Source organism: Musa acuminata, chromosome BXJ1-1 (genome assembly GCF_036884655.1).
Source record: "Musa acuminata AAA Group cultivar baxijiao chromosome BXJ1-1, Cavendish_Baxijiao_AAA, whole genome shotgun sequence".
Lineage (NCBI taxonomy): Eukaryota > Viridiplantae > Streptophyta > Magnoliopsida > Zingiberales > Musaceae > Musa > Musa acuminata.
The window spans coordinates 4772662-4841584 of NC_088327.1; the positions used below are offsets into that span (position 1 = coordinate 4772662).

General features: G+C 37.9%; 10 protein-coding genes, 1 long non-coding RNA gene and 2 other non-coding genes across 21 annotated transcripts in view; 8 read left to right on the forward strand and 5 right to left on the reverse strand.

Annotated features, from left to right (window-relative positions):
• Positions 1-6667: 6667 nt before the first annotated feature.
• Positions 6668-11184, forward strand: LOC135618644 (elongation factor 1-delta 1-like). Of its 2 annotated transcripts, none has more exons than XM_065119806.1 (8): positions 6668-6820; positions 7299-7413; positions 7499-7615; positions 7692-7770; positions 7960-8080; positions 8277-8390; positions 8506-8667; positions 10963-11184. In XM_065119806.1, coding segments are annotated over exons 2-8 (681 nt in total). In that variant the 5' UTR covers positions 6668-6820; positions 7299-7327; the 3' UTR covers positions 10965-11184. The 2 variants fall into 2 exon arrangements, with proteins under 2 accessions (XP_064975878.1, XP_064975801.1); XM_065119729.1 differs by having other exon boundaries at positions 6668-6816.
• LOC135618591 (galactomannan galactosyltransferase 1-like) lies at positions 10965-13278 on the forward strand. Its single transcript, XM_065119637.1, has 2 exons — positions 10965-11020; positions 11513-13278. Exon 2 carries the CDS (start codon positions 11643-11645, stop codon positions 13101-13103), a length of 1461 nt encoding a protein of 486 aa, XP_064975709.1. The 5' UTR covers positions 10965-11020; positions 11513-11642; the 3' UTR covers positions 13104-13278.
• Positions 13279-15328: 2050 nt separating this feature from the next.
• On the reverse strand, positions 15329-20058 carry LOC103987533 (uncharacterized). Its single transcript, XM_009405865.3, has 6 exons — positions 19660-20058; positions 18005-18131; positions 16297-16436; positions 15996-16058; positions 15784-15852; positions 15329-15670 (listed from the first exon to the last, which is right to left on the reverse strand). The coding sequence occupies exons 1-6, from the start codon at positions 19837-19839 to the stop codon at positions 15599-15601; spliced, it is 651 nt and encodes a 216-aa protein (XP_009404140.2). The 5' UTR covers positions 19840-20058; the 3' UTR covers positions 15329-15598.
• A 4834-nt stretch (positions 20059-24892) lies between these two features.
• On the forward strand, positions 24893-27911 carry LOC135618758 (uncharacterized). The gene is made up of 2 exons (XR_010489145.1): positions 24893-26657; positions 27647-27911. It is a non-coding gene; the product is annotated as an uncharacterized LOC135618758 (long non-coding RNA).
• LOC135592680 (small nucleolar RNA R16) lies at positions 25773-25859 on the forward strand. The gene has a single exon (XR_010479188.1). It is a non-coding gene; the product is annotated as a small nucleolar RNA R16 (small nucleolar RNA).
• LOC135592683 (small nucleolar RNA R16) lies at positions 26203-26289 on the forward strand. Its single transcript, XR_010479189.1, has one exon. It is a non-coding gene; the product is annotated as a small nucleolar RNA R16 (small nucleolar RNA).
• A 792-nt stretch (positions 27912-28703) lies between the features above and the next one.
• Positions 28704-33636, forward strand: LOC135586196 (pentatricopeptide repeat-containing protein At4g26680, mitochondrial-like). 3 transcript variants are annotated; one of them, XM_065120104.1, is made up of 4 exons: positions 28704-30938; positions 31504-31637; positions 31713-31794; positions 33075-33636. In XM_065120104.1, exon 1 carries the CDS (start codon positions 28786-28788, stop codon positions 30355-30357), a length of 1572 nt encoding a protein of 523 aa, XP_064976176.1. In that variant the 5' UTR covers positions 28704-28785; the 3' UTR covers positions 30358-30938; positions 31504-31637; positions 31713-31794; positions 33075-33636. The 3 variants fall into 3 exon arrangements, with proteins under 3 accessions (XP_064976176.1, XP_064976103.1, XP_064976238.1); XM_065120031.1 differs by having other exon boundaries at positions 31726-31794; XM_065120166.1 differs by lacking the exon at positions 31713-31794.
• Positions 33637-35010: 1374 nt separating this feature from the next.
• LOC135618865 (OBERON-like protein) lies at positions 35011-39150 on the reverse strand. Its single transcript, XM_065120271.1, has 3 exons — positions 38955-39150; positions 37126-38306; positions 35011-35798 (listed from the first exon to the last, which is right to left on the reverse strand). Exons 2-3 carry the CDS (start codon positions 38276-38278, stop codon positions 35197-35199), a joined length of 1755 nt encoding a protein of 584 aa, XP_064976343.1. The 5' UTR covers positions 38279-38306; positions 38955-39150; the 3' UTR covers positions 35011-35196.
• A 1266-nt stretch (positions 39151-40416) lies between these two features.
• Positions 40417-41925, reverse strand: LOC103987503 (uncharacterized). The gene has a single exon (XM_065181501.1). It carries the CDS (start codon positions 41923-41925, stop codon positions 40417-40419), a length of 1509 nt encoding a protein of 502 aa, XP_065037573.1.
• A 1781-nt stretch (positions 41926-43706) lies between these two features.
• On the reverse strand, positions 43707-49001 carry LOC135618912 (uncharacterized). 2 transcript variants are annotated; one of them, XM_065120379.1, is made up of 4 exons: positions 48912-49001; positions 48750-48816; positions 47164-47356; positions 43707-44137 (listed from the first exon to the last, which is right to left on the reverse strand). In XM_065120379.1, the coding sequence occupies exons 2-4, from the start codon at positions 48801-48803 to the stop codon at positions 44007-44009; spliced, it is 378 nt and encodes a 125-aa protein (XP_064976451.1). In that variant the 5' UTR covers positions 48804-48816; positions 48912-49001; the 3' UTR covers positions 43707-44006. The 2 variants fall into 2 exon arrangements, with proteins under 2 accessions (XP_064976451.1, XP_064976520.1); XM_065120448.1 differs by having other exon boundaries at positions 48909-48982.
• A 1325-nt stretch (positions 49002-50326) lies between these two features.
• LOC135618976 (zinc finger CCCH domain-containing protein 54-like) lies at positions 50327-58794 on the reverse strand. Of its 4 annotated transcripts, none has more exons than XR_010489287.1 (9): positions 58540-58794; positions 55369-56212; positions 55117-55281; positions 54850-55029; positions 52721-52791; positions 51940-52104; positions 51737-51839; positions 50729-50873; positions 50327-50593 (listed from the first exon to the last, which is right to left on the reverse strand). XR_010489287.1 is itself a non-coding variant. In XM_065120527.1 (8 exons), exons 1-8 carry the CDS (start codon positions 58613-58615, stop codon positions 50780-50782), a joined length of 1698 nt encoding a protein of 565 aa, XP_064976599.1. In that variant the 5' UTR covers positions 58616-58794; the 3' UTR covers positions 50327-50779. The 4 variants fall into 4 exon arrangements, 1 of the variants encoding a protein (XP_064976599.1); XR_010489273.1 differs by having other exon boundaries at positions 50327-50631; XM_065120527.1 differs by having other exon boundaries at positions 50327-50873.
• A 4330-nt stretch (positions 58795-63124) lies between these two features.
• On the forward strand, positions 63125-64885 carry LOC103987485 (probable serine/threonine-protein kinase WNK11). 2 transcript variants are annotated; one of them, XM_018826439.2, is made up of 3 exons: positions 63125-63204; positions 63392-64120; positions 64221-64885. In XM_018826439.2, the coding sequence occupies exons 2-3, from the start codon at positions 63608-63610 to the stop codon at positions 64650-64652; spliced, it is 945 nt and encodes a 314-aa protein (XP_018681984.2). In that variant the 5' UTR covers positions 63125-63204; positions 63392-63607; the 3' UTR covers positions 64653-64885. The 2 variants fall into 2 exon arrangements, with proteins under 2 accessions (XP_018681984.2, XP_018681990.2); XM_018826445.2 differs by having other exon boundaries at positions 63140-63204; positions 63325-64120.
• Positions 64886-68799: 3914 nt separating this feature from the next.
• Positions 68800-68923, forward strand: part of LOC135619074 (phosphoethanolamine N-methyltransferase-like) — a 6320-nt gene continuing 6196 nt past the window's right edge. Inside the window, exon 1 of the mRNA XM_065120728.1 lies at positions 68800-68923. This exon is cut by the window's right edge and continues 87 nt beyond it. The gene's annotated coding sequence lies outside the window, so the exon portion shown is untranslated.

Genomic DNA, 68923 nt, shown 5'->3' on the forward strand with positions numbered 1-68923 from the left:
GTGTTTATTTTGAGTTTAAGTACACACTCAGTTAAATAGTTTGGGCTTACAGTTTGAGTTTTTCTTGTTCAGTATATTTTTGGGTGTTTTATGGCCTAGGAATATCTTCCTAAGGTATTTGTAATTGTCCCTTTTTATAGTAGTGATTTGCTCCTCCTTCGTCCGTGGATGTAAGTCAATTGATCGAACCACGTAAATTTCTTGGAGCCAGCTCTAAACTGGTATTAGAGCTTGGTTTTAGGATCTTTTGGCAATGATGACAATAACAAAGATCGTTGTCGAAAAATTCGATAGAAATGTCAACTTCGGCATTTGGCAGCTCAAGATGAAGGTCAGGGAGCCGAGAACATTCCAGATGGTACGACAAAGGAAGATATTGCGGGTATGGATAAGAAAGCTCGATCAAGCATCATTCTAAATCTCTCTGACGAGGTTTTACGGGAGGTAGCTACGGAGACTACGGCTAAGAGCATGTGGGACAAGCTTAAAGCCTTGTATATGAAGAGGACAGTGGAGAATCGTCTCTACTTGAAGCAGAGTTTGTATATGCTTCGGATGACTTAAGATACATCTATACTCTTCCCCAATCTCTATCCTTGGTTATGGATTTGAAGAATATAGATGCAAAGATTGATGATGAGGATAAGGCCTTGTTACTTTTGTTTTCTCTTCCCCAATCTTTTAAGCATTTCCGTGATACTATGATTTATGAAAAAGAAACAACTTCGTATCAGGAAATTAAATCTGCATTAAAATCTAAGGAGCAAATAGATATGGATATCATTGGGGAAAGTAGAGGGAATCAAGTTAAGGGTCTCGTTGTCAGGGGTAGAACAAATAAAAGAGAATTTGACAGTAGTAGATCTAAATCTAGATCTAAATCCAGACATAGAAATTTGGAATGCAGATATTATCATAAAATGGGGTACATTAAGACTGATTGCTTTAAATTGAAAAATAAATTAAAGCAAAAGGGAAAAATTATTGAGAAAACTACTGAGTCCGCTGAAGCTAGTATAGCAACTGATGAGAATGTTGGAAATATTTTCTTTGCTACTGATGACAAGACAAAGTCTAAAAATGAATGGATTTTAGATTCGGATTGTTCTTATCACATGTGTCCCAATAAAGATTTGTTTTCCACATATGAATCTTGTAATTGTGGAATTATTTTGATGGGCAATAATGCTGCGTGTGATATTGTTTGTAGAGGCATAATCCAAATTAAAATGCATGATGGTATTGTGAGGACGCTCACTAATGTTAGACATATTCCTGATTTAAAAAAAGAATCTCATCTCTTTAGGCACCCTAGAGGCTCTTGAGTGTAAATACACAACTGAATGTAGAGTTATGAAAGTTTCTAGAAGTGCCCTTGTTGTTATGAAAGCTTGTAGGTTTGGTAGCTTATATATTTTGCATGGAACTACTATCACGGGCTCGGTTGCAGTCTCATCATCATCATTGTCCGATTCTAACATCACTAAATTATGGCATATGCGTTTGGGTCATATGAGCGAAAAAGATTTGAGCATATTAAGCAAAATGGGTCTACTTTGCGGATAGAGTATTGGGCCACTGGATCTCTACGAACACTACATTTTTGGAAAGCAGAAAAGAGTCAGCTTCAATTCTCCGGTAGTTCACAAAACAAAAGGTACTCTTAACTATATTCATTCAGACATTTGGGGTCCAGCTCGTGTTCAGTCTAAGAGTGGTGCCAGGTATATGTTGACTTTCATTGACGATTATTCAAGGAAAGTTTGGGTTTATTTTTTGAAGCATAAAAATAATGTTTTTCTAACATTTAAACAATGGAAGGCTTTGATTGAGAAGCAAACAGGTAAACAGATTAAGCGACTTCGTACAGATAATGACATGGAATTTTGTGAAGGTGACTTTGATGAATTCTGTAAAAATAAAGGAATTGTTCGGCATCACATTGTTAGGATGACGCCTCAACAAAATGGTGTGGCCGAACGTATGAACAGAACACTCTTGGAGAGAACAAGGTGTATGATATCAAATGTAGGATTGACAAAGGACTTTTGGGCAGAGGCGATTAATATGGTCTATTACGTTGTCAACCGCGCTCCTTCTACAGCACTTAATTTTAAAACTCCGGAGGAAGTTTGGTCAAGTACTCCTGCTTATTACTCTGATTTTAAAATTTTTGGGTGTCCAGCATACATGTATGTAAATGAAGAAAAATTAGAGCATCGAGCTAAAAAGTGTATTTTCCTTGGGTATGCTTCTGGGTATCCCAAATCCCCAAAATTTGTAATCAGTAGAGATGTTACTTTTGATGAATTATCTATATTATCTTCCAAAGAGGAATCTATAAGTTGTACAAATGATAGTGCGCAAAAGCAGGTGGAGCTTGAGATTGGTTGTTCTGATTCTTTTTAGTCTAACTCTTCTACTCAAAGAATGCCAGTAGATGGTCCCGAGTCTACTGATGAAGATGATCTAGAGGAAGAAGAATATTCCATAGCCAAGCATAGACCACGGAGAGATATTCGACCACCACAAAGATATGCAAATTTGGTTGCATATGCTTTGTCTGCTGTAGAAGAAACAAGTGAAGTTGGTGAGCCTACTTCCTATTCAGATGCAGTTTCTTGTGATAATTCCGTTAAGTGGTTGATTGCGATGAATGAAGAAATTGAGTCTCTCCATCATAATAGAACTTGGGATCTTGTGAGGCCACCTTCGGGTAAGAAAATTGTTGGATGCAAATGGGTCTTCAAAAGGAAGGAAGGTATTCCAAGGGTTGAAGATGCAAGGTACAAAGCACGATTGGTTGCAAAATGCTATAGTCAGGTACATGGTGTTGATTTTAATGATGTATTTTCACCTGTTGTTAAACATAGCTCTATTCGTGTTTTGCTTACTTTAGTTGTCATGTATGATTTGGAATTAGAGCAACTTGATGTCAAGACAGCTTTCTTACATGGTGAACTTGAAGAACAAATTTACATGGAACAACCTCATGGATTTGAAGTTGACGGTAAGGAAGACCATGTTTGCTTATTAAAGAAATCCTTGTACGGATTGAAGCAGTCTCCAAGACAGTGGTATAAGAGGTTGATTCTTTTATGTTGAGTCAAGGTTACACGAGGAGCATGTATGATAGTTGTGTCTACTTTCGGAAGTTAAATGATGGCTCTTTTGTGTATTTGTTGCTTTATGTCGATGATATACTTATTGCAGCTAAGAATTTGTTAGAAATTCACACTTCAAAAATGTAGCTGAGTAGTGAATTAGAAATGAAAGATTTAGGAGCAGCTAAGAAAATTCTTAGCATGGAGATCAAAAGAGAATGAGAAGTTGGAAAATTATTTCTGACCCAGAAAAATTATCTCAAGAAAGTATTGGAGAGGTTTGGTATAAAAAATGCTAAGCCAGTAAGTACTCCTCTTGCTAGCCATTTTCGGCTATATGTTGCTCAGGCACCACAATCAGTTGAAGAGGAAGAATATATGATACAAGTTTCATATTCCACAACCATCGGTAGTATTATGTATGCAATGGTTTGTACTCGTCCAGATATTTCACAAGCAGTTAGTGTGGTTAGTAGATATATGTCTCGCCCGGGTAAAACACATTGGCAGGCTGTGAAGTAGATTCTCAGATACTTGCAAGGGACTTCAGATGCTTGTTTAGAGTTTGGAGAAAATCGTGACACTTTGGTTGGTTTCGTCGACTCTGATTATGCTGCAGATCTTAATAAATGAAGATCTTTGACAGGCTATATTTTTTGCATTGGCGGTTGTGTAGTTAGTTGGAAAGCTTCCTTACAACCTGTCATGGCTTTATCTACTACAGAGGTAGAATATATGACAGTGACAGAGGCGATCAAAGAAGTTTTATGGTTAAAAGGTTTGTTCAACAAATTATGTCAGCATCAAGGTGTTACTACAATTTACTGTGATAGTCAAAGTGTTATTCATTTGACTAAAGATCAGATGTATCATGAGAGGACGAAACACATCGATGTGAAGTTTCATTTTATTCGGGATATCATTGCCGAGGGAAAGGTCCTTGTTCAGAAAATTCATACGAAGGACAATTTAGCTGATATGCTTACGAAACCTCTTTCGGTTTATAAGTTCAAGCAGTGCTTAGACTTGGTTGGTGTTCATTGTTGGTGATTGCCCGTTAGGGCTTTTGTGAAGAAGGTGGAGCAAGTATTGTTGGGACATGCCAAGGTGAAGATTTATTAGTTTGGCAAGTCCCATATAGTCCCACGTTAGGAAAATCAAGTTTGATATCTCCTATTTAAACTATAAATAAGGGCCTAGGCTTTAAAGTCAGATGTACCACAAGAAAAACCTAAGTGTTTGCTTTGGGTTTAAGTCCACACTCAGTTAAATAGTTTGGGCTTATAGTTTGAGTTTTTTTTTTCAGTATATTTTCGGGTGTTTTATGACCTAGGAATATCTTTCTAAGACATTTGTAGTTGTCTCTTTTTATAGTAGTGATTTGCTCCTCCTTCATCCATGGATGTAGGTCAATTGATCGAACCACGTAAATTTGGTGTTCTTGTTTCTTTTATTTTCATTCTGGTTTATTATCTTTATTAGGTTGTCAAATTACCCTTTGCTAATTTGTTGGGCCAGCTCTAACATATTATGTGATGAAATGAAGTAATATTATATATATATATATAAATATATAATGCTTAGAAAGATGCTTAGAAAAACTTACGAGACAAACATTGTAGAGTGCAAAGAGCAACAAAGAATCGGTAAACATTTAAAAGAATATAGAATGGAGACAAACGATAAGGATATTCTTATTCAAGTCTAGATTTGGAAACTCATCACCATTTCTCACAACAGCTCAAGAACAACTAATTGATTGGTTGTGACTTGGTCGTCGTTGTTTAATTGCCAGCCCTTGCTCTTCTACCAAAGATAAGTCGGAGATGTTAATGCTCGACTCCCACCGATTCAAAGTCAAGCCTCACCCTTGATTTTGATGTAAGTGAATTTTCCGAAGAAAGTTCCACATACGAGACTGCTCTTTCCAAAACCAAGCACCTTCTTCCCATCTTCTTGTGTCAATTCCGAGCTCATAAAGTTGGTGTCAAATGTGATGCCCTCTACCAAAGAAAAGTCGGAGACGTTAATGCCCAACTCCCACCGATTCAAAGTCGAGCCTCACCCTTGATTTTGATGTATGTGAATTTTCCGAAGAAAGTTCCGAATACGAGACTGCTCTTTCTAAACCCAAGCACCTTCTTCCCATCTTCTTGTGTCAATTCCGAGTTCATCAAGCTGGTGTCAAATGTGATGCCCTCTACCAAAGAAAAGTCGGAGATGTTAATGCCCGACTCCCACCGATTAAAAGTCAAGTCTCCCTTGATTTTGATGTATGTGAATTTTCCGAAGAAAGTTCCAAATACGAGATTGCTCTTTCCAAAACCAAGCACCTTCTTCTCATCTTCTTGTGTCAATTCCGAGCTCATCAAGCTGGTGTCAAATGTGATGCCCTCTAACTTGGGTGTTGGAGGGGGGGGGGGGGTTTCGGTGGACTCTCGGCACCCTTCTTTGTTTATTTTGCTGGCAAGTCTTTGCTTGTTGGATTCGTTTACAGTTACATGTAAGTTCTTTGTGCAAAACTAGCATTAGCCTCTATGGAATATCAAATAAATATACTATAATAAAAAAATTAGCAATCACGTATGAGTTTTACTTTTGATTGTTCATTCAAGGTTTATCTTTTGCATATGTCATAGTTTAATCTTGATTGACACCACACTCATTCGACTCTAGAGAAATTAAATCTTATATGATTGCATTAGAACAGTTTCGTTCCAATGTTTAAATTAATTTTAGGTTCAGACGATTCAATGAATGTTTCAAATAATATTGAAAAAAATATTCAGAAGCATACTTAAGAGAGCCCTTTTATAATGGGCTCTCATAACCATTATTCCTGTGATTGACACCAATTACAAAGAATGATTGTTCGTTTATCTTGTGCTTAATCGCGATTGTGTTGCATTCATATTTAGGTGACAAATTATAATTGTATTGCATTCATGTTGAGGTGACAACCACACGACACTATGGTATTGATTAATATGACATGAGGTGTTAGTCACGTAGTATTAATATGTCGATCATATGGTGTTGTAGTATTGTTGATATGTTTCTAAAATATATTTAACATGATTAATGATGACTCAAAATAAGTTCTAATCTCATCTTGAAAAAAAAACCTTAATAAGGAGGAGAAATAAGAATTTATTCAAAAACTACCCATCTCGTTATTATTATTCATCATCTCAAACTCTAGCAGCTTGAAAGTCCATTTTATATATTATACAAGAACAAATAAATAAATAAGAAATAGGTAAATAAATAGATGTATATACACATATTCAATATCATGAGATTATGGATGTAACAAATGAAAGTAATGATTAATCTAATTGTTTTACACTTATTTATAATAATCCCATTTTAAGTCTTATCAACCCCTCCACCTCTCTCTCTCTCTCTCTCTCTCTCTCCAGCTTATGAGTTGGCACGGTCGGTGGTGGCTTATAGGCTGGGCCCATCCTGAGGTAGCCCACATCATGTGAGCCGGACCGGTTGGGAGTCGTAAATAGAAAGCGCTCGAATGCAGCCGGCTCGTATGATGAGCCAGACCGGTTGTGGCTCGATTCGGTGATAATTAGGGTTCGCCCTCTTTTAAGTAGAAGACGCTGGATCGCTTCCCCTCCGCGTCCCATTGCCCTCTCCCTCGCTCGCTCACTTCTTTCAAGCCCTAAAGCTCATCTCCGATTCGCGTCACCTGTTTCTTGTAGGTTGTTCAATTGCATGATGATTCTCCTGCCAGGATTAGATCTGTAGTTTTGTTCCCTTTTGTTATGGATGGATCTCATTGGGTTTTGCTGCCTATCTCTGGGCGTCGACTATGCTATTGCCGATGAGGACCTTTTTTTTTACTGCAATATTGTGTTATCCATTCCATTTGTGTTTGTGGTCGACTGTTGATTCGATAGAACAAACCCCCATCTTTTCCGTAGTGGTTTACTTGTGCGAAGATGTATTTGGTTTTAATTGGATCATTCTTTTAGCAAAGTTGGTAGTTTTTTTCTTTAAAACACTTAAATGTCTCTGTTTTTTCTCCACTTAAAAGTGGGCTAACAATTGACTATAGTGACATCTTGTTCTATCTCATATTGTGATTGTTTTATTGAAATTTTAGCACTGTGGTTGTGAAACTGATGATGTTATACGTTGGAATACCCAAACTTATATCTTTCCATCTTGTACCTGCAGGAGGCGGGATATTTATTTATTTGAAAGCAATGGCTGTTGTTTTCCACAATCTCAATGGTGCGTCTGGCCTCCAGAAACTCAATGACTATCTTCTTACCCGCAGTTATATTACTGGGTAGGTGTTTGGATGCTTTGGTTCCTGCTGATAAATATCTGCTGCTTCGATCATGGTATCTCATATTCGCTTGGGTTTGTTTCAGTTACCAAGCTTCAAATGATGATATTGCTGTGTATGGTGCACTTAATGCAGCTCTGTCTTCGGACTATATCAATGTAGCTAGGTGGTATAACCACATTGATGCTCTTCTCAAGTTGTGGTATGTGCTTGTCTTGGTTTTGTTCAATCTGAATGTATTGATCATCGCCTGTTGTTGACCTATGTGATGTGATCAGTGGTATCTCTGAGGAAGGCAATGGTGTGAAGATTGAATCATTTGAGGAGGCCCCATGCTCCCGTGTTGCTGGTGGCAAGGTGACATTTGAATTTTAAATAGCTTGTAGTGCATAGTATTTTACTGGTTTCGTTACATTGCTTTAGCATATTTTTCTATGAATGCAAATTGCACGACACTATTCAAAATTGTCGTACGTCCAATGTACTATATATAATATGATAAGTTACTTGATGAGTTAATTTTCTAATTGTGATCTGAAAATTCAGGCCTCAGCAGCGGAGGATGATGACGATGACATGGATTTGTTTGGTGAAGAGACTGAAGAGGAAAAGAAGGCAGCTGAAGAGCGTGCAGCAGCTGTCAAAGCATCTGGAAAGAAGAAAGAATGTAAGTTGGATACATTTTCAAGTGTGCATTTTTATAGTTATGTTTGGCTTCTGTTTCATGGCATGCATGCATTTTGGCTGTCAAACATGCTTGTTGTGTTTTTTCCTTGAATTTTGTGAGCATGAACATATACATTTTGGTTGTTATATTCTCATCATAAACATTGTCTGAGCTGAGGATCTTTTCCTATGTGCAGCTGGAAAGTCTTCAGTACTTCTTGATGTAAAACCATGGGATGATGAAACAGATATGCAAAAGCTTGAAGAAGCTGTAAGGAGTGTCAAGATGGAGGGTTTGCTTTGGGGAGCCTGTATGTAGCCCGTTTCTCTCGAACAGCAATGAGCTGAATTTGTCATTTCACTTTAATTCAGAATTTAGGAAGCACACTTCTGTCTTAATCTGATCATATCTTGTTGAACATGCAGCAAAACTTGCCCCGGTCGGGTATGGTATCAAAAAATTGCAGATCATGTTGACCATTGTGGATGACTTGGTCTCTGTTGACAACCTTATTGAGGACTTTCTCTTGGTTGAACCAGCAAATGAGTACATCCAGAGCTGTGATATTGTGGCATTCAACAAAATATGTAAGTGCTTAATTTGTAATTGTGCTCTGTGCATCCATCTCTTGTTTCCACTTTCGAAATATGATTAAATTATCCTTTATAGGCGAAAAGGTTTATTTGTCCCAGTAAAATTTCTTCGTAGGGGAATTTTTATGTTATGTTAATGTGTCAATGTTGTCCAACCAAAATATCTGCCTACAGTCTTTTTTTCAGTTGCAATAATTGAGTTGTTATTTAACTGCTTTGAATACCTTTAGTTCTACTCATCTAAATTCAAATTTTTTGCCTTGAAAGTCAAATATCTTGAACCGATAACTTCTGTTAGTATCAAGTCTATTTAACCTGGTGGGCATTATTTTTACCATGGCCTTTCACCTCACATTTTGTCACTACCTGTTATGGACCATCCTGCAAGATTTTTTGAGCCAACGTGTGAATGAAAAATGTTGTCCAATCCATGAAAAATTACATGGTTGGTTTTTAGTTATTAGGGGCATTGTGGAATCAGCTAATACATCCATTCCTATAGCATTTCAAGGAATTTATGTTGATGCATACATCTTTACTCTTGTCGTATACATCCTCTGCTACCAGTCACTCCCGATCTCGTTGTTCCATTTTCCTATGTTGATGTATGCATCTTTACTCGTCATATACATCCTTTGTTACCAGTCACTAGCGATCTCATTGTTCACTTTTTCTTGAAAGAAGTTTCTGTCACTTGGCACATTATTGTTTATATTCCTGTCAAGGGAAGGAGCTATATGTTTTGTTCATACAATTTATTTAAAATCCATGTCAACTTCTTTTTTGCATGACTTTTTGTATTAAAAAAAAATTCATACTCTTAAAACTGGAATTTTTTACCTCTTTTATTTATAAAATGTACCAAAGATAATGATCATTCTATCGAGAAAAATCTTTTTTCTGGTACTGTTTAGTTCATTTTTAAGACTTTTTTGTACCTTTTTCCAGTATCATTATAGTGTTATATCCTTCTGTTAGCATGCCACTTCTCACCTTTAACCTTTGCCCTGATTTTTTAATAGGCGATGAATTGTTTGTTAATCATTTTATTCTTGATATATATATAAGGAGTGCTTTTGAAACTACTGCAAGATCTTGATGGTATTCAACTTTGGCACATGTCCTTTATCTTTCTGAATACTTAGGAACAGAGTTATGATTTTTATTTCTTAAATAAGATCAAGGTCTTCTAAGTTGATATTTCATCAGTTGATGTCGAAATGATTTTATGCTAAATTCTCAAGCTTTTGGACTATATTTTTATTTAGTAAGCTGTAAAATGCAATTATCAGGCTATACTCTTCTGAATATACCATTTCTTAGATGGGAGTGTGTTATAAGTTGTGGTATTATCCAAAAATGACATTGAGATTATCAACCATTTTATAATTAGTTGTAAAAAGCATAGCTGAAAGTTGTGCTTTTATTATTATTTCTTTCATAAATGGCATCAGCTATGGTATTTTTCTTCTGCCAGGCAGTTAGGTTTATGTTTTGCACAAGCCTAAAAATTCTTACCTAGCGTAGGTTTTGTTCCAAGCTGTGAATCACAGATACAGATATGGGATGCATGATTTTGATGCTTCAACTTTTCAAATTTTGAATGATAGTATGGCAAAGATACAACAATAGAAAATTTTTCAAAGCTAATTACATTCATTGTATATGAACTTTTAACAAAGTGTATAATTAACTTATTATTGAGAAGCTATTTTTTAATGACGTAATTATGCAGTGATGTATGGAAGGTAAAAGAAAAGTTTATGAGAGAGTCAACTAAATTATGCAATCATAATCTGATTCTCCATACAAGCATCAATTTTATTTTATTTTTCAAAAATCATATATCCATCCTGTTCATCATCAAATATGGTCGGACACCAAAAATAAGAAAAAAGGTCCTCAGAAGAGGTCATAACCTCCCAAATATCCCAAAATGATATTTTGAAGTAACAAAGTGCTTGACAGTTCTAAAGTATCAAACCTGTATCCAAAAAGTACCCAAGCGCCATGCTGTGCATATGATTGGTATGTTCAAGTATTTTCGTCTCATAGTTTCCATGGACTGTTGTACTTCTGTGGCTTATGTAGTTGGTTGATCTGGTTATTTCTGTGTAGTTGGTTGCACTACTGTTGCATTATATTGTATCTATCATCTTAGTAGGTTGCCATATCTTTTTTCAGAGATGCATGCCAGTTTCTGTTTCTTGTATGCTTGTCTTTCGTTTATTATTTGTACTTTGTTCTGTATTGTGCCATGAAATTAACTTAAAGATATATTTGTCACAGAGGATTGTTGTAATCTTGGCTGGTGATCCTGTAGCTGAGCTCCAATTCTTTTTCCTAGGTAAAAAATTAAGCTATTATTTTTCTAGAACATGCTCTGATAGACATTTATGAAACACTGCTGTTATCATATCTGGTCCTATGAGTTTATCAAACCCACTCTTTATTATACTTTGTTGTTACTCCCATTATTTTTATAATGGTTTTATTATATATTTGGATCGACAGGTTAAGATGCTTAGCTCTGTCATGCTTGTTTCAAGAATTTGATGTAGTTTACATTGGAGCAACTCATGAAAGTCGCATGCTATGATATCTGAATTATTCTTTTTAACTTTACATAAAAATTTAAATATATAATTTTTTTTGTTAGATTGATCTATTGAGCCAATCCCAAATAATTAGGGAGGGATTTATGGGTTTTATTGTTACTGTTGAACCAATCATCTTCTTTGTTGATGAATCTTGTGATGATATATACTATTTTGTGAATGCATTTATTGTACCAATTATTTGTTTTAATTTAAATATTTATTATTTTTAATTGAGAAAGGCTCATTCATGCGCGTACGAACGCGTACTCACCCGTTTCCCGAAGCACACGTGCCACGCACGTACTTGAAGTGTCTCTTTCTTCTCCTCATCCTCCATGGATTGCATGCCTCTCTCTCGTAGAAGACAACATGCAAACAGAGGACGAGACTCCCCCTCGAAAGAAGTCCTTCCTACGTTCATCCGTCACCTTGCTCGTCGCTGAGCGCCTTCTCTTATTCTTCTTCGGCGCCGGCGTCGCCCTCCTCTTCTCCGTCCCCGCCCTCTCCTCCTCCCTCTGCACCGTCCTGCCGAACCCCATCCCCACCCCCCTCCCTACCATCATCCATCATCGGCCTCCTCTCGCGCCTAGTATCCCTCGTCGGCCTCTTCCTGTGGCCACCACCGCTCCGAGGCCTCCTCTCTCCACCGTCAGCCACCGCCGCGACTCCCGGAAGGACCCCGATCGGCGGCGTTCCACACGCGCCACCTTCTATGACGACCCCTCCCTGTCCTACACCATCGACCGCCCCATCACCAACTGGGACTCCAAGCGCCGCGAATGGCTCCGCCTCAACCCGTCGCTGGCCACCCCGGACCGGGTCGTCATGGTGACCGGATCGCCGCCGGGGCGGTGCCCCAACCCGGGAGGTGACCACCTGCTCCTCCGTTTCTATAAGAACAAGGCCGACTACTGCCGCCTCCACGGCTACGATCTGTTCTACAACACCGCCCTCCTCCACCCAGAGATGCCCGGGTGCTGGGCCAAGATCCCGTTGGTTCGCGCCGCCATGGTGGCTCACCCGGAGTCGGAATGGGTGTGGTGGGTGGACCAGGACGCGGCCTTCACCGACATGGAGTTCCGTCCCCCGCTCCACCGCTACCGGGCGCACCACTTCGTGGTTCCCGGTTGGCCGTACATGGTGTACACCGCCCGCGACTGGGTGGGCCTCAACGCCGGTGTCTTCCTCCTCCGAAACTCCCAGTGGGGCCTCGACTTTCTCGACGCCTGGGCCAGCATGGGTCCCCAGACCCCACACCATGGCAAGTGGGGCCGGATCCTCGACGCGGAGATCCGCGGCAAGCTCACATCCTTCGCCGACGACCAGTCCGCTCTCGTCCACCTCCTGGCCAAGGAGCAGCGCCGCTGGCGCGATAAGGTGCACCTGGAGAGCGCGTACGACCTGCACGGGTACTGGGAGCCCATCGTGGGGCGCCTGGAGGACGTAGCGGCGGCGTACGCCGAGATGGAGCGGCGGGACGCCGTGCTCCGGCGGAGGCACGCCGAGAAGGAGGCCGGGAGCTACGGGGAGACGAGGAGCCGTTACCTCGACGCGGCCGCCGGCGGCGGGGGGGAGAAGGGGAGTGGCAAGCGGTGGCCGAGGAAGCGGCGGTCCTTCGTGACGCACTTCACGGGTTGCCAGCCCTGCGGCGGCGACCACAACCCGGCGTACACGTGGCAGGGGTGCGTGGACGGCATGGCGCGCGCGCTCAACTTCGCCGACGACCAGGTCCTGCGGGCGTACGGCTTCGGCCACACGAATCTCAACGACTCGGCGTCCATCCGTCCGCTGCCGTTCGGTTACCCAGCCTCCTCGCGCGGTGGCCGGTGATGGCGCGCGGTTCGCCAAGAGACTCCGCGTGGTACGGCCGTCACGTGATTTGTACGTCTGAGGCCTTCCGTGGTAGTCGCCCAAATGTGATTGTATTGTACAAAAAAAAGAAGATTTCATGTCACTTGATAGCAACTATTTTTTTCTTAATGATGTAATCACAACACCTCAATAGATCCAATTATAATTGTAAGCCAAGGATGTATATATAATGAACCATTATTGCAATGGAATTTGTAATGAGATTAAAGAAAAAACAAGTAATTCCATAGGTTAAATCCTCCTTTTGTTTGAATGATTGTACACCTTTCATTTTCTATCCAAAACATTCATAACCATGCTCTCCCCTTCCTCCACCATCTCCTTTTCTTTTCGACTCTTCTTCCTCTCTTCCTTCACCATTCTCTTCATGGACTGGCACCAATAATTAAAATCAGATTACGAATAGTTCGCTACATCCTGCCTTCATGGACTGCATCCAATTTCTATCGTGAAGGTTAAATCATAGTTTAATTGCTCAAGATCAAATTGTGATGATTGTATTAAGGATTGCAAGTTCTGAGAAGCACTGTGTAATAAACAAAAAGGAAACATGACAATGATCATCCACCACCTATCACCATTAGCAGCAAACACCAGTGTCCTACCATATCTTTCTGAAGAGACATGTCATTTTTTTATACAACCACATGCTTGACATAAGTGGTTGTTAGAATTTTCATATGGGTAATTACAACCTTATAGTTAGTTATAAAAAATTACATTCACACCCTTATAATTATAAAAGTAAAATATCTAGGTCTATCTATACTAACATTATCAATTTTATCGATAAAAATATAAAAATAAAAATATAAAAAAAATAATTTAATATTTGATGACAGATAATGGTATCGTTGGCATTGACGTCGACGTAGTTGCTTAACCGTCTCCAACGACGATAAGGTCCTCTCTCACCATGATGCACTCACCTGCATGAGGAGTGCGTCGTCGACCTCATCGCCACTCACCCTATGCCGACCTCTCATCGCTCGCCCCGCACCGTTCTGCATTTACATCGATGCTGACACAATTACTGAGCGACAACTACGTTGGTGTTAATGCAAATGATGGTGGCCACCACAACATTTTCGACGACGTCGATAGTCGTCTCATTGCTAACCCATTTGGTGGATCCTAGCTTCAACTGAAGCTAAGGTCGATGCAACTTCTATCACTCCCCCTGCTATCACCCGCCTCGAGTCGTTGCTTAGCAATCACATCAACAACAATGCAAATGGTGGTGGTCGCTGTGATGTCTACAATGAAGATAGTGGTCACCTCATCGCTAACTCATTGGATGGATCCCAACCTCGACCAAAGTTAGGGTTATCGAAGCTCCTGCCGCTCCCCTCACTATTGCCCACCCCATGTCGCTCTGCATATGTATCAACATTGATGGTGGTGGCAATTGCGACATCTACAACAAAGATGATGGCCATGTCACTACTAACTTGTTGAGCAAATCCCAACCTCGACCCGAAGCTAAAATCCACCCAATGGGTTAGCAACGAGGTAGCACCATCTTTACCATAGACATTGTAATGACCACCACCATATAAATTAACACCAACACAATTATTAAGCCGATACAATTGTCGCTCGACAATTACATCAATGTCGATATAAATGTAGAACGACACAAGATAAGCAATAATAAGGTCGACAACACATTCCTCATGAAAGCAAGTGACATCGTAATGAGAACGAACCTTATTATTATCGAAAACAACCAAACAAATGTATCAACGTTTGTTTTTATATTTGCCACCACCAACTAAACATTCAAATTACTTTTTTATCATTTATTTTTATATTTTCATAGATAAAACTAACATCGTTATGATAAATATTCACTTTCGTAACTATAAAAATATTAATATAATTTTTAAAAATATAATAATCAAAATACTAAAAATAACTAATAATAAAGAATAAACTATAATTAACACTATATTTGATAAATAGATAAATTGACTAAAAACCTCAACAATAAAACATAGGAAAAGCTCAAGTAAGACGAATATGTTTTGTTACAAAGTAGAAGTTCAAATCCTAGCTGGAAGTGGAAGACAAGGTCCCCCAAATAGGAGGGATGCAGAAATCACATTGTCTCAGCTACGATCAGGTGATGACCCACAGCATAATTCCTTCGAAAGCTACATCACTCGTGCATTAACTTCAACTTCTGCTAATAGTTATAAGATTTATCACCTAAAAGGAAAACATGCATTCCTTCCTCATAGTCAGCAGTGCATCATTGGTAATGTTCAGAACCATGATGGCTGCATGATGCTTACCAGAAAACATATCTACATTATAGGGATGACACAAATTTCTAGCTACCCAAACTAACATCCAAGTTTGTTGCAACATCCACGCTCTAACATACATATGTTACATAATGTGGCTGCAAACAGCAAAAGTTAGCATGAATGTAGAAAACCCTTGCAAGTTCAAGTGCAGACAGTCTTCAGTCTCTTTGCAGCCTGCACAAATCCTACAATAACCTGCAACTCATCCAATTGCTTCAGGATAAACAACAAGCAATTGGGTTCACAGAATCCATTGTCAACTTTTTTGGTTTTTTGATAAAATTTATTATTACAAATGCACAAACACACGAAAATACTAGACTTGCCTGTGACATAAAATGCCTCTGGACTACATCAATTAGTTGCTCCTTAGAAGGGTTAGGACTGGCATCCACCTGATGCAGACCGAAAGCACGTGAGTTAGATAAAACAAAGAAAATGATATGCTGGGAGAAAAAATCATCATATCGGCGCCAACAAGAGAAATCTGATACATATAAAAGTTAACCACGAAAAGATTGCGTAAAGATTAACTTACAAGATTAAAATGACGCCAATATCTCCATAATGCTCTTGTTTCTAGCTTGCTCAGGTCAACTTTCTGCACCAACCACAGAGAGCATCTCTTCATTAGTAACACCAAGGTACATTTTAAGTGATCCTGACATTAAGTTTGCACACCAAAGCAACCCAAAGGATAACAATCAACAATGGCACAACCCAGAAACACTTGTAAGGCATTCTATAACATGTCAGGTACCAAGACCCAAATGCTGAATCATGTCTAATAGAGCCAGCCCATAACACTGTTCACACTGCAGTTGTTCATATAAACTTACAGTTATACTCCTGGAAGATGTAACAGATCCCTTAGAATGTGAATCACAAGACAGAGACCGGCTCAAGGATTTGTTAGACGATCCCTTGTGATGCCTAACCCTTGACTTGTGTGGCTTTTGCAATTGCATATCATCAGACACTGCAAGAAGTGATTGCGAAAAAAAAATAAATATGATGAAACCATGCCAGAAGCCCTGATCAAAGTAGTAATAGGTGCCTTTATACAAGCATATCCCATCTCAGCAACAATGATACTTTATTATAAAAGAAACTTCCTATATATCAGGATGTACTAACAAAACATGGATTTTTCACAGCCTGAATCATAAGTGCATTCCTATTTTCAAAGAAAAAAAACTATAAAAAAGTGCTGAAATGCAAAATTGAATTTTTTTACTAATTGAAACTCGACCTTGGCTATATTTAGCTAATGAAAGAGTATTTTAACACATATATGGAAAGTAGGTTGTGTAAGTTATGTACATCAGTAACATGAAGCCTCATAATAGAACCTACTAGCAAATCGAGTCAGGGAATATCCTTCAAAGTTACCTAAAGACCACATGGTCATCTTAAAATAAAACCGCAGCATAATACTTAGTGTATTATCATGTTCCTGAAGAACATGGATATATACTATCAACCTCAAAAACAGTTTCTACATAATCATGCTCTAGTGTACTACAACAACACTTACTCTATTACAATGAGGAAAAAAGAGACTCAGATTCAATAATGAAGTTGCACTTCTATAGAAAGTCCAAAAGAAAATGACAAAATTATATGTATATCATTCCAAAATTAGTATCTTTGGTATTTGCCCATCTAAATTTAAGTTTATCATATGTCCTAACAAAACTCAAAAACATGCAGATATATCATTATGGTTGATCTCCATTAGTCAGACCGTTTTCATAATAATGTTAAAACTCCAATCAACATTGCTACCTCTAAAAAAAAAAATTATATACCTCTAAATTAGTAGTTTTTGTATATATTCATTAAATTTAAGTTTAGGAATTGAGGAGGTGAAAATGTAATGGGCATTTTAGTTATTAAAAAATTTTAATACTTTTTTTGAACTCATCGGTAACCCTGGTCAACAACGGCTAACCTGAGTTTATTAGAGGAATGCTAACAGGGGTAGCACATTTCGAAGAATTAAATTTGAAGAATATATGGAATAACTAAATATTTGAAGGGATATATATGCCACCTTAAAATTTGGAGCTAATATGCTATATAGGAACTCCTAAAGGATAGATATGAAGAAACCCAAAATTATCAAAATTTGTAAATACAATTTAGTCTTTGACCAGTCAGTCAGCAACATACAACATTTGTTGGAAAGACGAATCTTTTCCTACTCGCTGCAATATATAACAGTTATTTGGAAGCCATATCCTGTGACACAGTTACAAATTCTCTCTTATACAAAGCACAGAAGGCCAAAGAATGGGGAAAAGGAAGACCAGGGCAAAACTGAACAAACAAACAACTTAGCTACTTAATGCAAGAAGATGTAGTTAATACATGATCTTGTGGAGAAATTGAAACCATCAGCTTGTTCGACCTAAAAGATAATACAGATCACTGTATCTCCTCAATTGGTCCTACATAATCAATGGTTGGTAAATGGTACATTTTTAATTGAAGAAAGGAAATAAAAAATATAATTGATACATACTTGGCCAATAGTAAGCTTACCCATATCTGAACCATTCCATTGCATGTTGTCACATTCAGTCTCATCATCGTCCTCATGGCCAGTAGGGGCTTCAATCACACTGAGAGCATTTCTTTGCAGTTTCACTTCAATACCATTAGTAAGAACCTGAAATTTCATGGGAAATAATTAGAATTATATTACTTCATACTAAAACACAGAATGTGATATCTATCACGTGATTTCATCTAAGCTGACCACAATTAGGAAGAAAAGAATAGATACATAAACAATTAGCAAATGATCAAACTTAGAGTAAAAGCTTTAAGCTAAACTGAACAGTAGTTCAGTCTGCAATCCTGAAAGATAGGGAGTAGGCCTTCATGTCCTGCTGAGCATCAGAACTACTAATAAACAATAATGTTTTCTCCATAAAACATCATACATGTTCAGTCAAGTAATTAATCCAGTTCATTTTCCATTTTGACAACTATGCCAGCAAAAGTAGATTCATCCTAAGAGAACAAATATGCATAAGAACAGGATCATGCAAACAAAGCAGCAGAAAAATCAGATTACAATGATCAGATAATTTTCAGAAATTGCTACCTGAGTTCATTCAGATTTGGTGTATAATGTACTCAGATGGATGATATCAGTAGCAATTAAAACTTGCAAATTTGGGCACATAAAATCCAAAGTAATGCAGGAAAAAAACATTAATTTAGGGTCCATATAAGGAATACTGATGAAAAGTTAGCAAGTAGCATATATTATATATAATGTAAGGGACCAAAAAAGAAAGTTCAGATCAAAGAATATTTATATCAAATGAATATTGATTTAATAAATTTAATTAAAAAAATACAATTCCTATGAAATAAGAAACTAATTTCTATATAAAAAAGTCAAACTCTTTTTCGTTTCCTTTTCTTTCTCTGCCCAACCACAAGAACTGACTTATCATTACACTAAACCTCAGATCTACCAAAAACAGAAAAAATGTCGTTATAGCATTTGACAAACCAATCGTGATTAACCAATTACACCTTTCAAAGTTCCATATCTACTAACACAAACCACTAATCTGCTGAGAATGTAATGAAAAAAAAAAAAAGCGGAAGAAAATTCACCATAAGTGCCGTCCACATTTAAAGCCAACAGAGCATTTTTCTATTATAATTACTAAGATCGAAGAAAATTAACAACATCTTAGATAAAATAGAAATGTTAAAGAGACGAAGCAGTACAATTTTATTAGAGAACTCTCGCATGCAGAAACCGAAAGATTGCAAAAATGATACAAACAAATTTAGGTTATATAAGAACCCTAATCTTTCGATCAAACTTCACCTTAAATCACTAAATCTGTAATTGCCTACACAAATGCAGCTTTAATTACAAGAAAAGAAGAGGCAAACAGAAACGATCATTTTCATTATCCGAATCCACACGGTCAAACTGTCCTTTTCTTACTACAAGAAAACAAGAAAAAGACCGATCAATTCGAACTCTAGATACATTAAATTGGACCACATTGCACAATTAAAACGCAAAAAAAGGAAACCCCAATGTTGTAGGGAATGAAACCCTAGAAAATTCAGCACCAACACCACTGAAAATCTCCGAAAAGAACAATCTTTCCTTGCAGAGAAGCCCAGAATCCAACCGGGAACGACCAAATAAGGCAATTTACCAGCCAATGCCATCCGCCGAGACCGACGGCCTTCTTGACGACCCCCTGGAGACCGACGAGAACCGATTTGGTGCGGTTGTTGCCGGTCACGACCACCTTAGTGTGCCGCGGAAGCACCGATAGCTCCTCCTCGCTGCTCTCCCCGCAGCCCTGTTGGCATCCGCCGCTCATCGCCAGCATTAATTACCCCTCCCGCTCCCCCCGCTCCCCTCCACCTCAACTTTCACCAGAAAGTGTCGGAAAAATCCAAGGAATCAGATCCAGGCGCCAAATTGGATGCGGCGATCGAGCATTGCGATAAAAGGTTGGAATTTTGGAAGCAATTAGAGAGAATTTGGTGGGAATTATTTGAAAGAGATTGACGGTGTCGGAGTGTGCGTGAGCGAGTTTTCTTTTCGCTCATCGTCTTTTCTCACCTTTTATCGTGTGCGTCTCTTTCGGGGCCATGAATCCCGACGACCACTGTAGAACCAATGGAGTACTGCCACGTATAGCAGGGGCGTGGTGAACCCGGCGCTCCTCGGATTCGAAGATAGCGGTTACGGAGGACGAGCGTTATATTTCTAAAATGACGATTTTACCCCATACCTCTTCTGGTTCGAACCCGCTCGACTTTTTATTATCTGTTTCAAATTTTTAGCTGTATTTTATATTTTTTATATTTCATTTTAGTATATAAATTTTTGAATAACCGATTTGGATAAGAAATGTATCGAAGATCTTTTGTCAACGAATAAGCGCTCAACAATTAGATGCAGTATTATTTATTTATATATAAATAATATGTATTATTTATAATTTTTATTTGAGAACAACGACGAAGCAAAGATTCACATATATGTAATGGATGGTGATGATGTCAATATGGTGGCCTGGCGAGGGTAATAAGGGAAGGAGGAACAGCGGACGGTGACGGAGAAGTCACCGTTAGGTGGGACCCATATGGTGTTGTAAACTTATCTCTCGTCCTCCTTCCACGTGACGGTGGAAGAGGCGTCCGTTTGCGGTTCGTTATACCTTCTTGTCACCAATAATTTAGGACCAGTTTGTTACTCGATCGTTGATTGGCGAGTAGGACGGTGCAATCGGGCCCCACATCTGACGCTTCAGTCGTCATCACAACGGGTACATCCAAAGTGGATCTCAGGAAAATCACTTATATTCCCCCATCCGACACCCGCCGTCCAGCCACGAACCCCGGGAAAAAAATATCTACGGGCGGCGCCACTACGGGTTTTCCCGCCACAGCCGTGGAATCTCGACCGTCCATCCTTCGCTTCCCATCCTTCCACTGTGCGAATAACTCGAAGCCAAATGCATCATCCCTCGTGGAAATAGGAAATGAATGCTTTCTGCTTAGGCATTGATTCATCGAGTGGAAACTCCCAGCACAGAACGCAAAGCAGTAAAGAAGATGATTCAGACATGGATTTGGCATTCAAGCCTCGGCCGTAGGGAATTCCAGTAATGGTAGGTGTTCTCTCATTCAAGGTCTTCATGAAAAGACAAACTGTTTTAATTGGAGCTAGCAATATCCTGACAGGATTCAGCATCATCTTTCAGAAGTGACAAGTTGTTTTTGACTTCTGTCATCTCTCTGAGACATCAAGCACTAAAACACTCCTTTCAAGGCTATCTGCTCATCTTATAGTCACAAAGTAAGATCCCAACGTTTCTTCTCGGCAAGATTTGTTGTGTGTTTCATTTTACCGTTCCCTCCCAATGATTTCATCGGTAGCTTCTCATCTCTGACAAGCATGACATTTAGAACCAGCTTTGAGGACTGTAGCCTTTGTTTGGAATCTTAGTTGACACAATAGAAATTTTTTCTTGCAGGCATATTTAAGGCTGTCAGCATGGTGTAAATGAGGCTTTTATATGTTCATGTCAAAGACTATGCATGGTCTCATTCCTGGTAAAGAAGCTCAATCAATGCAATAACAGGAAATATGTGACTAGCCACTGTTAAAGCAATAGCATTGAAAGGACAGTTCGATAAACCAGGATAAACTGATATATCTCCAAAGTTACAGCATTGCTCAACAAAGGTCAGATCTTTTTCCTCATCATGAACCTATTCCACTCAATTGGTCACTCAGCTGCAAGGTAAATTTGGCTGAACAAGCTTTGATGCAGTGATGCATATCTGTATCCCTTCTCACTCTGCTTCGTCTCGGAGGGAATCAGGGAGCATGGTGTGTCCAAATTTATTATGGTGAGTTGTCCCTTTTCTTTTGGCTTCTACAAGCTTCTTTGAGGACCTACAGCACACTTTATTATGCTCTTGTAAGCAGCATGGGCTTTCATTCTTCGATGTAACTTTTTGAAATAAAGTGACTGGTGATGGAAGCTGCTCCTTTTCTCCACTGAGGTAGCATGGCTTGTGTCACTGGTTTTACCATGTGGCAAACTAGAATCTTTCAGCTTGCGAGGACTCAAAGTAGACCATCCATAAGAGATGAGAAAGACATAAATCTGGCGGCCTGCAGGCTGGTTGGCAAAACCAAGGAGGAGGGTGGCAAAAACAATCAGAGAGACTGAAAATAGAGGAGCTTGTGGAAGGATGTGGGAGAAGAGTGGTGGCTGAGGTACAGAGAGAGAAGGTAGTAGCTTGCCTTGTAATAGGCACTGACCTCAGCTGAAGGCAAACTTTTCACCTTAGTTCTGTTTTATGGGATTTCTCCTGGTGTGCATTGATGGATGTACTCTGTCCCATCTTCTATAACATTGGATGGCATCTTTAGAGCTAGGAAATCACAGCACTAGAACAGAGAGGATGGAAGGATTTCCTGTGTTTTCCTCCATGGAATTGTCAAGATTTAGTGCCACAATAGACTCTTGCTTCAGTTTAACATATCCCTTTCCTTGTATTATGCTGATCTTTTTTTATTCTGATCTGTTTTATTTGGTTTAAGATACTCCTTTGATGTTATTTCCTTGTTCTTAAGGCTTTTATATCAGTTGTGAAGATTCAAAATCATACAACAAGCATAAGAGAAATGCATTTTTTTTAATTGCAAATGCTTATAAAAAAGTAGTGAGAAATTCATATGATAATAATAAAAAGATAGAGACTAATCTCCTGAAAACAAATACTAATTAGAAAGTTGGCTTTTTATTGAAACAACCAGCTTATACTGATAGACAATGTATTAATTACAGATTCTCAATCACCAGTCCAACTAAATTGACAATTAAAGTATCATAGTTCTTGCCAGCTATGTTAGGATCAATTTCACAAAATATGCACAATAATTATTCAGTAACTCCTTAGAAGAAGACCTGATTAGTGAGGGGGTGACATTACAAAACTCAATAATGCATGACACCCTTCTCAAACTAAATCATGTGTTCTAATGGCAATTGTGTGAGCCCCAGTACAAGATGTCCATAAGGTTGATCACTTTGAAGGTCTCTTGAATACAACAATCCTCTTAGCAGTATTAGTAGGACTTGGTTCTCGCAGAATCATTCTTTCGCAGTATCAGAACAGTTCCAACTAGGTTCAGTAGCAGATTGCAAGCCTATACCTCCCCCAATTGTCCTGTTACTGTTAAAGAATGGTTCACATGCATTTCTATAGAGCTCTCCTCTTGATTCCGTACAATTAAAATCACACTATAGGTTAAAGGATATCTCATCATCATTGGAATATCAGATGAACCAAGACAATCTACTTGAATTAAGTAGCAAATTCTTTGATCTTCTCGGTCCAAGAAAGGTTAAGCAAGTTGTCGAGGTTAAGAAAGGTTCACATAAATATGATGCTCAACTATTATGTTAGTCATGTCTTCATCACGAAAACTAAGGTGAGCTGTAAAATGTTGTTGCTTAATTGCTTCTAGTTTTATATAATTTCTTCACAATGAGTCTTAATATATGATTCTACAATATATCCAATTCTGTTCATGCGATGAGCAATTTCTTAAAAACAGGGAGATTAAATTACTGATTACCTCCTATAGTTAACTATAATTAGTATCTTAATCTTTATACTTTAAAAAGTAGTATTGGGATTCTTATATTTACGAAAGTGAAATACTGAACTCCGATTCTCCTTACGTCGTTAACTTCGTCGATGAAAAAAATCTCATGTATTTATTACGTGCAAAAAGACGGGAATAAAAATGATAAAAACATAAATTTATTTTTTAAATTATTAATTTTATATAAAATTTTCTTTCAATTTTCTCTTCCCCTCCTCTTTCCAACTTGCTAGCCCGTTGCTGCCACACTTACTTGCCCTCGACGAGCGATAAGCGAGCGATGAGCGAGCAAGTTAGAAAGAGGAGAGGAGGAGGTACGGTTCATGGAGTTGGTAAAGTATGAAGTAGCAAACGTTAAGGTGAGGTTTTATAGTGGCAACCACGACAATGGGGTGCTAGGGATCCTGGCCCATGCGTTCTTATCGAAGAGCGATAGTTTGCACCTAGACATGACGAAGCGATGGATAAGAGACTTTGGGAAGAAGAAGTTATCAGTAGTGATTGACCTATAAGTCGATGAGTGAATGCAACTAGTGGTGAGTGAGCATGTTAAAAAGAGAAGGGGAGGAAGAGATAGGTATAAGAAGTTTATATAAAATTAATAATTTAAAGAATAAAATTATATTTTTATCCTTTTCATTCGTATCCTTTTTTGCATGTGATAATATATATTATTTTTTCTATTGATGAAGTTAATAACGTAAGAAGAATTATAGTTAAATATTTTATTTTCATAAGTATAGATATTATAATATTATTTTTTAAAATATAAGGATCGAAATACTAATCATAATTAACCAGATAATATGTAGTATTGGCTGAAGTAGTGCTTCCTATCAATGCAACTTGCACCTTTGCATCGTTGGATTTAACTGTTGTATAAAGCTCAACGAGGGGATTGCTAATGCTCCCTCTTCTAACTCTTGTTTCGATCGAAAACCTATTCACTGATCTACATGGATGTATTCATAGACACTGTAAGATTTGTGGCAGTTGTGATAGAATGAATGCATTGTGTAAACGATTCCCGGCGTGGGTCAGACATTATGTGCTTAGGGCTTTATATATAGGATTTTGTATCTCGTCATCGTGGCGTACTATCCGTTGACCAGTTTGACTGTAAGTGGGAAGCAAACAGCTGGGCCGTCACCAAAGAGAGTGGCCCATCTACAGCCCATCATACCCAAGATAGTATAAAGAAACCTTATATATAGTGCTTTAGGGTTTCCCCCCAGTGAAGCCCTATTAAAATGTACCCCTCCGTCCTCGCTCGATCTATCGCTCCATCCGCCTCCTTTCCGCTCGTCTTGGAGCCTGGTTTTTTTGTTCCCTTGTTTCTCCGTTCCATTCGTTGTTCGTACCGAAATCTTGTGGTTTTGATCGAATTGTCGCTCTTGATGACGAGAATAGAAGCAGACGGGCGGTCATAACCTGATGCCGTGTTGAATGTCTGCGTCCTCGTAGGCTTTACCTTGAAAGCATCTGAGAGGGACTTCATCGCCCTTCTTGTCGATCTCTACTGCGCCTTTTCTTCCACTCTTCTTTCCCGTGCTTTTTCTTCCTTTAGTTCCGATAAAAATTCGATTTTTTTTTTTCTGTCGAGTTATTGCTCTCGATGACGAGAGAAGAAGCAGACGGGCGGTCAGAACCTGATGCCGTGTTGAATGTCTGCATCCTTATATGCTTTCTCTTGAAGGCATCTGAGAGAGATTCCACAATTACTGTAGTTTTACATGTATTATTCGTTGGTACAGATCTAACTTTTATCTAATAGTCGTGGTTGATGCGCTATGATGAAGAATTTTTTGTTTTATGTCTGGACATATGAGATCCACTTGGTGTGTATGATTTGTTGTGATTCTTCTGAGCAATATCAACCCACATTTTTGTTACATTTGAATTAGGTTTAGTTTTCCTTGATTTGATATCCTTGAAATTGCACCAGTTACCCTCCTCTCTGGTGTTCTTTGAATCTGAGGGGATATAACGGGTGCAGAAACACAAATGGTTGGCTTACCAGCCCATTGCATGCGTCTAGTTGTTGCTCTGGTGTCAAATGGTCCGATCGAAATTCCTGTCAAGCATCAATATGATATAAGGATTTCACTAATTTTCTCCTCCCATGAGAGTGGCAAATGATGTGAATTTAAAATCTTATCCTACACACTGAATCATGGTGTGGACCATTAACTCCGCTTATTATCTGATGCCCTCTCTTTCAATCTTTTCTTATGCTAACTTTACTGTTAATTGCGTTTTTTAGGCATTGCAAAGATTGATTTTATGTATGCTTTAGTATATGTACAAATGTTTGTAATGTGCTAAGCTGTCACCATTAAAACGGAACTATGTTTCTTTCAATGTAAAAGGAATTCTATATGATGCTTTTTTCTTGTGTCATGCAGATTTATTCATTAGAGTAGTGCTTATGCTTGCTTTGCACTATTCCAGCTCAAGTATGATTTAGTTATACAAACGTGTGTACTCTTGATGAGTTTATTATGATTTTTAAACCTTCAAAATATAGATGCTTTCAAATCTAACTTTCTCGTATGTGGGTGGCAAGTGATGTGAATTTGAAATCTTATCCTACACACTGAACCATGGTGTGGACTGATAACTCCGCTTATTATCTGATGCCACTTTTTTTTCCTTCCACTATCTTTTTCAACCTTTGTTTGCTAGTTTCAGTTCAAGCTGTTCATATATATGATTGTGGCATATGCTTTCACATATGTTCAACTGTTGACAGTATTTGTAATGTCATTCTTTTATTTCAATTAATTACAAAATTGATGTATTCCATAATGTACTTGACTATAAATATATTTTTGTTAGGTAGAATTTTCTTGCTTTTGCTTATATAAGGTTTCTTTTCTTTGACGTTCAGCTTCAAGACTAGCTATGATGAAGATTTACTTATATGTCTCGACAGATGAGGCATTTCTATGATTGTAATACTTCTTCTGAGCCTATGTCAAGGAATTTTGTTACAATTGAGTTTGGCAACATGTTAGTATTTTAATCTATTTGTTTCTTGGGAGTCTTTGTTTGTTGATCTGTAGATATGCTTTAGAAAATGGTATCAAACTTAATATTTGTGTTTTTGAAAATCAAATTGTTCATGTTACTTCCAAGTTAAATTTTTATACTGTAGATTTTTCAACTTTTTTTATTCGTTTCTGTTGCTATGATAGTGAGGTTTGGAGTGTCTTAGATGATGTACTCTGAAGATAATCATTTTTATTTATTTACTTGTCTCTGTGCATTGCTGAAGCCTCTTCTCTAGAGTTGAATCTGGCACTCCTTTAATGTGAATTTGAATTTATGTTGGAAACATATTTAGGATTACACATAATTCTCCTGCTATAGTTTATATTAGGACACTAGGTGTAAAGTTTTTTTATTACAAATAAATGAGCCTGGAAGATACTTGTGCTGCATATTGATATACATTTTGCCATGCGTGAAAAATTAATGCTTTCTGATGAACTTCCAAGTTTGATAATGTAGTACATGTTTAAAGATCCACTCGCAGATGGCTGATTAATTGAAACTTGCATGTCCTGACTGTGCCTTTCTTTTGTCAGTGGTGCTATTTCCTTTAGACAAGGTGTGCTGCTGCTTCTTTTTTTAATTTTTTTACTAAAACATACACATGATTACTATGGTTGTGCAATTAATTTGGTATTCAACAATGTGGAGATTGTTTAAGAAGAGATGCAAAAGAAGTCAAGGATAAAATGTGATTAAAAACTGAAGAATTGAACGTTCTGCAATTTCTGTTTTGCCAAACTTGCAAGTTGAATAATAATCTACTTGGATGTTACAATGCTGGATGATAAACTGCAATTGGTGCAGAGCCATTGTCTCCAATGATCAAATTATACTTCTGAGGGATCTGAGAGGAAATTTGAACCTTCAGTACACAATTCCAATATTAATACATTTTTTTTACTGGATTATAATGGATCTAATCAGCCCAAATTCTGAGTTTGCAGGGTCTGCTTGTTAAGGATGGATTCTCATGCAGTTTCCTCAAGGCATTTCATCGGACAGAATGTATAGGTCATTCATGAGTGATTATGCGGAACAAGAACAGAAAGTGCCCTCAAAGATCTGGATTTGATTTTATCAGGGAAATTTTGTTAGATATATTTTGCGGATGATTTGCATTGGAGTTGGATTTCGACTCTGCAATGTTTCATTATTTGATGAGTAATGAATACTTATTAAGTTTATAATAAGACAATATTGTATGGATTAGTGCTGATGGTGATTCCTGTGGGGGCTGTTCTGCTGTGTTCATGAATAATTTTTCCTTTTTGGGAACGGTAGCAGCTTAATTGTGGCATGTAAAAAATGTTTATTACTCTTCTTAATACCACCATTGTTTAAATTACTTTTTAGCATATATACTACATTTTCTTTCAAATGTATCAAATAACTTATTTGCTTCTCCTAACGGTGTATTTGCATGAATGTTGTTAACGTTACAATTCATGCATTGACCTTGAAAATTAACACTAATCAAGCATGAATTGATATTGATCCAAATTGAATATCCAACAAAAATGGACATTATAACAGATAATGATATTATTATGTTAAATGTCAATCTTTTTTGCCGTCAATTCCCGTTTGTTCATAATACCTATTAATCTTTTTTTTTTTTAATTTTTCTATTCATTTTTATAAGGGACGAATGACTTGGTGGTCAATGTTCGCCTGCATTAGAACTTATGGGCGATTCATCGAACAGTATTTATTTCTCTTATACAAAGTCAATCTGACACATCTACAACAAAAAGTATTTATGGATTTTAAGTGATGATTTTTCGTTGGAAGTCAGTCTATTTTTTAATGTCCATAAAGATAACAACACAACATGATAGATTCCATCAAGATTATCTATTTCGAAAAACTTAGTCATGGCTGAATCAGCAAGGAGAGATATAATATATATGCCAGGTCACGCCCTTAGTCATCAACCCCCATGGAAACTTTCAGGGGTGATTCAGTCTGCCTGAGTTCTGTTGCAAATTACAAGTGTTGGCTCCATTCATCCGCTCCTCGATCCTGTTGAGTCGCGAATTGGAACCCACGGCAACACGCAAAGAAGGTGGGCATCAAACCCTCCATGAGATATCTCGCTTGTCGCCGCTTCTCCTCCTCCTCCGCCGCCGCCTCCGCTCTCCCCATCCCTCACCGCTCCCTCGCCGACCCCCGCGGCTCCGACCATGACTTCGTCGCCGTTGCTCACAGCCACCTTCTACGCGCCGATTGGCCCGCCCTCGTCTCCCTCGCCCCCTCCCTCACGCCCTTCCGCACCGCGCACCTCCTCCTCCGCCTTCGCTGCGACCCTATCCTCTCCCTCGAGTTCTACCGCTGGACCCTCCTCCACGGCACCCCCGCCTCCCACTCCCTCGACACCCACGCCATCGTCCTCCACATCCTCACCAAATCCCGCCGTTTCAAGGCCGCCGAGTCCATCTTCCGCCAGTCGTTGATCCCCCGAACCCAGAACTCCACCTCGGAGCTCTTCGACGCGGTGCTTCGCACGTATCGCCTCTGCGACTCGACGCCCGCCGTGTTCGACGCCATGTTCAAGGCCTATGCCCACGAGCGCAAGCTCAGGAAGGCCACCGAGACCTTCCGGCTGATGCGGGACTACGGGTTCCTCCCCAAGATCAAATCTTGTAACGCCTTCTTGAGCTCGCTGCTCTATCTGGGGCGGGCTGACGTCGCGCTGGCCTTCTACCGGGAGATGCATCGGTGTCGGATCTCGCCGAACGTCTACACCCTAAACATGGCCATACGCGCGCTCTGTAACTCGGGGAAGCTGGAGAAGGCTCTCGACCTGTTCGATAAAATGGAAGGGATGGGATTCACTCCTACCGTTGCTTCCTTCAATACCTTGATCGATGCTCAATGCAAAAATGGAGTCACGGGGCATGCTGTGAAGCTCAAGAACACAATGGCCGGTAAAGGTTTGGAGCCGAACGTGATCACCTACAATACTCTCATCCATGGGTTCTGTAAGGAAAGCAAGTTGCATGAGGCTAACAGGGTTTTCCAGGAGATGAAAGCCACCGAGGTGAGGCCGAACACGGTGACCTACAACACTTTGATAAATGGTTATAGTCAGATGAACAACAGCGAGATGGGCTCGAGGCTCTATGAGGAGATGGTAAAAGATGGTATTGAGGTCGACATTGTAACGTACAATGCTCTTATATTGGGGCTTTGCAATGAAGGGAAGACAAAGAAGGCCGCCCATGTAGTGAAGGTGCTCGATCAAAAGAATTTTGTCCCAAATGCGTCGACTTTTGCTGCTCTCATTACTGGACAATGCAAGAGGCAAAACTCTGAGCGGGCACTTGATATTTACAAGGCCATGAAGAGAAGCGGGTGTACTCCAAACAATGATACATTTAGGCTGTTGATATATACCTTCTGCAAGAACAAGGACTATGAAGGCGCGGTTGAGTTGTTGAAGGAAATGTTGGGGAGATATATGGCACCTGATGAGACTCTGCTTACTGAGGTTTTCGAGGGGATTTATAGCTCTGGAAAGACCCACCTGGTTACTGAATTGCACTTAGATGTTGTTGGGACAAGACTTATTCCTGAAGTTTATTTCAAAAATGAACACACAACTAAGTTGCTGGATATATCAGATACTGAAGCACAGAAGATGTGTATGGGATAAAGAAGTGGAACAAATTTGCTTGGTTGAGAAGAGATTTACAGCTACTTGGCCCAACATCTTATAATTTTCGATGATTTCTCGAAGATATTTGGTGATGATGATACATACATGGAGTTTTTCTGTGGACTTGATAGTTTGATATTGCCACATCTTATGTCGTAAACTCTAACAGCCTACATGAGGAGGTGAGTTATATATCATGGTTTTGTGTTGGTATCATGGTTGGAGAAGAAAAAACTTGTTCAATGCTCAGATCCTGGTCAATTTGTTCTCTGAGGTGTTCATTTCAAGCAAGATGTGTTCAGGAGCAGGGAGCAAAGCTATAAGCAGCAACGATAAATGTCATTGTTGCAGCAAGATTTGAATTGACCATCCTCTGATGAAAGCTTGTTCTTACACATCTTTCTGGACAAAGAATATTATTTGCTGCAAAGCAAGAATTCTATCATTGTTCTGGCTAGGCCGCTAGAGTAGAATCAGCTTGTGATTTGAGACAAGCTTGTTCATAAAATCTGTCTGGAAATAATGTATGATTTGCTTCTGTGCAAGATTTTCAGCTAGCTTCAGGAATTTCATTAGAGGTGAAAATCTTTTTGGGACTCTTTTGTCATCTAACTTAATGTTTGTTTTATAAAAGGAATGTATAAAAGGATTTTTTTATATGCTGCATATGCAAAAATTTTCCCATATCTTCTTTCCACGTTATATCTTTTAACTGTGCTTTTCATGTCATGTCTCTCGCTACCCTACTTCCATTTATTGTCATGGATCAGCATTGAGAAACTACATGCAATTTTGTGGTAGCACTGGCACATATGAATGTTACTATTACGAGAAGAGACAACTTATGTATGTAATTATCTGATCTTATCAAATATGTTCTATGATTTCTCTGAGTTTCAAGTTAAAGTTTTAATCCATCTGACATGAAGCAGAGCATCTAGGCTAGTTAGCAAGTTTTCCTAACTTGATTAAGAATTAAGTTACAGTACTTTGTTGCTGATAGAAGTACTGCATAGGTGCAGAAATGCCTTTGCAAAAAAGTTATATATCTAAAAAAGGCTACGTTGATCATTTCAATACGTCATTGTGTATATTGTTTTGTAACTATAAATGCAATTGATCAAGTGGTACTTGTTTACACAGTTGGAACACGTGAAAATAAACGCTGGAAGTCTACGAAGGACCTTTGGTGAAGGCCAAGAAGTTGCGACTTCAAAGGAGGAAACTGCCTGGAAAGGAACGTAAAATCCCCTTCATGTTTGATCCCTACATGGAAGGTATAATATGTTAAAGTTATTTTGTTATCATTTCAGAAGTTTTTGCTACCTTGGCAATTGATTCTTATTTCTTAGTGATTGTTTCTAGCTAAATTAAGGGGAAAGCAAAGTAGCACATAGGAGAATTCAGGTTTGAGGAAACAGTAAGGTTTAAAAGGTATGTTGGAAGCAAGTTTACATGTGTATATTATTTGTGTACTTGTAGGTGTACTTAAGCATATATGTATTCTTCATCAAACACAAATGACAACACTTGTTTTGCGCTAGGAGAAGACGAGTGAAAAATGATAAGCAACCTTTTTTTCTCTAACAATCTTTTCTTATTTTGTTTGCATTCAGCCACTTACACAAGTCATAAGCTTTTGAACTATTTCCGTGGAGTGTGCCATATTTCTCAATTTATATAATATGGATTAGGATGGACGAAATTATGATTCCAACTATGAGCATGTATGACACAAATGCTATTAATCATGATCCGCATCAAGATTTGAAATTGCATAGATTGTAAAGCAGGTGCATCAGGACACATACAAGATTCTTGCTACCTAGTTTACTACATCAGGAGATATTATGCCTAAGCAAGCTTATGAGTCCTGATTCACTCCTTTGTTTTGCTCCTCTTAACTGAGTCTCAGAATTCTGTATCTATTCATGACACCCAATCCAAACAGGAAGGAAAGATGTTTTCATTTCCTTTTCCTACAATCCAGACAACTTTTTTTTGTTTTCCATGGAAAAAAAGGTTTTTCACCATCCTTTTTCTGGCAACCAATTGAACCCTAGGATTATGTGGACTGCACATCTCCATCCATAAAACTAAAATGGCAGAAATACAGTCTCATGTTCATGTGCATATGTAAGTGTTGCAAATCTTTGTTGATATATTTCAAATATCTAACAATGGACGAACTGAAAAATTCTAATTCAAGGGAAATTTAATTTAAGGGCATTAAAAGAATTTTAGCATTTAGTTCTTTCTTCCCTTGGAAATGTGCTACTGGATTTTGTCAGCTGGATGTTATCTAAGAAGTGGTTTGTACCAAGGTTCACAGTACAGTTTCAGACCAATACTGTACAGGTCCATACCAGCGTATTGAGTGTTGGTACATCAATACCTGCCAAATTTTGAGAAATACTGAAAAATATTTAAAAGGAAACAAAAAAAACTCTGGTACAGGGCCTGCACTATCCTGTACTGGAGGCATCATGTGGTTTACCTTGTCCATGTATTGGTAAGATATTGGACTGGTAAACACCATATGTACCATACCATACCGATGGTAGCGTAAATCTTCATTTATACCACATGTATATAAATCTTCATATATATGTATATATATATACCTTCCAATTGCACCATATCATGATATCAACCACATCTTTTTCTGAATAGTAGGACAAAATCTCAGTGTTTTTTATTCTTTATTCTGGCAGCATTGATGGTAATGGCTGCAGCGATGGTGATTCCAATCGAAGAGTTCCATCGACATCTTTCACGTTTAAGGTTCAGAGGGTGATCCCAACTTGTCCATCACAAGGCATGCCATAGGTATATTTTAACATCCATTTCTGCAAATATTGCACCTTGAGTAACATTAATGTTTGGAGTAGTAGTCACAAGATCTCACAACATCTCAACATCATCCTCAAGGCCCTAAGGTGGTTCTTAATAAAAGCTGTCTTGTTTCTACTCTACAAATCCTATACCATCGTTTGATGTGAGTTAGGACCAGGCATTATCTTTCGCAATAGTACTTGGAGGACTAAGTACCAAAACAGAGCTGATGGTCTAGGCATCTACTGGGCGGCTCTCAAAGGTCATGGAACTATTATTATCAATGGAGTTTTGAGGGAGGAATGTAGATCGATGTGCAGTAATCCTTTTAATTGGGGTTGGTGCTTTGACAGTTTAAATTCGATTGATGGTCACTGCTGTCTTTAAACATAAGATGTAATGTTAAATGTTCAAGGAAGCTGCTACATGTTCTATGGTCTATGGTTTCTCTCTTCTTTTGTGCTTGTGTTTTCTTGTTAGTCTTAATTTGGAAGATGATGATATGCAAGTAAACCATTTCATTTAGCTGCTGCCTCCCCTGTCCTTTGCCATCCAAAAATTTGGGCTAATTACATATTATCTTTAATAATATTTAACATTCTAGTCCTTACATTTTAAAAAGTTATATTGTTATTTCTATAATTACGAAAGTAAAATATCTAAGTTTATTTATTATAATATTATTTTACTCACGAAAATATAAAAATATAATTTTAATATTCTGTGATGATAGATGACATGGTTAAAGCACCAACCCCAATTAAAAGGATTACTGCTGGGGTTGCGAATGGTTATTATGGATAAGAAGAGTGGCGATGAGAGGTGAGGGTCATGCTGCATCTATGTTGGCGTTGACATAGTTGTTGAGCAATGAAAAAACTATTTAGCATATGCATCGATTGTCCTTTTATCGTTCAATAATTGCATATAATTGCATCAACGCAGATGCAAAGTGGCCCTTACCTCTTATTATTGTTTTCCTCATTCATAATAGCCACCTGTGGCTCCAAATGATATCATTGTTTGTCATCACCGTTGTCGTCTGTCACAACTAACGAAATATTAAAAATAGCAATATAGCTTTTTAAAATATAGAGATTGTAATACTAAAGTAACTAACTATATGTAATTAGTCCCAAAAATTTCTATCAGATGAATATGATTCATAATTTCATTTCTAGGCACAGCTTCAATTCCATACAATCAATCATCTCAATTGTTGCATCTAGTTTGTTGTATAAAATGTCTCCATGTTAATATACACGAGCAATATTATGTCTTAGGAAAGTTGAAAAGAGAACTACCAGTACAAATGACAAGGCACATAAGCATCTAATGACAAGGTAGGTTGACCTACATATTTACCTCATTCAAATAAACTACCAGTACAAATTTGTTTCATTGAAGATAAAAACAATAATGAAAAGGTCTGTCACAATTTTTACTAGGAATCTCCACCTTGGCTTGCAAGAGGACCATCTATAGTATTATAAATGGTATTAGACACCAGCCACTCTCATGTTACAAAGTCCTCCATTCTCCCAAAACATGAAAGTAAACCTCATGTTTTGGCTTCACTACCAGTGCAATCAACTCATTTTTGTTCAAGTAACAACAATAAGTAAACCTGATAAGGTTAACATGTACTCCTAAGTCCTATCAACCAGTGTAATTAATTCACATCTGGTTTGGGTAGAACTTAGCTTCTTTAGGGCCCCATTAGCTGCACAATCCAATCCATCTCATTTCAAGAGGATTGTCTTTGCTATTGTTTCAAATACATTATACTACAATAAGAAGGCTCACCAAAAATACTTCAGTATAAAGACCGAATGCATACATACGAATTAAATTCACCATATTATACAAAAATGGTTCAGAACAAACAGCGGATCTAAATTCAAGCAACATCCAGTTGATAATCTAATAGTGTTCTTAGTTGTGCATTCCAACATATAATAAAAGCAAGTAGAACCCTACAGGGAGTAAGTAGCAGTTTGATTATTGCCCCTCGGTCTTTGGTGGCATGCTTCGCACATTCTTCAACAAGTCCTGGATTTTGTTCAGCATTAGAGTCTGTGCATGGTCGCCGCTGCCACCATTGCTGTTACCCTGCGGAGCATGCTGACTCTCCTGAAGCTTTATCTTCTCATATAAATACTGTTTCTCGGCTTCTGCTTCTTCAAGACGACGCTTCAGGTACATACTAGCATAGTCCTGCTCAGCCTTCTCTGATTTGGCCTGTGCAATGCTCTGCAGTCTGTCAGCCTCCTGCTTGGCCTCGTTGGCCTTCAATTGGAACATTTCAGCCTCTGCCTGCTTAAGTCTAATGATGCTCTCTAGTTCCTCCACCTGTTGTTTCTTTCTCTGCCTCTCCATTTTTAGCTCTTGAACTTCTCTAGCCTTGTCCTCAAGCTCACGATCGCAGGCATCTAGAGCCAAACGAGCTCGCTTAAACATCCGCATTTTCTCCTCTGCAACCATCTCCATCTTCCTCACAGCTTCTTGGACCACCTCAGCAATTTTATTGCAAGCCTCATGTGGAGAAATCAGACGCCCAACTTCTTCGTTCTCAGAATTCTTTGGTGAATCTAATTCAAGTTCTGCAATAGACAAAAAAATAAGTAACTTAAAAGACTGCAGCAAGTGTTCTAGGCAAACCAAGCAGAATTTGGCAGAAAAAAGGAATGGTCATTGAAGTGTCTAATTCCAACAGCCTGACTAATTTGAAATTCTGTTCAAAGGCCCTATTGAAGGTAATAAGTCCCTTGCAAAAAATTACACCTTACAGGTTAAAGCTAGCTTTGTCAATGGTGATCATCCATCAAACTTTAGTTTCTACATAGAAAGAGGTTTTGCAGAAAGATACATCCAACTTTAAGTAACAGTTGCTACCTCAGTACCCAAGAAGTTAGCCTTGTAAAAACCCTATCCACTTGTTGACAAAAGTATACAGGACATGATGAATCAGCAGACAGCATGAAAGACAAATAAGCTCCATTGCTTCATATTCGCTGAATCCTGTGCAAACTAGCTACAGTCCATATGCATGAAATGTGCATCTTTCCACTGTTACACATATAATTCTCACAGCAGTTCTGTTTTTAGAACTTCAGAAGCCATTATTACTAAGGCTTACATTATTTCATTAGGTGAAGGGAAAAAATGGACCACAGATTTTAGCCATGAGAATGAAAAAAAACAATGATGAATTTTGGTCAGCATCAACTATAACATTTTTGCAATCAAGAAAACACAAGCGTTTGCACTAATAAGCCAAATCAATTAAATTATTTACATGTCATTAGGAGGCAACTAAATCCTGAATCTTAATACATATTATTCTTACAAAAACGCCTGTCATTTTCTTAGATCATTTTTTCATGACTTATGACACAAGGTGGCCTTCTTCACACCTAAGCTACCTAAGCTCCAAGTTGTTTCCACACCTTAGTGCTCTTAAACTTTAATAATTATGACCTATGAAAGTTTTCATTCTGTAAATGTCACCATAAAACCACCATTTCTAAGAAACATGTTGCCCAAAAAGCCCAATCTTTGTTTATCTGACATATCTGTCATTGTCTTATTAAGATAAAAGTGAAAACAGTATTCACCATTGTCATAACCACAAAACATTTAACAAATATTTATGACGTGACATTAGGACCGGCTGAATCGTAGTCCTAGTCACAGTACCACTGGAAAAAGGAGTAGATGCAAGTGGCATAGGAGAATAAATGGGAAAAGCACTGGTTCAAATGCGTACTGACAGATGCATCAGAACAATAATTTGCAAATGATGCTAATCTCAAGTTTGATTTTAACAACTATCTTATTGCCGGGCTGGCTTTCCCAAGTAATAGATGATAATTGGCAGTTCAAGTGTAATTTTTACTTGCATGTAGGTTATATTTTTTTGTCCCATACCTTGGAAAAAGAGAAGGAGCATTCTGCAGGCCACGGATTCGGCTGTGCCACTTTTCAACTTTTCTATTAGTTCACCACACTTGCGGTATAATTTTCTTCCTTTAGGGTCCTGACTCAATTGAAAAATCTTACTGACAAAGTCAAGTTCTCGCATCAGGATCTCTCGGTCCCATCCAGGAGCGCACTGCTGGAAGACATCTTTAACCCAACCTAACAACTCGGATGTTCTGTGGCATGCTTGGCACCTGAAAAGCATCTCTGTATGGCCAACTCCGCTCTTAACAGACTGACCTGTCCCAATTTGGCCAACCCGCATGGCACAATCTGTGTGAGTCCAGTGTGTGCATGTATCACATCCAATCCAGCGGCATGTATTCACCTCAAAATCAAACTTGTTGCAGATCACACACATACAGAGATTGCAGAAACCATTCCTACTGGAACATATCTCACAGCTGCATTCATCTGCAGGGAGAGCACTTTGACAAGCAATGTTTCTGCACCTCTTGTACAAGAAAACCTCGATGAGGCGACTCTGTGGAATGCTGACGCTTGGATGCAAGAAGGCCTGAATGCCTGAATTGATTGCAACAAGAATTTCCAGTTGCACACGATGAGCACCAGCAAGGGATTTGGCGGTCAGGTCAACTCTCCCCTGCACAAGCTTCTGAAGATACAGAAACTCCTCTATTTGATGAGAACCACCTGTACCCTCAAGTATCTGCCGAAGCTCACCCTTAAGCTCCTCTAGAAGCTCATCTGGCATGACCTTGATTTTCTCAGCAACAACATCAACCCTGTCTCGAGCAATTTCATGGAGCGATAACCTATTTGCGTTGGAAACCCTCCGAATGACCTGCAGTTTAGCAACTTCATTCTCTCCTTCCTTTTCCTTCTCTATTTTATGTCCTCCAACCACATCAGGGTGGTTTGTCTCAATGGGCCAGGTTTCACGAGAGCTGGCGCTCTCTGTGGGCGAGTCTTGCCCTTGGTCAGAATTAGATCCTGGCTCTTGGGTGTCGGGTGATGCTGCAGGGTCTGATGAAGCCAGGGATAGGGATGTCTGCAGGCCTGACGACCTCGGATGCTGGCGTGGTGGTAGCATAGAGAGTGGTGATTGGTGGTGGTGATTTGTGACAGAAGGGGTACCCATTTCAATTGTTGTTTTCTCAAAACTCTACCTGCCACATTTCAAGGGTTTGATCAGCACATCGGAATCACTTGAGGATTTGAAATCCTTCTCTAAATTATTATAAATAACAAAAAGAAGTACCCATCAAAACTGAAAAAACACTTCGTGACGGGTTCATGCATGGATGCATGAAAAGGAACGTCCCTTTCCAAGATCCAATTCTTTGTCTGATGCATAGTGCCAAAGTCTAATTTTTCTTGCTCGACAAAACAGTCGAATTATATGTTTCTACCAAAAAACAATCAAAATATGGACGCAAGAAAGCATTTACCTACGAATTGTTGATAAATCAGACCAATATCCTAACATTTTCAGAACATAACGACAAAAACGAATCTTGCTCCAGAAATCAGACCAATACATGCCTCTGTAAAAGAATACGCATTTCCAGATTCCAAAACCCTAATTTAAGGTAAAAACAGCGAGAGAACCGAGAGAAGGGGAAGGACAAATTTTTGGACGAGAAAACCAAAGAGGAAACTACTAAAATTTCTATTAGGATGATTCGCCACAAATTCAACATGGCGCCAGCTAAATCACCAGAACGAAAGCAGTAATTAAGAACCCCACAAGCAGAGATTCGATCCCCAAACCAGAAGGTGGACGAATTAGGGTGATCCGCAGCAAGATGGCATACCTAGAGCTGAATTCGACGCGGAGAAAAGCCGCCAGAAGACTGCAGGAAGACCGGGAGAAGAGGGATCGACCGAATCCAGAGGAGTGGGAGTAAAGAGAGGGGAGAAGAAAGGGATTAGGGTTTGCTGCGATCTCTCCCCACCCTTCTCCTCTGCGGAAAGGAGGGCGGAGCGGGTTTCAACTTTCAACGCGTCAAATGTGATGACCGGCAGCAACCGGGGGACAGCAACCGGATGAACTCGTCGCGCGCCGCGTCGTGCGAAGGTGATGTTTCTTTCGGCCCCACCCTATTATCCACTAGCAACATGCCACGTCATACACGATGATGGGCAATCCATTACTAAAGCCCGGCGGGAGGAGACCGGGTTAACCGGTCACACACGCGTCTTGCCTGTCGTCTTGGAGCGTTGACAAGTCAATGTGCGTGGGCCCGCTTTTGTGTGCGTGGTGGGCCTTGCAGATATTTTGTTTTCAAAGGAACCCCTGTCGAAAGAAAATTTTACAAGTATATCCATCTCCGTTGGCTTCGATTACACTAATGTAGAGAGATTGTTGTGTCAACACAAATTTAATATTATTGAATGACCAAATCTTTTCCACCTTCCTCCACCATTTGATACCTTTCCCCACCCACCCATCCTCCTCCTCAATATACCCTCTTAATTTAATTTTCCATGTATGTAGATCTAATGTTTCCCTTCTCATCTTCTTTAGTCAGAGATAAGCCTCCTTTCATGGACTCCTGCTGGCACTTCTATCTTGAAGGAGGGTAGATGTCCTTTTACCAAAATGCACATAAATATAAAAGTTTTATTGGGAGTGCGATATAGAATCTTTCTATTTATTGTTAAGAGATGAATTTATCAGAATAATATCTCACTATTTACCGTTGGAAAAATACACTAATGATATACGTTGGTGCCGATTATCAAGTATCCAATTAATATATTAAAAAATATTTACATACAGTGTAATAATATTAAAAAATTACATATGATTTTATAGACATATAAATTAATTCGCACCACACATATTATTTTTTTTTGAAGACAGACTTTTTTTACTTTCTTGTTATCCTTACATCTTAAAAATAAATAAATACACTTTAATTCACCGTCTCTTTAGTGTCATTATGCACTCCTGCACTTCTTTACTTAGAATACCTTCAAACATCAAATCGGTCATATAATAGAAGCATATGATTGTTCATCTTCTGGATTATTAAATACAACTATTTCTATTCCTATTTAATAAACACTCTCAAATCCTCTGGTAATTGACTTCTGTTTTTATTTGTTGAGATAGCTCCATTTTGGGAACATCACGGGTATTACAGTCTTGATGCACTGTAAATTTGGAGCAACCTGATCAATCTAACATTCCCATGGTTGGGAGCCATTGTTCCGGTCTTCTTCTTCCGGGCTTCACCACGGACTTGTTCTTAAGCCAAAGAAACGGTGGAATCATTGCCTTGTTTGGTTACCATTCTTATCGACCGGCGAAGGAGGAGGGCAGTTTGCACGCATCGTCTTCGCCTTCTTCTTATCCATTCTGTGCACCGCACTCTCCAATTGTTCCACCCTCTCCACCAGCCCTGCCATCAGCCTGCACTGCTGCGCACTCCGCTCAAACAACGCCGCCACCAACCCTTGCAGCCTCTCGCTCTCCGCCATCACCTTCTTCGCCGCCTCCCCCATCCCTGAGGCGTCCTTCGAATCCTTTCTTGGTTCCGCCATTGCCTGCACCGAATCCTCGGCCATGTGCCATCCTGCAGTCGATATCTCGGGTGCTTCCTCTGCCGGGGCCGTCGTTGGCTCCCTCTTCTCTTGCTCCATTGAATCAGAAAGTGCTGCTTTGTCCGTAACGACATCGCCGTCTACGCATTTTGCTCCCGAGTTGGCCTTCGACAGAGGAGTGCCGGTAGCTTCCTCCACTGTTACCAACACGAAGCCTTCATCCTTTGCTTCCGGTTCTGGATCTTGGCTAGCTTGAGAGGCAGATTCATGGGCGGCATTGGAGTCCGGATCTTGACATTCTTGAGCCGAGGCTTCTTCGGTGTTGGCGCCATCGGAATCGTCCTCCCGAGGCGTCTCCTCCACTTCTTCACGGTTATCTGGCTGCATCTCCGCCGAAATCGGTGGTTCAGAATCAATGGGATTCGACGATTCAAGGGTTTGGGCCGAGATCGAATCCAGGGCCTCCTGGAGCGCGATCACCCTCCGGATCGTCTTCTTCCGGTACTCCCTTACCCCGCGGACAGAGTCCAGACGGAGGAGCAGCGCCATCAGCATCTCGCCCACCAGCAGCCGCTCCTTGGGATCCACCCTCAGCCGCTCCATCTCCGAGCAAACCCTCCGCTCGATCTCTTCCACCTCCGTCGCGATCCGGGAGACGACTCTCACGTTCTTCCGCACCATGTGGCCTCTAAAGATCCTCTGAATGGCAACAGCCGCTGACGACCGAACCGCCTCAGACGGCGGCGCCCTCGCGGGCTTCGTGACGGCGGGAACCTCGTCCGACCCATCGAAGTGGTCGGGGATGTAGACGACGCGAGGATTCGCAGTGAACACGGGCGCGGGGCAGTGTGGGTGGTGGCGGCGGCCGGCGGCGCTCCATGGGTCGGCGGAGTAGAAGAAGGGGCTCTCGATGTGCCGGGACCGCGGGCCGCCGGCGGCGCTCCATGGGTCGGCGGAGTAGAAGAAGGGGCTCTCGATGTGCCGGGACCGCGGGCCGCCGGCGGCGCTCCATGGGTCAGCGGAGTAGGAGGGGCTCTCGATGTGCCGGGACCGCGGGACTCCGGCGGCGCTCCGTGGGTCAGCGGAATAGAAGGAGGGGCTCTCGATGTGCCGGGACCGCGGGACTCCGGCGGCGCTCCATGGGTCAGCGGAGTAGAAGTAGGGACTCTCGATGTGCCGGGACCGGCGGCCCGCGGCGCACAATGGGTCGACCGAGTAGAAGAAGGGGCTCTCCATGTCACTGCGTTGATCGAAAGCTTAGAGAAGAAAAATGTTCGTCTTGAATTGAGATCACAGAGACGTGTGTATATATACAGGCACGGTGTGCGTGGAGAGGAAGCAAAAGGGCAGGAAGAGGCTTCTGGAGGAAGTGTAGACACGGGCACGGTGTGCGTGGAGAGGAAGCAAATGGGCAGGAAGAGGCTTCTGGAAGAACCGAGAGAACGAGGTCCGCGAAGAAGGTTCCACTTCCTTCTAGAAGGCGCGAGGGAGGGTGGAAAAATATTGGACTATTTTCCATCAAAAGCCCAAATAGAATTCGACTTTTTGATATGATCAAATTTCATAATATCGACCAAAAATATTACAATGCTTAATTAGCTCATATCTCCGTCTGATCTTAATCATCAACTATATTATATGTTTTAAGATCTCATAAAATAATCCATTTGAAAGTTTCTGCATGATTTTGGATGAAAATAAAAGAGTAATCACTTAATCTTACCTATGGGTATGTCTATCTTGAAAAATGTTATAATATTTGTTTTAATTTATTGGGAAAGAATGATCATTTAAAATGGTAAGACATTCCTAATTACAATGTTTTTGAATGGACTTAATGGTGGACTTATGTGTAATCAAGTTTTAATCTATTTAAATCCCCACAAACCATAATATTTAATTTTAGTATACCTTTTGAGAACCTATAAAATGATTTATTTGAGAGTTTTTGAATGATTTTGGATTGAAATTAACAAGCTTTTGAATATTTCACAATAAAGGATGACAAATCCCCTTCATTTATTATGAAAAATAACAATAAAATTGATGAGATATTACCCAGTCATAGTGTTTTAGTTGGACCAAAACACTATAACTGTTCTAAACATTGTTAGTAAGCTTCAATTAATTTAAATACCCACTAACCTTGATTATCAAGTTTATTATAGTTTTTAAGGTTTATAAAATCATCCATTTGAGAATTTAAATTGTTTTTAACTGAAATTGGGAATGTTTTTGATGTATTTCAAAATAAAAGATAACAAATCTTTTTTTTTTTTATCATTTATCCTTAATTTTAATCTTTTTTGGGAATATATTATAATATTTGTGTTAATTTATTATGAAATAATGACAAATAAGAAAAAATATTGACAAATATTGAACAAAAAATACTCTAACTTTATTGACAAATATTGTAACTGAGCTTTAATGAATTCAAATCCCTACTAACATGATATCAATTTTACTATAGGTTTACATTTACAAAGGAAAAGACCTTTTTTTAAGGGTATTGTAGAAGAATCCAAAATATGATGTTTTTCTTTGAAATTACTTTTCCTCTTTAATTTAAGATTTTTCCTAAAAAATTCTTTATTTTTAATATCTAAAAATATAACTCGATATTAGCACACATAAACTAATTTTTATTTCTATTATTTATTCAATAATACACATAAACTAACTTTTATTTCTATTATTTTATTCATATCATATGATTTGATAAATTAATGAAACTCATATTTAAATCCTAAACTCTTAGTATTGTAGCTTTTGCTTCCAAGTATGTCTTAGAATATGTTGTCATAAGGTTATGTTTGATATCCTTGATAGAAATGAAATCCCATAATTGCTAAGATGAGTATGTGATCTATAGTTTGAACAGATTGGCGAAGTTGGGACGTCAAACACACAGCTGTTTACCAAGTTCAGAATCAAGCAGCATAAATTTGTCTTGGATCTATGTATACACTGACCTGTTGCTGATTGAAATAGTGACTTGAAGGGGAAAAAGGAAGTATCAAAACCAGTATTTTGGATACAATTGGATCATTACAAAGATAATGGCATGTATATAATTTACAAAGATATCAGTTGACACAGGTTAGTAGACATATATCGGTATCGTACTGATCCAATAAGTTATCGAAATTGATACCGGAACCAAATTGAAGTCCTTGGCCAAGGCAAGGATTATGGCCTTTCCAATATACTTGAAACACCATGGCATTACTCCAAACTTGAACCAAAAGGAATAAGAGGAAACGAGGCAGGAGAACAACAAAGGGTTAAGAAGTAGGAGTAGTTGCATTTGGAGCTCAAGGCTCTACCTTCAGGGAGACAACCCGTGATCGTCTTTTGCGCTTTGCCACCTTTACAAACACTGCCGACAGGCATTGCGGCACCCACCATGGCTTGCGAACTTCTTGCTCCCCTCTCAGGCATGCAACTGCATTTACATGCAAGTAGCAGATTTTAGAAAACCATGACTGTTGAAAGAGTTTGATCACTTGTACAAAAGAAAGAGTTGACATAAGTGCACCAATCTTTATAGCAGAAACAACAAGATGGAAGGATTACATATTGATCGTTCGAACAAAAGAAATAGGTGTGATTGCATAAATGCACCAATTTTGTGGCAAAAACAACAATATGGAAGAATTACTTTGTGTCAAACAACCATTACTTCAGAACTGGAGATCATATGATCAAGTTATAAATGTTTCATCATCTTGCAATTTATCTGTATAGTTGAAGAAAGTGAATGGTCAATCAAGAGAATCATGTAAACTATGAATTGTTGTCCCCACAATCTAATGATCCTAGCAATAGGATAATATCTACCACCCTACACCATCTATGCATGGAGTTGCATGAATGTGAATTATAAACTTCAGTGAGCTTTTTCTAGATTTTTCTTCAATGGATGCATGCTCTAAGACACTCATTGCTGGTTAATCATTGCTAAATTCCATGCGACTTCCATTCAGCCAACTTGAATTTAGCATACCTAGAAGTAAAAGCTTGTTACTTCTGCGAAAAAAAAAAAGTGTCAATGTAATAAAGATAGAATCTCAGTTTGCTTATAGCATATTTTCTGATAATAGCATTGCTGTTCCACATTTTCTTACATTATACTAGATAATTACAGCATTGTTCTCTATAACAACTTCCATGAAAAGAACAGTACCTGTCACGGATAAAAGATTCAATAGAAGAATGATGGATTTATGAATCTATTCAGTTCTTTTAAAAAAAAATAACTGCCACACCTTAAAATATTCATGCATTTCAAATTTTGTCAGATAAATAATTGTTAATGCCCTCTTCAACTTCCTTGATGAAAAGAAAAGCAAGGCTACTAACTTGCATCATTGAGAGAATTAACAAGAAGCATGAAATTTCATTCAATCACTACAACCCACCATTTACTATCTTCTGAGTTACAAGCTTTTAAACTAAGTTACAGCAAATCACCAATTTTTGTAGATAAGATCATTAATTAAAACAGCAGAGCTTTATCGTTCCATCTTTCTTTTTGTACAAGCAAATAAAAAATTAAGCAAGATAATACTAAAGATGGATAATGGACCAATAAGCACACATAATCCTGATGAACTTCTGACAGCCACAGTATGTAATAGCTACAGAATCAGGTGTGGTTGGACCTGGATATCACTTGCATTCTGGCCCAAAGTAGGTTCAGAAATAAGGAGATACAAAAGTTAACATGATCAGTAAATCGTAAATTAAAGAAAGCCAAACGATAGTTTAAGTCTATTCCATGTTGAAATCAAATTAATTATTCTTAATAAAAGATTGCTTAAATCATTTAGTTCTAACTTATCAAACATAGAAAAAGAGAGTATGATCCATGGCAACAAATTAGATACCTGTTTTAAACAAATTAGATATGCAATCAAATTATTGAGAACATCATCATTAATGTAAAAACTATGATCTAGTTACAGACTCCATTACAAAAAATAATTTTTTTGATGACATTGTATAGAAGTACATATATTTAAGATTAGTAACATAAACCAGGTTTGTGTGTCAATACCCAGATCATTTTTATCAATGTGTCATATCTAGACCCATACCATGTCCATATGCCCATAGCTCGAGTTCGGTCGGGCTGGGTTGGATCCATGTAGGGTCCGGATTGGGTACAGGTAAGTGGGGCTTAGTACCATCTCCAGTGACAACAAGCAAGTGCAAAAAATATTGATCTCAAAGCAATCAACAGAGAAAGTTTTGTTACAGTAACAAGATAAAGAGTAATACATCCTTTTGAAAACAAAAAACAACAGTTGTAAACAACGTCACATCATTGTACCCATGATTAGGTTTTGTATGATGCTCGTCTTCAGTTTTAGAGGATCTTCTTACAACTACAGTGGCACATCGGGAATGCTAGGTTAGTGGGAAAAAGTAAATGAGATCATGAACAGTAAAAAAGATGTTTATGAACAGACTATTATAATCAGAAAACAAAAAAAACTGCTTTTGCAGCATCACTTGTACAGTTTAGGAGTACTTTTCTAAATTCAAAAATTTTAGGTCATGATTAGTAAATATTTGGTTGATGCAAAATGAAATCTATTATACTTTGTACAACTTATGATAGAGGATTTCATGAGTTTAGTGTATGAAACAAATCATTCACATTAAATGTATAAAGGGACACTCATGAAGTGAAATGGACCTAAAAAATCAATATACATAAGTCCAACCTTAATTTCACCCTCGAAACAAATCAACAGATCTAGTTAACTTGAAGTATTAAGACAAAATTTTGATCCAAATCCACCAGACCAACTAATGGATCAATTATCAACTCTAATGAACAGGCAGTTTGATAACAGGTCACCTTAACCTTTATCATCAAGATAAAAAGTCTGATTTCTGGTAATCACTTCAAGTTTTTGTTTCCTTGTTAACTGGTTGGGTGAGTCAAGAGCCAAGATAATGCTTCAGCTTAACTAAGTCAATGAGGTTACGTATCAACTATCAACTAAAAGAGGTAACAACATGAAAACTTTTCTTTGTGCAACAGATCTAGTAACTGTAATGCTTATTCCAGCAACCTGTATGAGTTACAAACTATTTTTGTAACTCTTCATTGTTTCCTTTTTTATATGTCAAAACATTCATCAGTAAAAGATCAACAACAAGCCAACATAAGGGTGGGCTGTATCTTGAATTCCAATAAGCCACTAGTGACAGAAACCTTGACTTTCTTCTCGAGTATTATCAACCTTCAGCTTTCACGGTAGAAAAGCATGCATATGTTCATAGGAAAAAGACATGAAACACAAACTGTAGTGGCTAATAAGTAATCGAAGATGTGAAAGTTCTTCAGTTATCGAATGCCAGATGAATTTTCACAACAGCCAAATGGTAGTCAGAAAAATTATATTGGAGGAAAGAAATCATGCTAAGAAACTATGGACATTGATAGAAGAATATAACCTTTTATGCGCCTTAACTCTTTGCATAGAGTAATAAAGTCACCCCACTTCATGTGGCAGCGCCTGATAAACCGCAGAATTTGCTCTGTTGTAAACATGGATAAACTTTCTAAGTACTCCCCGTTTACCCCAGTGTCTTTGAAAACCTGGCAGTAGCTACCAAGATTTATCTCTTCAAGCCATAATCCAACATCCTGAGATCACATTTTCCATATCAAGTCCAGTAAAAGAATTTTCGGTGGTTCAATTTCTAGATAAATTACCTATTCCCAACAGTTCCTCTATATTTACGATTTTCTCAGGTTTTATCGGGCAGCTTTGCTGCAAGTATAAAACAGTGAGCAGTGCTTATGTTGCAAACTAGTATTTGAATTCAAGATCAAATGAAGTGAAATTAACATAATACAGTTGGTGCGTGCCCTCAAAAATTTAATTTCAAATTGCTGTACCGAGTTAGGATTTAGGAATTCTAAAGAACATATGGTTTCTGGAAGCACTGTGGTTGCAAGACTTACCTAATGAAGTGGTTTTGGCTTCCTCCTAATGAGTGAGGCTACTCAGGGAATCCCTTTTCTCATCGTCATACTCTAAATTTTCCTAAAATTGGTTATGGTTGAGATTTGAACAACACATCCAAAGAATTAGGTATCAGGTAAGAGTACGGTTGAACCATTGGATGGGGCAAGGGAGATGGACATAAATGTCACCAATGAGGCAGTTTGAGATAGGTTTCTAGTTATTCTGGGTACCATTATATCTTCTCAGTAATTATATCTTACATCAGCATAGGCCATGAAATTAATCTGCAAAAGGGCTGAGCTTGAATTGCTTGAGAAGTGTATCTATACTACATAGGCCTCTCGCAGCGGCAGCTTGGTGTTAAAACTAAAAAGCAAGTAAGAAAAAATTATTCTTAATTAGTTACATTTATAGTTTCATCACAAATAAAAAGCAATATTTAGTATACAAACTTTTAGCATAATACACCTAAACATACAACCAAACATCTCCTCCATGCCATATCCACACTTCCAAACTAAAATATATGATTCTTTTCCTTTTGCCAACATATTCCCCAAGCTGGTTGCTTCTGTACAACCACGATTTAGTCGTAAAGATACATAAGTTAGATTACTTGAGAGAAATTTTTGAAGTTCTGTTAAGTAGCTCAATTCTTTTAAAGCTTTACACGCTTCAGATACTTATATTTCCTATCATTACTCTTATTTTATCCAGAAAAATCCAAGCAAAAATTTTCCAAATAATAGAACATAGGATAATATATAATGAATTGTCCAACCAAGTATGGATAGCAAGAAATTAAACACAATTCCTGCCAATGGAGATTCCTCCAGTCTACAAAATTCACATGAATTATATTTTGGCTTTGAAGCAAACAAAAGTACACCTCACATATGATGGGGTTGAAGAGATATATCAAGGGTAGTTACTGATTCCAAAACGAATCCCTAACCTCACAAATGGAAACAAAATTATTATTCTCCTTTGGAACAGCGAGATCTAAGGACATTTTCCCAATCCCTAAATGAGATATAAAGAAATAAACCAAGAAGACCATGAATCTACCTCGATGGTCCAGATGAAGAAATCTAAGGGCTCCGGACTCCGGCCTTTACTCATCTCCCTCTTCCACCTGAAACAACCGAACAACCCCAAACCCAAAACAACACCAGGAAATCAAATTCCGCCCTCCTCGCGATTCCAAACCATACCGCAAGCAATTACCACCATGAGCGACTAAGTTTCAGCTCGAGCAACCACCGAAGACAGCGGTTCTAATGCGATCGATCGATTGATTCCACCGCCGGAGCTCGCCAAGACCAGATCTTGGGGCCGAAATCTCTCGCCCGCCCACCGCCACGAGAAAAGGACAAGGGGGAGCCGTCATTTTCCCTAAAAAGTCCTTTTGCAACTTCGTATTCTGATGTACACCCTTTGAGAACATATTTACACATTACCCCCTTCAGGTTTAGTACTTTTACCAACTCACCCAACTCAACAACGGGATGTATAAATAGATAGTAATAGTTGCCGATCTCTCATGGTGATATTTTTAGGTCATACCATCTCGATCGATATCTTTATATGATCTCTACCAACTCATCTCGATCATTATGGAAGGATATATTGCACAAAAAGTTAATATTCCAAGTGTTGGTGTCAACAACCTGAAGTCGTGGCCTCGGGGCCAACACGGTTGGGTTCGGGTCCGAATGATTGGGGATCTTCCTGAGCGACCCTCGAGACTGTTGAGGTGGCCGACTGCGGTGGTACGATCGCGACGGGACGACTGCTTCCTCTGGAAGGGAACTCCTCGCCTGGGCACGCGGTGGGAGGCGCTCCGTCTTCGTCCCTGCACACAGGTCGGGTCGGGAGGCTCGACCCGACCCCTCCGACAATCCAGTTAGTTGATAGTCACAGGGGGCTTTTGTCTTTTTTTCACCCTCCCAATTTCCTCGGAGCATGGGGTTTTTATAGTAAAGGTTGCCGTTGCCTGATGTGCCCGCTTGCAAGGACTAGGATCGTACTCCTGGTAACGTTTGACAGCGGTGTTGGCATGACGTGAAGGACCGAGTCTGAGCGGGATGTTAATGCGCCTCGGCCGGTGTTCCGGTCTGTTCGACTAGGTACTGTCAGGTCAACCGAGGCACGAGACGTCATCAGGGGCGGCTGACGTCAAACCATCGCCATTATTGCCCTATGCATTATGAAAATTCTACAAGGGTTCTTTTTATAATATAAAATAATCTAAGAATATCTATGTAAATGTTGTTGAAATTGATGTTATCTAAGAATATCGATTAATTTCATTAAATTTTTTGAGCTTTATAATTTGGGATGATCTGAAGATCAAAAAGAAAAGATCAGAAATAGCTTTTGTGTTTAGGATTTAAGACATCGATTTTTTAATTATTTCTGTAATAATCCGAAAGATATTATTTTATGGGTCAATCTGTATCAACCAAAAAGATGTTGGATCAATTGAGAGGTTATAAAAAAATAAAAGTATAATTGAAAATTGAGAAACTATATTTAGTCAAAATATTATCTATGAAGTAAGATTGTCAGTTGCAAAAATGGATTGCCAGAAACAATATCCTTATTTAATGAAGATTTTACATATACATTCTTCTAAATTTGGAAATATCATATTTGCTCCTAAAAAATTTAAAATGATCAATTCATCATAGCTTATCTTGCTAGGACGATTGATCATATTCTTTATTGGCAACTAATTCAAGAACACCAACTCCAATAAGATATCACTAGACTTATTTCCTATATTTACAACTCAATCAAAACTCTACTTTCAAGTCTGTGCTTCTTTCTAGAAAGAAAATTGTCCCTCCTCCTCTGAAAATACTGGATTCTGGCCTCCCTGTATGCAATTGGAACTTGTCCCCTTTCTCCTGGTGGTGTTGAATCATTGTAGTCACTACCAGAGAATCTAATATTTTGTCCAAAAATATAAATAAAAAACATCTAAATGAAAAAAGAGATGAAAATATAACACTTGTATTGACAAAACATCACTTAGCCCATACAGGGTGGACTCTGGCTTCAGATAGGCATGGAAGGGCTGATAAATCTATTCTTCATTTTCTTCTCTGAATTGGTACATGACTTTCGAAATACTGCTTTCCTCTGGAGAGAGAGTAAAAAGGACTCTCAGGAAGTTCAATTTGGCTTCTGCATACACAATAAGAAGAACCAAATCATATGAATTACGTAAACTGAACATAGTTTAAACTTTAAACAAAGCTGTTAATCCATGAACAATTTAAACTAATGAGGTTTCATTGCTTTCCATCTTACTACAGTGGAGACAGAATCAATAAGGAATGGCACGAGCAACGACAAGCAATATTGATTTTGTATTTATCATCAAGCTATAGACTACTGTGCAGTAAAAGGAAACCAGAGATACATATGTAAGAATCAAGCAGATTGTCTGATTTTAATTTGGGTTGATGGAAAGAAGGATTATAATCTGCAACATAATATAACATGTAGAAAATTTTCTGCAAAACAACCAGCCTAATGCAATTCTATTGTAATCTAAGCAGCAAGAACCAAGAAGAAATATAAGAAAAACCTACTCCTGCAGCAATCGAACTTAGTAATGAGTTTTGAGGCTTTGATCAGCTCTAGAACTCTTCATTTTTTACTCAAACAAATAAATGGGGAAGCAAAAAAACACCCTTTCTGACTGGTCACTGATGCACCAGAAAAGATAACTAAATGCATCATCTTGTTTCTATCAAACTAAAAAACTAGCATACCAAATAATGTGAACAAGGTAAAATGTCAAGTTAAACATAGATGTAGGACCTAATCTAACCAGTCTTACACTTCCCTCTGTGTCAGTATTCCTGCTGAAGTGAAGAGGAAGCAGCTATGATCAACAAATGAGAAAATATAATTAGCTTCTAATAGAACACTTTGTTATGGCTGAAAATTAATAAATATATGCATCTGCAAGTAAGAGATACTTGTATTCCAGATTAAATAATTAATTAATTATCTGTGTTTATATTAAACTTCTTGGTTACCTATTTTCAGTGCAACTGTTGCTGAATTCATCATCAGTGTTCAAGCCAGTATTGATAGCATCAACTGCATGGCATTTATCAATGACAGGAAATTTGACATAGCCTGACAATCACAAAGATAATTCAGCCTCTAAAAAGTTAGAAAAGACAAAACAAGCAACAAAGTAAAAGAAAATACCTACTTATCTTATTTTTTTAACAACCTGAAGTTTTCGGTTCCGTGCCATAGTGCAGCAATGGTGTCTCTGTTGGTGTCCTTGATGCCATGTTAAACTTAGAAAGACACATTCTGTCATCTTTAAACATCTTTTCATGCTCCCCAATCAGCTGCTCTCTGAGTTGATTTGAATTATTAAGATCTAGAGGCACTAAATGAGAAACATATCAGGCGAATTATATACACAGATAAATCATGCATGGCATGGATTAAAACCTCGATTCTACCAGTCGATACAAGCCGGTATCTACTGGTTCAACAGCCAACCAGGATGCTGACCAGGCAATTTCACTTGGTTCATTTTGAAACCAAGCTAACAGCCCAGTAAGCTTATTGGGCTGGGCTCACCGGATAATAAATAGACTGATGCAATGCTATATCATGCAATAAATCTATCAGCCGATAAGTTTCAAAATTTTCAATAGCTGTAAGAAGTTTTTTTTTTTTTATTTTTTTTCTTTTTTAGCCTTCTCTCTCTTACCCTATGAGGCTCTATCTCTTCCCTCCTCCATTTTGCCGCCTCCTGTGCATTTAGGTCATCACCTCCTCTTCCTGCACTTCCCCCTCCACCCCCATCCTATTCCACCACCACCTCATCCTCCTCTATTATTCTTCCTCTCTAATTCGGTTGCTAGCAATCGATACCAACCCATAGAGAGCATTGGTCTGCCACCTTGTATTGGTTCAGATAAAACCGAGATTTTAATCCATGATGCATGAAATGAATGACCTCAGCATCATATTCATCCTAGGCAGTGGATACTCACTTAGAGGAAAATAAGAATTCATCTGAAGATTAGGATAACAAGTCGTGGGCTTTGTTTTCTTTGTATGCGTTCTGCAGTGTGAGAAATTCTACAGATGAATCAGATCTTAAAGCTAGAAATTTAAGCAAATTGAAACACAAGCATCAATCCCAGTAACAATTTTTTCAGAAATAAAGTAGTTATTTTTTTATGACGCCTAACCTGTCATCTCATACAGTTCCTTTTTTGAAATGTGATTAGATATTTGAGCTGATTTTTTATGTTAGTAGAAGATAGAGAAGACATTATTAGTGTAAATGCAATTACTAGGAGAACTCGTATGAACAAGTACAATAACAAAAAATAGGTAAAACAAAGCTTAGTATAACATGAATGGATAACATTTTCAGGTAGAATACACATTTGTTTTAGCCTACCTGAGATTTCTAATGGAAACTACAGCCCCTCTTGATCCACATTACACATGGAAAGAATAAGAGGATGGACATGATTAAATAAACAAAAACAATATATTTTCCTACATGATTCATGAGTGGTGTGAGACCATCTTCTTTGGTCTAGTGTGAGTTCTGAGTACTTGGACACAGTCTGGGGTATTTATTTGTTCCCTTCTCTTTTTCCTCGTTATCTAAATATTTCAACATTTACACCAGCCCTTTTGCATACAAGCTTTTAACTACCATTCCTCTTATATTTATTAACATATGCAAACTCTTTACAATATTTAACTGCCTCCCTTCACCCTTAAAGCAACCCATCAGAGTGTCAAAGTATTCAACATTTCACATCTTTGGAGAACTACTCTTGGAAGAGTGGACATCAATGATCTTCTCTTTCCTCATGTTCTGTTTTTGTATTTTGCATTATTAAAATTGTTTTTTTCCACAAATTAAGCATGCTTTCACCAAGCATTCTTCCTTGTCACCTTATGATACATTTATCCCCAAACTTTCTGAGCCACAGCTTCACAGTAGGCTGTCCTATGTCACTCTTCTATCATTCTTCTCATGTCATAAAAAAATCAACTAGCAGTGTTGGTAAAACAAATGAAATATAAAAAAGAGATCAATCAACAAAGCATTATCCTTTTTTTTTTATTCTCTATGTTCGCATAATTACTTTTATATCTGTCCCTACAATTTATTTTTCCTCAACATATTCTGATGAACCCTAATAACAAAAAGAAATACCCTTAAATCTTAGTCCCTTAACTTTTTTTTATTTGTTTGCATATAGCTGAAAGCTTCCAATTATTTGCAAATTAAGATTAACCATGTCGACTTTAAGTTCAAGAATTTAAAATTGTACCATAATATACTGCTAGTTCCATGAATTTTTAACATGGAAAACAAGAAAGAGATCTAGTTCTTCGAACTCTGACATTCCTTTACCAGTTTTTGATTTACTGAATTGTAAAATTCATCAAGATTTGCCATATATCCTGCATCTGCAATCAAGGGTATTGAATGTTTGATCAATTTACTCTGGCAAACATAGGCATTAGGTGTATAATTAAAATAGAAGTGAACTATGCGAACCATTGCAGAAGTTAAATTCAGACACTCAGTTGTGTTGCTCAAAATTCATGAGCCTAGCATGATACTGTAAATCTTTAACAGCCTATTAAATTTTATGACTGCTAGTTAGAAATAATTGAATAACTCCATACCATGGGTCCTCCTAAATATGTGTTTCAAGGACCTTTAATGAATTTAATCACGTTGTGATCCTTTAGTAGCTTTGACCGACTAAAGTTAAACATATTGGCTCCTAGATACAAAGATTGTAGATCATTTAATCCATCCAAATACTTATCAGACACTAGACATCAAACAACTTTCCTAAAAGATACTACAACTTTTGAATAACTTTAAATTCTTAGACAGTGAATACCAGACATGCTAAGCATTAGCCCGTTGGTCTAACTAATCCTGATACTTTAAACACATGTACAGTGTGCAGGTGACTGTTCATGGTAACCTTGCTTAACCATCTTTAATTGCTTAGGAACAAACGATGATGGAAGGTTTAAGCCTGAAATAAACCATTACAACTTAAAAAAAAATTTGATTATAATAACCAACACGGAATAATAAAAGAAAAAAACATGCTAAATTGGGGGAAATAACCTGCCAGTAGTCCTGGATTTTATTTTATAGGGCTTGACAAGGACGCGAGCCCCATCAATAAAATGAGGATTCCCCTTCATCAAGACAGCACCAACAGTTTCTGGTCTGACAAAGCTCACAAATCCGAACATGCGCTTGTCTTGGTAAGGAATCCTCACATCTTTTACTGGACCATATTTCCTGATAGTGGTAATAAATTATTAACCATTGGGGAATAATAAGGGAAAAAAATCCAAGTCACAGAATTGGCAGTGTCAAAATGATTACGAGAAATAGTTTGAGACACCATCAACAGTGAATGTGCTTTCTGCTGGAAATGTAAGATAAATCTGATAAGAACTTGAAGATGTTGTGCCTGGATTAGTTCTCTCATTCGTGGACTTGTATCTTGGTGCATCTTCTGCTAGAATTATGTAATGCTCTCCATGTGCTCTAACATTCAGCAAAGAAGTATTGAACACAAATTTGCAACTGCAATTGATATGAATCAATCATAGGTGAAGAATCACTTTCACTTACCTAGCAATGACAATGCTACTATCCTTGAAGTTGATGAGCAGCTTTATCAAGCTGAAACCAGTCTTGTCATGCCTTTGGCTCTCTGTAAGATACCCCTCGGTTAAAAGGTGCTTGCCATACCGATCGTAGTATAGTTTAGGCAGCAATGCAATAGAAATAGGCCCTTTCAATCTCAAAAGCTCTACAATTTCCCTTTCTATCTTCTCAAGTGATCTAGGTGTGGCACCTTCGTCACAGTTTGCAGCATTGTTCATGTCATGAATAAAATTCCAAGGGTAGCCATCTGACAAGGATTGCTCATGCAAGAACCTACAGCTTCTGCCATGCTTGCAGTAACCCTTGTTGAAAAAATGGCACACCTTGCTCGACTTTGAAGGACTGCATGATCTTCTCCTAGTTCTTAAAGTCAGCTTACCATGGTGTGAAACTTCAGGGAGGCAATCATTTTCCATCTGATTGGCAATTTCTAATTGCTCCTTCAAACCGAGAAAATTAGTGTGTTCATCAAAAGAGTACTCATCCACGATTAAATCTTTGTATGGTGAACACTGTCCAGAAACATGCTGAAGATTCAAATAGGGTTTTGGAACATGAGAATTGTAAGAACCATGATGGTTGGAACCAAGTTGCATGTCAGAGTTGGAAAGCATGGACTTAGCATCACTTATTCTTGACACTAACATGTTGTCAGACCCCAATGCTAATTGGACCAATTCTTGATTGGTAGGCTCCTTTAAGAAAATACAACCCATGATCTTGAGCGCATTCTCTGGATCAAGCTTTTGAATTCTACCGAGGATTACTTTTGCTAATTCCGAATTGTCCATATCATACTTTGTAGCCTCTATGCACATAATGAAGAAAAAATTAGAATGAAAAGGTAAAATAAAGAGCTTACGCATAACACTTTTAGCAAATCATTTTGCTGCCCAACAACAATAAGAACATGATATGAACAGTGTGAATAACAACAATCTGCCACAGCATGGTATGTTAATCTTTATCTTTTAGAAAAACAACATAATATTATATTTCTTTAAAAAAGAAATATTAATCTCCAAGAGTAATGGTGTCCAGATGTTTCCCAATGCAACAAACTATGTTACAAGAAGGCAAAAGATCTAGGGTGTTATTACCCATCTAATAGACCTGAAAAACGAAATATTTCATAAAAGTTTTATCAAGCCCTCTTTTTGTTTAATTAATAAACAACTAAAAATCTCTTGTACAAATAGCCACCCACCGTCGAAAATAATAAAATCTTTCATTGATGATGAAGGCTGAAATTATGTAACCAACCAAATTATAATAATCTGTCAAAGAAGGATCTTAGACAAAGATTATATTTCAAAATGTACATATGAGGCTTCAATTCCTTGTTACAGAAAGTAATCTATTATAAACAATCTGCAATAAAAACTCCACTACAATGAACATAATTAATATGCATGGAATAAAATATACAAAAATATTACTCAGGAAACAACTGTATCAGACAGAAAAATGAATCTTTGCATAGCAGCATAAAATTCCGACTGTACCAAATTGCAAAATGAATTTGTACTAAATATAGGAAATAATGCATAAGCATCATTGTATGTTATTATGTGACGATGAAAGTACAAAAATAATTTCTAACTTTGCACAAGCATCATTCTATGTTACTAGCCATCTAATAGACATTAATAATGAAAGATTCCATAAAAGTTTCATCAAGCCCTGTTTTTGTCAACTAATAAACAATTAACAATCAATTGAATAAATAACTACCTGCTGTCGAAAATGATAAAATCTTTCATTGATGATGAAGGATTTTATTATTTTTCATCATCAATGAAAATATGATGGCAATATTTTTTATAATGTGATGGCCAACTTTGATTAATATGGATGAGATGATGATTTATGAGTCTATGACAATGTTTCTGATCTGATGAATGACCGGCAATGGAATCCATTCATCCTAGATGAATTTCCACCCTTCTCTTATTAAATTAATATGTAACGTTCATTTCCAAATTACTCCAATGATGATTGATGGATATGGATTCCACATTCCGAAAGTTTTGTTAGTGCAAGAGGTGCTTTCCATTACCTAAGGCGAGGCAAGATTAATGGTGACACAAATTGGATTGGTTGGAAGGTGAAATGGACCCATCAAATTTACCCAAAAATGAAAATATTATCATGACAATTTCTTTGGAAGAGATTGCCTACTTCAAACTCCATTGCTAAAATTTTGCATACACAAACTGAACCATGTTCCATTTCTCATTTTGATTATGGACTCTTGGGTCTTATATCTTCTTTAAATGTTCATTTGCCAACCAGTTCTGGTCTTTAGCTTTCTGCACTCTTCTAACTTTTATTTCCAGAATTTCTCATCTTAGGAAGTGGGCTCATGGTGGCAGGAAGGCCAAAACCTTAACACTTATAATACTAAGTTTACTAGAGCTTCTATTACTAATTCCTTATAGTTTATAATATAACCAGAATGATTGACTCTTCTGCAACTACCATGTCCAACTGCTTTCCATCTGGTGTAAGGTTACTGTGGTCACAAACCATTATGTGCAAGCTTCTGGAAAGGCTAAGTTAAATACTAAACCCTTATTTCCCCTTCGACTTTATATAAAAATTATTAGTGATTGATACTAAATCCACTCTAATACCATTACAAATTATCACGACCTAACTAACCTGTTAGAAACCAGGTAGCCCATATGCTTAACCTCAGATAATGGCATTATATCAATCTAACCTTAGAAGGAATATATATTTTACCTTCAACATTATATGGGAATTCTGTCCCATACAAATACCAATAATCACAATATGATTAATATGTTTGAAATCACGTGACCCAAAATACTTAAGTCCCAATTAATAAATCCTATCCCATTAGCTTTGAAGTGAGATTAGATTGGAATGTTATTATCTTCATCCAAAAAAAACAAAATTGAGCGCAACTCAGTGCTCAGAAACGTCAATGACACTAAACTGATTCCATATTAAATATGGAAAAACAAAATGGAAAATAATATATATATATATATATATATATATATTAAATTATCAGATTGATGAAAGAAAATGCTGTCATGCCCAAAAACCAAACAAAAAGTCCCAGAAATAACTTAAATATAAACTTGGAGAAGGCTAAGCAAATACCATGCACAAGATGAAGGTCATCTTGTGGGAGACTGCCATCTTCTCCCTCGCCCTCGCGAGGCGGAGACGCCGCCATGCACCTCCACAAACAAGAGGAGGATGAGCAGAAAGGAAGGAAGGGGAGATTGAAGATCGAAAAGAGATCGGACTGCCGACAATGTATATAAATAGGAGATGAGATGAGAGAGTCAGGAGGGAGTCGAATTGGATTGAGGCGGTTTCCATATTATGGCTTCTTATCCGTTTTGAAGAGGATATTTTTTTCGTTAATTTCTGCTTGATTGTGTGCGATATTTAATTAAGAAGAAAATATAACAAATAGGGGCTCTCTTTTTTGTCCTTTTTTTTTAGAGAAACATTTTGTTTTTTTCCATGAAAAATAAAAAAATGATAAATATTCATCGAAAATTAAAGATTAATTTGAATGATCAATTTTTTAAATATAGACTCTTTAAAAATTCGGTGTTTTCTGTTTCTGAAAATAAATTTAAGAAAATGAAAAATATGGTCGAGAATTAAAATATTAAATTGAAAGATTAATTTTTCTAATAGGGGCTCTTTTTGGTCACTTCAAAATTACAAGTTTTATTTTATTTTATATTATTAAGTTAGTAATAGCTCAAGAAAAAAAATAGTGTAGACAATTCAAGACGCTAAGAGATGAATGTATACATGCGGAGAGATCATCTTTTATAGGCCAACGATTATGATATCACCATGATATATTTTCTTTTAGATGTCATGCACCACATCATAATTGGGCTGGCTAACTAGGTGTGCCTAGGCAATGCCATGTCATCACCTAGTGGGCTCTCATGGTCGACTAGGCACCACGTGTCAAGCCTTAATTGATTACATATTATTTAATTAAATATTATGTGCACAATTTCAATTTATTATCAAATCTGACTATATTATTTCTTATTACATGTATAAAAAAAATAGTTAACTTAATTTTACAGTATTTTGTTCACATAAAAAATATATATTGATTTGGATTATTTATGTAGGGAGCATGAGACATAAGAGATATGTGGAAATTAGAGTAACACATGAGAGATGTGAATAATATTGGTATATGTTAAGTTGAATTATATACTTTATGGGTGTCGAAAGTATGAGATAGACGATGACATTAGGGCATGCCTATTTAAACTACCTAAGTAGGTATTTAGGAATACTTAGCTAAATTGTCCTCTTGTTGTGTGTTTGAACCATATTTGCATGAATGCAAAGGCTTTTGGATATAAGAGTAGCACATGGAGACATGCAACTTGAACTACCGAGAGCGTGTCGACTTGAATCACCCCACGTAGGGAGTATTAGATGCATGAGACATGAGAATAATATGACATGGAACCACATGTGTACCACCCTACGTAGAGATGCATACTTGAACTACCCATAAAGAAAGCGTGGGATGCATGAGATACATGAGGGTTCCGAGACTTGTTGACTTGAACTCCCGAAGGTTAGTTCTTGAAATAAAATTGAAAGATTAATCTCTGAAATAGGTTTTCTTTTTCATCGCTTCAAAAAAAAATCTCCACTTTCAAAACATTTTTTTTTATCTGAATTAAATTCTTTGGCTTTCTTTATTATATTTTCTAAATTTTTAAGAAAATCTTTTTTTGACATAAAATAATAAAAACAAAAGTATCAACCAAGAATTAAAGATAGAGTAGGAATACTAATTTTTTAAAATAGAGATTTTTTGTTATATACATATATAAAATTTTTATATCAAGTGTTAATGTCAGAAATGATCATCAATCCCACCGGATTAAATTGACACAACTTGGCCCATTCTCCTACACATGTCATGTTAGTGAATCAGATGAATAATTATAGGTGTCTGTATTGGTCACCTCATGTTCTATCTTCTCAAAAGTAATCTCTTCTGAGCCTAAGAATCTCGTGAAACTACATTAAGAGTATGCCGGAAAAGGCTCCTCTAACACTTCTCAAGAATGAGTTCAATGAAGAGAGCTCAAAAGACTTTGAATATAGTTATATGGCACCATCTCATCTTTTAGCTGACTAGGTGGTGTCACATCATTTCCTAGCTAAGTTACACTTATGGCCAACTAGATGCCATAAATCAACCCTAAAGTGGTTGCTTATGTTTTGATCGACTGTCATATGTCTAGTTTTGATTTTTTTTAATCAAATTTAATTATATCATTTCTCCCTGATTATACTTTGATAAAAGGGCTTACTTATGTTGTACCATAATATCTAACTCATGAGCTTAATAGTTATTACATTCATCAAAGATAGTTAACTAATATTTATATCTTTTGCCCAAGTAAAACATGTATAACGTATAAATGCTTGAGAGTGTCAACTCGAACTATCCACGTAAGGAGCATTATACAAGAGTAATATTTTGACATGCTAACTTGAATTGTATGAGGAATTGAATATAGAGACGTGAATGGGTATTGAAGCATGCCAACTTGAACTGTTTATGTACTAAGTATTAGATACATAAGATGCTTGAGAGCGTCAAGGGTATGCCGACTCGAACCACTTGCATAACAAGTGTCTCATATAGGATATGTGCATATTAAAGCATGGTGACTTGAATCGTGACATATGTGGTAGGGGCATATTGACTGAACACACTAGAAGATATCGAGGTATAGTGTTACATGCATGAGATACTCATAGATGAATGCATACTTGAAGAGACCCTCTTTCCATGTGTCAAAGTTGTTGTATCACTACTGGCTATTCTGTTTTAGGTGACATGCTGACTAGGTATGCATGCATGGCACCACATGTTGGCTAAGTTGCTGATATGGTGGCACATTATCGCCTATCTAAATGGGCCTAATGGCCAACTAGGCACCACTGTAGAGTCTTAATTGGTTGCTCATGGCTTGATTGAGTGACACATATCTAGTTCCAATTTACTATCAAATCTAACTATAAAAAAGGCTTGCTCGAAGCATAATAAAGTATTACATATATAAAAAAATAATTAAGTATTGATTATATGTTTTGCCCATGTAAGACAGATATAGATATTTGTAAGTATTAGGGTATACCAGTTTGAATTAGTTACATAGAAAACAGGAGACATGTAAGGACATCAAGAAGTGCTAACTTGAATTGCTCATGTAAGAGGGTGTTGAACACAAGAAACATACAAGGGTGTCAAAGGTACGGTGAATTGAACAATTCGTATCATGAGTATCGAAAACATAGGATGTGTGATAATATTGAGGTATGCCAATTTAAATTACCTAAGTAGTGAATGTCGGACATAAAAGGCAAACATAAGCATTCGATTATACTAACTTGAATTACTTTATAGTGTGTTAGGACATGTTGACTTGAATAGTTCATGCATGGGTGTAGTAAGGGTGTTATGTTGTATATAAGAGATACACTTAGATCTCGAGGAATGCTGAACCTAAGAGTGTCAAATAAATGAGATACTAAGTGCATTGGGGTATGCTAACTTGAATGACGTGTGTGGTATGTGTTAGACATATGAGTCGCATGTGCACATCGAGGTGTGCCAATATAAATCATCTACGTAAGGACTCTTGTATAAATGAGATGTGTGAGAGTGACTCGAATACGTGTGTTGAATCATTAGAGTATGAATCAATATGATATCAATTGTATAAGACATGTAAGGATATTATGACATACTAAGTTGATGACTCTGATATGTGATTATTTTTTGAGATAAAATTAAAAGATTAACTATCAAAATAGAAGCTCTTTTCTATCAACTAAAAACAAGCTTTAAAACATCTACGTTTTTTTTATAATATTATTTAGAATTTTATATTATATTTTTTTCAAAAAGTTTTGATATTTTAACAAATAATTAATAAAAATTACTTTAGTAAGAAAACTAAGTGTCAATCAAGAGTCAAAATCGGAAGATTAATTTTTTGAAATATAGGGTTTTTAGTCAATTAAATAATTTTGATTTTCTTTTAATGATCGCCAACCCCATAATGTGGAATTGAGACAACCTTTATTCATTTACTCATTCAATTATAATATGATTATCTTCATTCACTCAAACTAGATTTAAATTATCTAACATATTTTTACTCATTTTAATAACTTCCTTCAACCATCTAAACCAATAATTTTCTTTAATCAAATTTTATTCACAACATCATATTAAAAAAAATTAAATGCTCACTAAAGTCAACAAAGGAAAATCTTAAAGAATGCTTCACCTTTTATATCTAGCAATCCTTAAATGCAAAAAAATAAAAAGGTTCTATATATTGCTCATCACAAAAAGAGTCTTCCATATAGGGGAAATGAGCTATCTATTTAGTTTCGCACTTCATTCTTTCCATGATCTCAAAAATAGAGGCAATAGCTAAACTTGTTCTTTGGCTACTTGCGACGATAAGCTCACCTCCAGAGAAGAAGTGCGAGGTTCGCTGACCCGCGGGTCCCGCAAAGGACCTGACGGCTTTCGAACCAGAAGGCAGGTAGATGGACGGGTACGAAACATAGGGCGGCAAAAGTTTCACTCTCGAGCTACCGTCCGGCTCCGTCAAGTACTACAAAGCCGGAAGGATAAGATCCCACTCCCGCGCTATAAATAGGGCCGCCTCTTCGGCCAGGATTCCGCCGGCCGCTGCTCCTCACCAGTTTCAGTTTCTCCGCCGCAGTTCCATGGTATCGATCCGAAGCCCCGGCCCCTTCGTCTGTTCTTTTTCTCTTTTTTCCCCTTCTTCCCAGTTTCGAATCAAGATCACGGGGATTTGCACTTATCGAACGAGTTCTGCTTCGTTGTAGGGTTTCAGTCTCTGAGCTGCGATCCTGGATGTTGATGTTTTTCTGGTTCTCTTGTGTGTATCTGTAGATCTGCTGATTGACTCTTGAATGGATTCGACGAATCAGTACCTCAAAGAATCGAAAACCTCGTATTTCCTCGTGATCTGTTTCGTCCTGGAGTTCATCTGAGCGACGGGCGCCTCCCGTTGTGCTTTCTCGAACGACATCTCCGTTGCGTCTGGCTTTTCGTCGATCGGTTGGGGGACGCCGCGGGGGAAGCGTGTGAAGTTAGGGTTCTTGACCGATGATGCCGTGCCTGAGGCCGGATCCGGCGGACGTGGACGCGGAGCCTTTCGAGGAGATCGATCCCTCCGGGCGGTACGGGCGGTACGGCGACCTGCTTGGCGTCGGCGCCGTGAAGCGGGTGTATCGGGGCTTCGACCAGGAGGAGGGGATCGAGGTGGCGTGGAACCAGGTCCGACTACGTAGCTTCAGCGATGACAACCAGGTGCTGAACCGCATCTTCGGGGAGGTGCGGCTGCTTCGGGCGCTTCGGCATGAGAACATCATCTCGCTGCACGACGGGTGGATGGATGACGACGGAGGCGGCAGCACGCTCAATTTTGCCACCGAGTTCTGCAACTCCGGCAGCCTTCGGGAGTACCGGAAGCGGCACCGCCACGTCTCGCTCAAGGCCCTCAAGAAATGGTCGCGCCAGATACTGAAGGGCTTGCACTACCTCCACAGCCACGAGCCGTGCGTCATCCACCGCGACCTTAATTGCTCCAACGTCTTCATCAATGGCAATGTTGGCCAGGCACGCCATCGAACGCCACTCCATTTCTACTCATGCATTAAAAGGTGCTGTTTTTATCTTGAAATAGTCCCTCTGTTCTTATGGCATTGATAACCTGCAGGTAAAAATTGGGGATTTTGGGCTAGCGGCGCTGGTCGGGAAGAACCACGCTGCGCATTCCGTGCTGGGGACGCCGGAGTTCATGGCCCCGGAGATGTACGAGGAGGACTACACGGAGCTGGTCGACATCTACTCGTTCGGGATGTGTGTGCTGGAGATGGTGACCCTCGAGATCCCCTACGGCGAGTGCGACAACATCGCCAGGATCTACCGGAAGGTGACGACCGGGGTGAGGCCGGCGGCCTTGTCCAAGGTCAAGGACCCCGAGGTGCAGGCCTTCATCGAGCGGTGCCTCGGCAAGCCGAGGGCTCGGCCCTCTGCCTCCCAACTCCTCACGGACCCGTTCTTCCAGGGCCTCGACGACGACGACACTGCCTCCCCGCCGCCTCCGCCCCCTTGCCCACCCGCAGAAAGGGCCATCAGCGCCTTCTGAAGCGCGCCCGTTCCTGCGTCATCAGCTGCCGGCGGTGCTGATGTCCCTTTTACCTCCGGATTAATCGAGCTAACTTAACGCACGTCGACTCCTTGATTCCCTTTTTAAGTGTAGATAGTAACTTCGTTCATTGGGAGTTCGAATATTTTATTCCTTTGATCTCATTTTTTCACACTGATTTTGAGAATTGTTGTTATTTATGTTGTTTTTATCAATCATTTTTTAGATCACAATTGTTGATGATTCAATTTTCTTTTTTTTACAGAACGTTACATAATCAAATATGTCAACCTAAAGTTTTAGACTTCCATAATTACTTATTTCTCATAAGTTTAATTTTAATATATAAATACATTCAAGACATAAAAACTTGCATATTAATTAATATTGATTAGTTACGATAAATTAATTACCAGTTAATACTTTAATTTATATTAATATTTTCTAAAAATTCATTATGATCCTAAAAATTAAGAGTATGTTAACTTAAATAAGCTAATATATATATATATATATATATATATATATATATATATGTGTGTATATATATATACATATATATATATATATATGTGTATATATATACACACACATATATATATATATATATGTATATAGATATACATATATATATATATATTTTATATATATATATATATATATATATATATATATATATATATATATATATATATATATATATATATATATATATATATATAGAGAGAGAGAGAGAGAGAGAGAGAGAGAGAGAGAGCTTTTTGCTTACGATGTTTCTGAATCTGGTTACATATTTTATTTTAGTAACCAAGAAAATTTGTGAGTGTATTGATAAACATTATAACTAAAGTTTAATTACTTGAAATCTCTATGAATCTTAATTATGAGTCCCATCACAAGGTATGAATTATTGCAAAATGATTTATTTACGATTTTGAATGATTTTAAATGAAATTAAATTATTTTGGTAAATTTCATACTAAAGGATGATAAATCTTCAATTTTCAATTGAATCTTACATTTTTAGGAACTTATATTCCAAAAAAGTTTTATAATATTTATTTATTTATTAAATAATAATAACCAAATATGATAGATTTTGACCTTATTGAAAACTATAATTAGCTTAAATTCCTACCAACCCTGATTATCAACTTAGGTTTTGTTATTTTATAGCAAACATTTGTATGAGATATATTGTTTTAGATAAAAATTAAGAACGTTTTGACATATTCTATAATAAATAATGATAAATTTTTTTAAATTTTTAGATAATCTTAAATTTAGATATGTTTATCGTATACAAATTGATGTGATGGGTATAATGATGTCTAGATTAGTCTAACTTGATTCAATTTCATGTGTGCAAAGAAGTTTGATGATATAGCTAAATGTGACTTTGGTAAGTTGATCAGGACTCTAATGCTTTTTTTTTTTTTTGGTGTGATCGACTTACACAAAGATCGAGATCGGATGTGTTTCTCAACGATGTCCCTTTGATTCTCAAGTTAGTTATGAAACAAAATGAAAGTTTATAGTAAGTAATCACTAACCTCGATTACTATAATATAGTGGGTTTTTTTATAATCGATTTAACTATAGAAAATAGTCAGATGCCTAGGAAATAATATTCTAGGCATTTGTCCCTTGTCCTCCTTGTATTGATTGATCTACCATGTGCTAAGCCTTAATTGGACAAATATCTCCCCTTGAAGGCATGCTTTGAAACTTGGATATAGAAGTATGACCAAGGAATGGCTAAAAACGTTGATCATCAATGCATCGAGCAACCTCTAATGCTTAGTTTATGGTGGGTGCATTGAGCGAGATGACATTGGCCAAATTGTTATAATATTATCGAGGAGCTTATGTTAGGCGATGAAGTATCTTGGTAGATTGGCCAATCCATTGATTTGGACAATGGAGGGTGGATGTGACCAACCTATTATAGTAGTCTTGAGGTGCCCACATTGGACAATGGAAACTCATTATTAACAAATTTGTAACAAAGATGTCAAAGAGGCCCACACATCAGGCAATCGAAGATTGTTACTTATATGCTTTTGCATTATTGTCAAATAAAGCGGGGGGCATGATGGAGGTTGGGTCTCAACCGACTTGCTACATGGCTGTTAAGATGCTCACCTAGGGCTATGATGGAGGTTGGGTCTCAATTAATCTATCACATTATCACCAACTTGATCAACCATAAGGACATATCATCTATCACTACTTGACCTGCTACAAAGTGGGGGATGCTTATGTCAGGCGATGGATGGAGGATGTGGTTGATCGGATGTTAAAAGTGCCTACTTGGGGTGATGGATGGTTGATTTGCTATAAGATCGTTGAGATACTCACTTTAGGTAATAGATGGAGGCTATGTCTCAATTGATTTAGCACACACTATCACTCGATCTACTATAAGGACTTATCACATAGCATGGTTTGACCTACTATAAAACGGTGAGATGCTCATGTCGGGTGACGGAGGAAGTCAAGATGCCCGTATCTTATTTTCACATGATTTGCTTTAAACATGTTGAGATGCCCACATCGAGAAGTAAAAACTTACAATCACCCAATTTGCCTTGAACATACTAGAATCCCAAGTAGGTCATATAAAATTGCCTCTGCTCAACTTATTACAGTAAAGCATGAGATTTGTTATAATAAAGCATAAGATAATCGATGGCGTTGCATGAGAATGTTGTGATCGCCATTCGAGTTGTGTTTTAGACGCAGCTTACATTATTAAAAATACTTGTGTGATGTCTTGGACATTAAAATATTTTTTAACCGTAAAGGACGTATTAAACACTTATGATATTTTTGTCTACAAAGAATGCATTATGCGTAAAAGCTACATCCGTAAAGTATGCATCGAAAATCATGATGCTTTTGTTTGCAAAGAATATGTCATACACTTTATATGCATTTACTTGTGAAAGACTCTTTGTGCATAAAAAAAAAAACATTTATATTTATGAAGGGGCATGTTCGAAGTTGAGATACTTATGTCATGAATAAAATATTTTCTTAGCATTTGTCTAATATCCTCGATACGGTGACTAGGCGTATTAAGCTTTAGAACATATATTTCTTCTATAAAAATTGATAATAAATAATAGAAAATAATCATGTAGTTTAAATCATCTTTGCAAGTATATCTCTCTTAAACCAGCATCTCATTGTTTAAAATACTCATTTAAAATTTTAAATTAAGATTAAACTTAATTCTAAAGCTTAACTTCTAAAAGACGAGACAAACCTGAACACAACAATCTCCTATCACCTGACAAATCTAACTCCTAAAATGAGTAAATTCCTTCTCTATAGGCTCATGAACGAACACATTAATGAATTCGTGAACAAACTTGTTTCGTAATTAGGAACTTCTAAGTTAACATATTATTTTTCATATAATTGTCCTGATATTAATTTTTAAAATCATAAATAGGTTTATAAATTGATCATACATTGTATATTTTAAAATAAAAAGCCATTAGTAATTAATCAATTATAAAAAGTAAAATAAATACAAGTCAAACTTATTTTTATAATTAATTATTATATACAAAAAATTAATTATTATAAAAATTATTTTTATAATTAATTATTATATACAAAAAATTAATTATTATAAAAAATAAGATGTATAAATCATTACGTCTCTCATTTTACAGGTAAAACCTTTGACCGTTGATCGTCACTCTCACCCTTTTTCTTCATACGGTCTTCGGTGATATCACATCATCCCGAAGTGGGTCCCAGTGGCGAACCAACTCTTAATCCACCGGCCCTATTATTAGCGGCGGCTTGGCCCACCACTATGTCCAATAACCCGAGAGGTAGGCCAGGGTGTTAACTCACAGCATCGCACACAAAGTAACTACTAAATTCGCCAGACGGATCTGCTGTCCCGTCCTGGCCATGAGGCCAAACATACTAACTCGTCTGTCTATTGACTACAGTTCTTGGGTCCCATACATCTACCAATGGAAGCGTGGATCTACGAGTACGGTCAATTGGATAACGCACAAGATCTGCAACAGATTGTCGGTAGAGCGAACACCCGCGTAGAAGTCTTATGCGGTCTCTTGATCGCTTCGGCTGCATCTTCATTTAAGAAGAGAGTCACGGAGCGGAAGAAGGATCGCAGGGGGAAGACGCGTTCTAGGTTTCCGGGTGCGGCTATCTGTATGCAGCAGAAGGGGAGGGTTCACGATCGTCGATCCCGGAGCTTCTCCAGAGCTCGCATCGCCATCGAG

Coding starts and splice junctions, on each gene's coding strand:
- LOC135586196 (XM_065120104.1), top strand. CDS start 28,786: ATGAGATATCTCGCTTGTCGCCGCTTCTCCTCCTCCTCCGCCGCCGCC.
- LOC135618976 (XM_065120527.1), bottom strand. CDS start 58,615: ATGGCGGCGTCTCCGCCTCGCGAGGGCGAGGGAGAAGATGGCAGTCTC. Junction 55,282..55,368: donor AGTAGCATTGTCATTGCTAG/GTAAGTGAAAGT, acceptor GCTGAATGTTAG/AGCACATGGAGAGCATTACA. Junction 52,792..54,849: donor AAATCCAGGACTACTGGCAG/GTTATTTCCCCC, acceptor CTCACACTGCAG/AACGCATACAAAGAAAACAA.
- LOC135618591 (XM_065119637.1), top strand. CDS start 11,643: ATGCAAACAGAGGACGAGACTCCCCCTCGAAAGAAGTCCTTCCTACGT.
- LOC135618912 (XM_065120379.1), bottom strand. CDS start 48,803: ATGAGTAAAGGCCGGAGTCCGGAGCCCTTAGATTTCTTCATCTGGACC. Junction 47,357..48,749: donor TCTTCATCTGGACCATCGAG/GTAGATTCATGG, acceptor ATGTGATCTCAG/GATGTTGGATTATGGCTTGA. Junction 44,138..47,163: donor AGAGTTAAGGCGCATAAAAG/GTTATATTCTTC, acceptor ATGTAAATGCAG/TTGCATGCCTGAGAGGGGAG.
- LOC135618865 (XM_065120271.1), bottom strand. CDS start 38,278: ATGGGTACCCCTTCTGTCACAAATCACCACCACCAATCACCACTCTCT. Junction 35,799..37,125: donor GCTCCTTCTCTTTTTCCAAG/GTATGGGACAAA, acceptor TGTCTATTGCAG/AACTTGAATTAGATTCACCA.
- LOC103987533 (XM_009405865.3), bottom strand. CDS start 19,839: ATGCTGGCGATGAGCGGCGGATGCCAACAGGGCTGCGGGGAGAGCAGC. Junction 15,853..15,995: donor ATTGGCGTCATTTTAATCTT/GTAAGTTAATCT, acceptor GGTCTGCATCAG/GTGGATGCCAGTCCTAACCC. Junction 15,671..15,783: donor AGAGGCATTTTATGTCACAG/GCAAGTCTAGTA, acceptor TTTATCCTGAAG/CAATTGGATGAGTTGCAGGT.
- LOC135618644 (XM_065119806.1), top strand. CDS start 7,328: ATGGCTGTTGTTTTCCACAATCTCAATGGTGCGTCTGGCCTCCAGAAA. Junction 7,616..7,691: donor GATGCTCTTCTCAAGTTGTG/GTATGTGCTTGT, acceptor TGATGTGATCAG/TGGTATCTCTGAGGAAGGCA. Junction 8,391..8,505: donor GGGTTTGCTTTGGGGAGCCT/GTATGTAGCCCG, acceptor TTGAACATGCAG/CAAAACTTGCCCCGGTCGGG.
- LOC103987485 (XM_018826439.2), top strand. CDS start 63,608: ATGATGCCGTGCCTGAGGCCGGATCCGGCGGACGTGGACGCGGAGCCT. Junction 64,121..64,220: donor TCAATGGCAATGTTGGCCAG/GCACGCCATCGA, acceptor GATAACCTGCAG/GTAAAAATTGGGGATTTTGG.
- LOC103987503 (XM_065181501.1), bottom strand. CDS start 41,925: ATGGAGAGCCCCTTCTTCTACTCGGTCGACCCATTGTGCGCCGCGGGC.